The sequence below is a fragment of the Dermacentor albipictus genome, chromosome 2 (assembly GCF_038994185.2).
Source record: "Dermacentor albipictus isolate Rhodes 1998 colony chromosome 2, USDA_Dalb.pri_finalv2, whole genome shotgun sequence".
NCBI lineage: Eukaryota > Metazoa > Arthropoda > Arachnida > Ixodida > Ixodidae > Dermacentor > Dermacentor albipictus.
The window spans coordinates 57,701,457-57,773,545 of NC_091822.1; the positions used below are offsets into that span (position 1 = coordinate 57,701,457).

Consider the following 72,089-nt stretch of genomic DNA (forward strand, 5'->3'; position numbering starts at 1 on the left):
ATTATGCCGTCCACCGCATTGCCTCAGTATAATTTCTAGTGCGAACAACCTTCACTGTGACAAACCGACAAACCTGGAAAAATCACCTATGTCGTGATGCTCCTTTCCTTTATCTGTCGGCACAGCTGGCGTACGTCACCTGAAATCTTTTTAGCAGTTGAGCACACGCCGCACCACTAAGTTGTTTGAGCAAATAACATATCAAGGTGTGACTTGATTCGGCGTTTGAAGACTAATGTATCATGAGGAGCATAACCCCTTCTACCATTGTGCTTTTGTTGCCTGTAATCATTCACCAAGAAAGTGGTGATAAATAAATGAATGAATGAATGAATGAATAAATAAATAAATAAATAAATAAATAAACACCGTGGCATTATATAATAAAATACACTGTTGATCCACTCTAGTAGGAGTATGCAACCAGAGACTGCGCTTTTCGTGGTAAACTATAAGGCGCTGACAGAAATATAAAACGGATCTTGGGAAGTGGAAGTCGCAACAGCACTCGGGCATAGGGTTTCCTTGTTTTGCGCTGAGATATGTTTAACGAACTAGTGTGCCACTCCTGCATTGTTATGTCGCGTAAGAAAAGTCTACATAAGCGTTGGACTTCGATTACGAACGAAACGCAGTGACAATAGCCAAGCGAATCCATTGGAAAGACTCTAGATTACCCGGCTAACACCAGCATATTGCCAAATATTGTTACTCAGGCGCCCACAGGCAACTTATTATTCCCAAACTTGTATTTCGTACACACCTCTACCACCACAAAGCTCTCCGTTCTTTACGCTGGAGTTCCTCGACTGCTCTTGTGAATTATCCTTTAGCAAACTGTGGCTACTTTGAGTGGCAGCTCAAAGAACAAAAAAAGAGAATGCCAGCAACTGTATGTCAGGAGTCAAGCAACACCAGTGGCATCGAGACACGCAAAATAATTTACTAGGCGCCTTGAGCTCAATCTTTCACTAAATAAGAGTTGCGAAAGAGAATCACTGAAGGGAAGCGTATGATAACTGAATGAAATATGAGAGCAATTTCTGAGTAGAGTGAAATATACAGTGGCCACGGCCAGCGGCAGTTGGGGTGGACAGGACGCGTCACTAGAGCATGGTGTCGAGATCGACTGCTCTATAAATAGCGACCAGGCCGACCAAGGCGTTTTTTTTTTGTTTCACCCTTTATTGTTCTGAGGCGAAAGCCTCAGATGGCGCATGAGTCGAAAAAATCCAGTGACAGCCCGGCGTTATTGCACCAAAATTCAAGTGCGTGCGCTAGTAAGCAACCCATTTCTTTATGCATAAAAGAGTTCAAGTATCTCTGTTCGCATTCAACGGACACCCTTCCATATAAACAGTGTGGCCACAAAATTGTCTGCGTTGGTTTCCCGGGTTTCGTTCATATTTGCCTAGCAATCTACACGTTTCTTATGAAGACATATTGAGGAGAGTAAGCACACCTGCGAGAACTGCAAGTAAATGTGTGGTTGAGAGTTAGCGTTTTGTGTATGTCTATTTGCCTTGCCGTATCGCTCTAATTGTGCCTGCGCTAGAAGAAAGTAGAAGGCACCATATATACAAGGCTATTTAGCTAACTTCATCGAGTAAAGTGGTAAAAAAAATTCATTTAGTGCACATACATACGTATATGTGTCTTAATAGACTTCACAGGCTTGCCATGACCGTTCTAACGTCCTATTATGTACGCAGAACCGGTAGCCATGTCTTAACTAATAGGAAGTAACAACGCAGTCAAATAAGAATGTCAAAGATAATGAATGTCTCCTGACAGCCCAGGCCTTCATCCTCGTTAGCTTGCGCTAAAGTCAAAGTTAATTTTTGGCAAGGATGGGGCATGAGAAGTAAGTTATGCCTTTGCAGCTTCTGTAAGTGAGTATTCCAACTACAGCATACACGCCCAGAATCTTTGAAACCAGGAAAGCGTGTGTTCTGAGCAAGACGCGAATATTGTATATATATATATGTGAGTGTGCGTGCGTGCTTGTGTATGTGTGTGTGTGTGTGTGCGTGTGTGTGTGTGTGTGTGTGTGTGAGAGAGAGAGAGAGTGTGTGAGTGTGTGTGTGTGTGTGTGTGCGTGTGTGTGCGTGTGCGTGTGCGTGTGTGTGTGTGTGTGTGTGTGTGTGTGTGTGTGTGTGTGTGTGTGTGTGTGTGTGTGTGTGTGTACAAATTCGTCTACACGCAGCGCGACTCAATGCGTCACCTTCACTCGCCATACGGACGAGTCATCGCAGCTGGCGCATGCATTGTCGGCTCCCTAGCTGTCGTGCACAGAGTCACCGTACGTCTGCCTTTGGAGACGCGATAATCCACTGCTGCGCGCGTCTTAGTCACCGCCGGCCCCAGCCGCAACACGTGTGGTTATGCGCCATAAACTCAGCCGCCAAGCGAAATTCTAATGGATTATCATCGGAGGATCAGCGCGACCCGTCGCCCCCTACTCAACACCCCAGGTGGCACTCACTTTCGAAACAGGAACAAGACCCTAGCGTTCATGTGCTCTCTACCCTCTCCCAGCTATACGTTCTTCCATGACCCGTTCGCATCCCTGCGCAGGCTTTATTTGGCAGAGTGCTTTGAAACCTTACGCATGCCGATGACCGTGTCCACCGGTTCACGCCTAGTGTAACTCAACCCAACGCAGTGCTGCGCATTGGGCCGACCCTGCAACACACTTTCCTAGTCTAGAACAACTCTGCTTCCGAACTAGTGCAGGTTATTCCTTATTGTGGTGATTAGGACTGTTCGGCACTTTCGCTAGTGCGCAGTGATGCGGAAGAAAGACAGAGAGCCATTTATATGCATTTATAAAACTCAAGGCAACCTTTAACATATGAATATATACAGAGAGTTGCAGTCAGAATATATATACAGAAACTGCAGTCATTGTGTCCACGGGCTGAAACAGTCCCGGGTTGCGCGGCTCACAGTTCGCTGGTCACGGCACCGTGCGGTCTCCCGTGCTGGAGCTGGCCGCGACGACCACACACTCGAGGCCCGTTCAGCACGGTTCTCGGACTCGGCACGCTCGGACGCCACAGCGGCAGCAGCCAGGGGACGCCTTGCTCAGCACGTCCTCGATGTCCGGCTCGCACGCTGCTCGCGACCGACGTGCTACAGTCGCACGTCCAGCACGACCTCGGTGCCCAGCACGTGCGCCGCTCGCAATCCACGTGCGGCGGTCACCCGTGAGGACCTCGTCTAGCACAGCAACATCTGTGCCAGACTGAAACGCTGCTCGGCACGCTCAGGTGCGGCAGCTCAGGGACCGGCGGCCCTCGGGTCAGCCAGCGTCTCGAGCACTGGCAGCAGGGGCTCTGGGACGTCCACGCTCGGCTCCGCGGTCCTCCGCGCCTTGCCACGGACGTCTCGCCTCGCAGGAGCCCTCGCCTCGTTCCGCCCAGGAGCTCGGAGCTGCTGCCCGCCTGGATCGAACACCGCGAACCCGCCCTCGTGCTCCCGTGCTCGTGCACCCGTTGTCTTCCTCGTCGTTCACGGCGCTTGGTGGCCGCTTCGATCTTCTAGGGGCGACTCGCGGCACTTACGTATGACACTTATGTTGTTGTTTTTTACTCTTCGAAGAGTGCCTTGGGCCATAGTGAAGAAAAAAATAAACTTATATATCTGAACGCAGCCAAGCATCATGGAGAAAATTCAGTAAGGCTCTGCAATTACAGCTATTTGGCTCCACTTCCAGAAGTCGACTAACAAACGGATTTTTGCGCATTGTCTGCAATGCTTCAGCATTCTGAATGAGCAACACCATAGCTGGGCGAACTGCGTTATGATAGTAGGAAACTCGCACGACGCAGTAAACTTGCTTTCTCTCGAGATTAATGGGAGTGCTGTGTTTTCTTCGCCCGATAGATCTACCTGACGTCACTTGCTTTGTCTTAATGCAGCCTGTACCTGTCGTTGTTAAATTTTTCTTAACAGCGACACTCTTTCTTCACACCTCTTTTTCGGTATTTCTGTAGTCTGCACCTATACTGCGTTTTGCTTTTTTACATAATTCCAAAGCCCTTGAACGCATCATTGGGTAAGTTGGTGCTAGCTCAAGGCGTCCTGTAAGGAGCTAAACAATGCGTTTTGGAAGAGGCGCCCATGAATGAATGGATGGATAGGTGAACTTTGTTGTGGTTCTTTAGGGCACGCGTTAGCGCGGAGTGGGCAACTCGCACGCCAGGACAGAAAGGCCCAGCCTCTCCACCGCCTTGTGGGCCCGTTGGACAGTCTATAACTGTTCTTCGATGTTGGGGCTACGTAGAACTGCATCCCAGCATAAAGAAGTGTTGCTTTCATTGCCGCGTAACCCAGGACACCGCCAGAGCTTGTGATCTAAATTCGCGAAGTCATTGCATTGTGCACACGCATTTATTTTCTGAATTTCGGGGTAAATCCTGTATAGAAGTATAGAATGCGCTGGTCTGTAAAAGCCTTAGTGTTAGAGCCTGAGGTCTACTGAGTTTAGAATGTGGGAGGGGGTAGATCCTCCGAGCCAAGTAAATGTGCTTAGTAAGTTGGTTGCATGAGGAAATAGAGTCCCGATTGCTTGTACCCCTGCATCGTGCGGCCCGTTAGCCACGCGGTCGATGATCTCATGCGCAGCATTGTGGGCTGACTCATTGATTTGGGCGGAGCACCCTCAATCTGTCCCATGTGGGCTGGAACCCAGATGACTGTGGGAGACTTGATCTCTTTGCTTCAAAGTATCCCCAAGACCAGCTCGGATAAGGTTCCTTAGGCTAATGCCCGAACGGCTGATTTAGAGTCACTGTAGATTGTTGTCATATTGTCGTCCAATAAGGTCATCGCTATTGCAGCCTGCTCTCTCATCTCAGAGGACGTCGTCCAAATCGAGATTCAGTTCGTCACTTCACTGTAATGGTCTATGCTAACCACAGCGAAGGCCCGTCCGTCAGCGCAGCGCAATGCGTCTACGAAACTGTTCTCTGAAGCTCGTTCAGAAGCTTTTTTCAGGAAGGCCTCCACGTACACCCGAAGTGTTCCCACGTTGTGTTCCGGATGGACCTTTCGTGGGATCGGGGAGACAGTAATGCGGTCCCGCTGCTCTCGAGGGATGCTTTGGGCCCTCTCCTGCGCTTCTGCGATTTCCTCTAGCGTGTTATGCATGCCGAGTTGAAGTAAGCATTCCGCGTGCGTATATATGGGGAATCCGAAGCCTCTCCTAATTGCCTTCCTGGTTAATGCGTTGAGCTTATCCCGCTCCGACCTTGGCCACTTGCGCACGGCCACGACGTAAGTGAAATGGCACAATACGAACGCATGTACCAATCTCACAAGGTTATCTTCTCCGAAACCGTACTGCCGGTTGGCCACTCTTCTTATTAGTCTGGTGGCACTATCCATCTTCTTAGCGAGTCGCAGCACTTTCTGATTCTTAGAGCCACTGGACTCGATCAACATGCCGAGATACCGGATGGCATCGATCCTCGGTGTATAGCCTCCATCGTTAGGTCGCGGTTTGATGTCGCATTCGGTGAATGGCTTCCATCCCTTTGGTTTGGGGCCTCTGCGCTTGAGACGATATAGCAGCAGTTCCGACTTGTATGGTGAGCACTGAAGGCTCGTGGGCTCGAAGTACCTTACAGTATCATCAATCGCCTCTTGCAGGGCCGTCTGTACCTGTCCGTCGCTACTTCCCGTGCACCATATGGTGACGTCGTCTGTGTATATGGCGTGACTGATGCCATCGATATCAGAGAGCCTCCTGGATAGACCAATCATGGTAATGTAAAGAGGGCAGGGGATATGACTGCCCCTTGGGGCGTCTCCTGAAACCCCAACTTGATCATGCCTGAAGTCAGGTCCCCGACCTTAAAGGTTGTTTTTCTGTCTCACAGGAACGATCACGTGTAGGAATGAAAGTGCTTCCCCAGGTTAAGGCTCAAGATTGTGTCAACAACGAACGAGTAAAGAATGTTGTCAAAGGCCTTTTCCAGGTCTAAACCTAGTATGGCTCTCGTGTCGCGCGTATTATGGGCAATAATGTGATGCTTTATGAGCTTCATTGCGTCCTGCGTCGACAGTGCGGCCCTGAAGCTGATCATGTTGTGTGGGTAAAGACCGTGGCCCTCCAGGTAGCGAGAAATACTGTTTAGAATTGCGTGCTGCGCGGCCTTCCGAACGCGCGATGTCAGCGAGAGTAGGCGGAGGTTGTCCAGGCTGGGTTGCTTACCTGGCCTGGGGATTAGGACCGTGTTAGCCGATTTGCCCATTTCTGGTACTTTACCACTTCTTCATGCTTGGTTAATGATGTCTGCCAGCTATTCCAAGGACTTATCATCCAGCTTCTGTAGGACTTTGTGTCGTTGTCCGGACCAGGAGCCGCTTTGCCAATTTAGAAGAAGGAGCACTTGCCTGATCTCCTCAATCCCGAATTCAGCGTCGAGCTCAACGTTCCTGGAGTCTTCGTATTCAGGTGAAGGTGGTGTATGTCCTGATGTGACCGATAGGTAATTCTTCACGAGTCTGGAAAAAATGTCCTCGCCGAACGATTCACGCATGTCTTTGTGTAGGGTGCGCGCCAGTGTGCTGCGTTGGTTGGATTTAATGTTCGTCTCATCGAGGATATGTTTTAGGAGATTTCAGGTTCTCCTGTTGCACATCTGCCCGTCGATCGAGTTGCACACCCCATCTCATTGCTGTTTACAGAGGGCTCTACAGTGCTTCTGTATAGTTCTGTTGATTTCCGAGATATTTTTGCGAGCCTGTGGTTGAGGCGTTGTCCCTTCCCCTTGGCGAGAAGGGACTGCTTAGCCTCCAACAGGTGAGCCAGACGACTGTCCAGGCAGGTCGGTAGAAACCTGTTTGGTGGTAGCTTTGATGTCGTATCCAACCTGTGTCACCCATTTTTCGAGGCTAGGCTTGTCGTCACTCTCCGTTCGCTCTTCCTTAATCTTGCGACACTTGTCCCACTCTGTGTACTAGAACATGCGCTGTCTCTTCTGGGCGACCTGAAGGTGCGTGGCCAAAATATAATGGTCGCTGCCAAAGTTGTCCCCGAGGCTCGTCCACTTCAGCGCTTCGTTGCTCCCGACAAAGGTGAGATCCGCTGTCATGTCAGGGCTTGACGATGTCCCGCATCTGGCGGGAAATGCCGGGTCCGTGACTGGCGTCAAGTTTAGGTTCATAGCCTCGCGCCAGAGGTCCTTGCCTTGTGGCTGTTAATGAGTAGCCCCACGTTAGTCACGCGCCATGATCAAAGGGGAGTCGCGCGTTAGCTGCGTGGCCTTGGTGATTTGAGCTTTGGAGGGTTGCCTGGGGTCATTGGGGCTCCTGTAGACATTTCGATGAATACTTTTTCATAGCCTCGCGCCAGAGGGGGTTACCTTGTTGGTGTTATATGAGTAGCCCCAGGTATGGTACGGGACGTTAGTCACGCGCCATGATCAAAGGGGAGTCGCGCGTAAGCTGCGTGGCCTTGGTGATTAGAGCTTTGAATGGTTGCCCGGGGTCATTGGGGCTCCTGTAGACATTTCGATGAATATTTTTTCCCGATTCACTGTGCTGGATATAATTTCTATTATTAGGTATTCGGCTTTACTTGCGATCACCTTGATGTCGTGGGTGATGTGGGCCAGTTTGTTCCTAATCAGCGCGCCGACCCCCCGCTTTTTCTCTTACGTCGTTATGGGCCTGTAGCTGGACAATGTGATGTTAGAGCTTAGTGTCTCTTGTATAAGCATAACATGTGGCTTCTCTGCGTGTGAGCAAATATATCGTTGCAAGGGAGCCCTCTAGAGAAGGAAACCCCTGCAGTTCCATTGCCACATCCAGAATGAATTACTTTGGGTGGCCATCAATTTGGCAGTTGAGTTGATGACCGATCGCCCTCGCGCTGTGACTAGTCAATGCTGTTGCTGGGAGTGTAGGAGCTTTAGGCCCAGCACGGATGCCACCACGTGTTCTAAGAAGGATTAAATTTGGTAATCCGCTGATTAGGACGCTCATCCATGGAAGCCATGTTTCTCTGGAAGAGCGAGAAGTTTTCAGTTATCTGCTTAATGCTGTCCCTGGAGGGGAGAGCATCTCGTGAATGTCCGATTTGGCCCTACCTGATACTCCTTCTTGCTCGTTAGCGATTGCCCTCTTTTTAGCGAGCTTTTCCGTATCGCTCTGCTCAACTATGGAGACTTCCACTGACTGGGGAGCGACCGGCTTCTTGACAGCCACGACGGGTTGCCTATGACTGCCCTTCTTAATCTCGGCAATTTCTGCCATGAGTCGAGCTATTGAAAGGATGAATACAGATTATGAGCTAATGAGAGGATGAAGAGGCACCCATGGCCGACCTTTATTACCTTCTAAATTTTCCCACGTCCTTTTACGATATTTGATTAGTGTAGTGAAATGTACACGTATTTCTTTTGGGGTATGGATTACGTGGAACGATTCTGAACTAATTATTTGGCGGATAGAATATATTCGTAGCACTAAATTATCACCCCGCATGCCTTGGACAATGCCAAGACTACACAAGCGGTTCTCAAGTCATATACATCCAGGACAACCAACCATCCCCTCACTTGGCATAATCATTGTACTCCTGCTCCAGTGAAGGAATTCTTAGTAGCGTCCTTGCCATAGTAACTAGCAGACGGTAGCCATCGGCGATTGCAAACGGATGTTGAGAACGATTCTTGTTGCTCTGGGAATTTTCAAATCTGATGAAACTGACTCTGTTTGATTACGTTGGCAGCCCATAAATGACTGGTAACGGTGAAAAGAAGTATCCCGTGCAATAACGCTGCTGAAATAAAGTACACATAATTTTAAATATTCAAAATTAAGTGCTCTGAGAGACATATTGCGGTCTTTCTTATGGTATGCGTACTACTCGACTTCCTTAGCGCAGCGTTACGTTTTACGTAAATGGAGAAGAAAATGACCTGAAATAACATAGAATGATGCACCTTCTCCTCATGTTCATTTAAATAATGGTCACTTCACTTCTTGTATATGTTATCTTTTACGTCATTGTCTATAAAATAGCGATCTATGCATGAAATATTAGATACTGTTCTAAATATGACAACACACCCAAATAATATCCATATAATGAAAAATGACAAGGAAATAAGAAAGAAGCATAGCTAAAATTCGTAGTTACGCCTAATTGATGTGTAGAAATGATAAAAAACCAGGGAATGAAAGTGGAAGGAAATATGGGTTAATAGATTAGTTTTAAGGTTGAATGAAATGGATAATTGAGACCCTTTGGTAGCATTAATCTCCTCGCTCATAACAAATAAAAATGTGGTGTGGATGAGACGCAGCCTTCAGTGGAGGCGTTATGTTCCGCGGACGTTCGCTTCACTGTATGCGCTGACGCAATATCAAAGGCCATAACGCCGAGCAATTAGCGACGTAATAGCTGGCGACGCGCGAACATCTCTTTCGTGAGCTAGCGGCAGTTTCCCGCCAACAGGATCGACCAACTGTGAAATGGCGTCTTTATTCGTCTCTTCACGGAGACAAACCAGAGCGAACCCAGTGAAATAGGCGCACATAGCAACTAAAAAGCCGCATTATAGCGTCGGTACGTCACCGATATTTGCATGTCTCTGTTACTTCTCAGAAATTACTCGAATCTGGGAACACAGGCCACCGAAGTGGTGCATGTAGGACATCAAAAGTAAACTACAGTGAGATAGACATGCCAGTAATCATAAAAAAAAACATACGTGCAGGAAAAAGGACAGGAGAAAGAAAACACGTGAGCGAAGCGTAGCCTGCCGTTCCATGTTCGCTCGAAGGGGAAAGCTCGTACGTGCTGACAACAGCTGCTCCGTGCACTCTTCCTCGAAACCTAAGAATTCACACCATGTGTGGCGTCACCTTTTGTCGGCCTCCATGTTAGGGACGATGCAGAAATGCCAGTTCTACAAAGCATCAAGCTACTGAAAATGACAGAACTTTGCCGAAATAAGTTACCTAAATTATTGAGCATAACGTGTCGAAACGGCACAGTGGGTTATGAGGGACGGCGTAGTGAAATCCAGGTCACTATTTACTACTTGAGGTTCTTTGGAGGAGTACTGAAACAAAAACTTTGTGTCCCAATTGATTTGTTGGCTTCGCTAGCTGGCGCCTCCCTAATTAAAGCGTGAAACCTCTATTTCGGAGCGCTTAACAAATTTTGAATTACAGCCCCCTTCGCACAATCCGTTCAATATAGGCGTCAAGCACAGCGCGGCTTAGGGCGTGAAAAAAACAACGCATCACGTATCCGAAAGCACAGCTGGCGGTCACGTGGTAACAGAATTAGCCTAAGAGGCTGCTTGTAAGCCGGGGGCGGTAGTTGAAGGTTGTACAATGATTGCTTGGCCGACATCTGCCAAATGAGTCATTTCTATTGGTCACATTACTTGCAAACGCAGTGGGTACATGCTTTGTCTTGTCCCAACAAGTATTGACTCGACTCAGCTTTTGGAAGCACCGCAGTAGTGTGCGCGCGTGATTATCTGATAACACGAGACCGCCATAGCAGATTTTGATGACGTAATGGGTCGCCTCCTTGACATACAAATCCGTGCTGCACCTAGCGCACGATTTGAGCTCGTCACATGAAAAGGTTACGCAACTGATTATTAGATTTGTGAGAATCGAGGCTCCTTAGTGTAATTACTGGGTCAACGGCTATCCAATAAAAATATCAATAACACGAGAAATTATTTTCCTGTCAGCACTCCTTTAACGTGCGCACAAAACCGAGTACTTGATCGTTTTCTCATCGTGCCCCAATCGAGTCGAACTTTCGACCTCGTCCTCAGCAGCGCAACGCCTAGCCACTGAACAATCCAGATTATTTCCTTTAATCGAGCGCCACCCAGAGAGAGGATAATGAGCTATCCCTCTTTTAACACACTTTTTCTATCATTCGCAAATACCCATTTCTGGGGCATTTTAATCAATATGCGCATATTTACCATTTTCAGAATCGAGAGCTGACAAAGTAAAAGTTTTAAAGGAATGTTTTATACACTGGAATAGAATCCAAAGAAATTAGAAACCAAAGCGATTCGTTTCGACGCCGTGCTTGAAAGAAATCGGAGCATTGGCCAATGAAGAAGAGCTGCCACACGTGAATTTGATCCCACACAGTTTCCTAGTAGAATATTTGCGAAAACCGCTTCCATGCTCAGATGGTGTCACTCTGGCTCAGACCTTTTATTACAATGTGAAATACAGCACGCGTCCTTTACTATCGTGTATCTAAATAGAGTAGTTTCAAGTTACGACACAGCGAGAGTCTGACGACGAGACCAAGATCAACAACAAACGAAGCGGCCGGTGGGGGCGCTGCGGAGCTCCGTGGTGAGGACGAGGAATGGCACCCTCAGCCAAAATGTTACGCCAACAAAGAACTAAGACTGGAGACTATTTACAAGGTATATTTACAAAAGGTAACTACAGCGCTGGCCAGTTCAGCCGACAGCTCCAGAGCCAGAGAGCGTTCATTGTCTTCGTCTGGGTGCCCGCGTGCATCGGCCACAAGAAATAAGCAACATGCATGTATCAATATTAAGTATAATGTGTTGAGTAAGACGCTCAAAAGCTAACTTTTATCCGGACCGGAATTTTGTGTTTAAAAGTAAAACAAATTTTGTCGCTGCGTCACCTTAAATTTCTCGCTTAAGCAGCCCTTGTTGACGTCACAAACATCAGCAAAGTCCGTCCAAAATTACATAGAGCTTTCTTATTTATATAGTGGACATTACATTATATTCATAGGAGTGGAAGCTCTTTTTTTTGTTTTCCGGCGTGACCACAGGAGATTTCGTAAATAACAGTGTAGCTATATTTATCTGAATTTCCCGTTTCACTCCAACGCGGCGTCCTAGTAGTGTGAATGTTTTCTTAAGATATGAGGACCCGGGATAAATAGGCAGCAGAAGTGCCGGCGATTTCAATGAAATAATTAGCCTATCACTTCTCGTGCGCCCTCATGCGCACACTAATGCACGAACCATTCCTTGGTGTCACCTATTCAGGAGCGTCCACAACCGTGTAGAACGCATCCTCTCTGCACTGCTGTTCCAGCTATAGTTCCACCCAAACGACATGCCCAGTTCTCGGTCCCCTGCCAGAATGATCTGTGTGTCTCGTATGCAAAGCCCACACGGAAAGCCCCCATCGCTATTCACTGAGATCTGCTCACTGAAGGCAGTGTTTAGGGACCAGAGGGAGCCAACCGACAGCTCGGACGGCTGTTGTACGCACTAAGTACGCTCGTGTATACCGCGTAAACACCTTGAGGAGAAATGCTAAAGCAAATATGACAGCGCTATGGCGGGTGCAGCCCGCCGCGGTGGAGCGCGCAGTAATTGAAATTAAAGGCGACACCCGGCTCGACCCGGAAGGGCTCGCTGCTCGCTTATCCGTCCCTACACACGTTGTGTACTGTACCGCACTAGTGGAGGTTAGGTCTGCCACATGTGTGCTCTACAAAAATCATGAACACCATTAACAACATCATTAAAAAAAAAACGAGAACACTTTCTGTCATTTCGAAGTCCCAGCACTGTTATCGAAGTCGAAGCACTGTTATACCTTTAAGCAAAGTTCAGCACTGAGCATTCTGTCAAATAGTATAAGATGTTTTTTTTAACGTGTGTGTGTGTGGGGGGGGCTCGGGACGTGAAGCTGAGTCGGGAGGAGGTAAGGAGGGGGCTAAGTTGATCAAGGATACACGTACCGTAACTACTTTCGGTAGCAATCTGTGCACGCGCGGCTGGGGGCTTGCTTTTCTAACGAAACGTTTGGTGGGTAATTTGTGTTCAACATGTTATCGACACTGCACTTAACTCGCACAATTGTTATATAAACGCCGAAATCTGTAGAAATTAGGCGCCAGATATCTGAAGAGTTTACAGTCAGTGGTTATTATTGCACGTGAGGAAACTTTCGCAAGTCAGTTGTTAGCGTTCAGGCAAAATCTAAGATTTCTGCGCTGGGTACCTAACATGTATACCACTACACTGAAGTTCTTCCTATTTTGTTTCCTTTGTTTCTTTACTTTTTTGTGCGTGGCAATTTGCCTGATGTCTGCAAAAAGCTTTTCGCCACTTGCATTTGAGAAGGCAAGACGACATGAAAATTGCGTCATCACTGCTGCCGGACGGCAACATGCATTGGACCTTCGGGTCATGTCCTTAAAAAAGCTTCGTGCACCATTCCTACATGCGCTACAGAGCCCATGTAAAAACAGTGGAAAAGTAGCTGCACTTGTTGTTGTTTTGCCCTTTTACTTCATATGATATGTAGTATGGAAAATATTTGGACCCATCCTCTGTGTGAGGCCCTAAAGCCTTGAGGGTATAGCTATAAATAAAAATAAAGAAATGAATAATTGCATGAATGCGCGTCATGACATGACATTAACGACAATACATGTATCATCATGTCATGAACACAAGTTTCGCCACACATACGCTGATACATATCCCGGTAAAGAAACAGCCACGACGCCATCACCTCGTGTCATTTGTGTCTTTGATGACAATCGCATCATGACATGCGTGCCCTGTAATTCATGTGATGCACATTATCTCATTTCATCAATGTCATGGATAACAGTTAGAAAATAGACCAGACAGTAATGAGAATCATTCTGATATGGACGATATGCCGTGCATGTCATGACATGGTATAAATGTCATAAATGAGATGACGTTTACGGATTGAATGACAATAAATTAGGGGTGTGCGAATATTGAAATTTTCGAATGCGAATCGAATACGAATAAGGCGAAAAACTGTCTTCGAATATCGAATCGAATATCGAATAAATGTGTAGTATTAAAAAATTGCAAAACGAGGTAACAATAGCTTTATTACCCTTTTAAAAATAATATTGCATTTTATGAGGTTGCTTCAGGTTAAAGAGGCACTCATTATAGGTAATGCACTCAGGTAATGTCAGGTAATGCTCTGTCACGTAAACGCTTGTTACAGATTATCGCGAAGGAAAATTGACTGCTCAACACGTTCACAAAGTAAGGGCTCTCTATGCACTGTGACAACATTTGTCCAGGTAATATTTTCTAGCTGCATATTTTATTGCGCGTACTTACAAAGCCCGAAAGTACATCATATATTGTTATGAAAGAGCCCTGAAATAAAGCTTGGTAGAAAAAAAATCGAAACTGATCATGTCTCACGGGCCTGATGCAGATAGACTGGAACAGAGCGTACACATTCATAGTAAGGTTCGTTACAGCACTTAAGATCACAGTGCTGTAACGCTGTGTCGTCGTTTGGTACCTTCTTTTGTCCTTCTTTTGTGTTGCGCTGTAACGAACCTTACTATGAATCCCAACCAACTGGCCCAATTTGCCATCTTGATGCAGAGCATACAGATAATGAGCGGATCATGTGAAGCTCTCAGTGAATAAACATGTTCTTAGGAGAATGCGGAGCAAGCATATAATTCGTTAGTTGCTAAATTATTCACAGTCTGTCGGAATATCCGCCGTTTCGACCATTATTCGGCCGTCCTCGAATATTCGGGAATTTACGAATATGCATTTCTCGAATGGAATACGCTTCGAATAAGGAAAATATTCGATTCGTATTCGAAATTTCGAATATTCGCACACCCCTACAATAAATGCATTTATTTAAATGGATAAATTATAAATATTCTCGTCATGATTTAACATGTGTGATATTAGTGACATCTCATGCGCTGTATGGCCAAAAATGATTGCCATGAAAGCATATTATGCACTGTCTGTATGTCAACCCATCACATAATTCTATGAACGTCATGACAAGCATGCATGGCCTGACATTACCATGGTAAGAACTTCTCCGGAGCCAGTCTACCGAGTTGTCTAACTTAGACCGATGGCTATATGCTCGTGTTTGTGATGCCCTGACGGTCATTTCATCGTAATTACAGACCCTCGCGTCTGATTCTCACGAGTTACCAGCGCTCGAGTCAGGCGGTAGTCGTAAGAAGATTCCGAAATCTCGGCAGAAGAACAGTAGGAGGTAATTGCATACGTTCAAACAGCTATTCATGTTTCCCATGAGCGGTGCATTCTCAGCACTAACGCGCCACCTCCTCTTTCCTCCTGAAGCCAATTCCGGACTTCCACGCCCTGTCTTGTCTTTACCAGACCACTTAATCAAACAAGGCCTGCCCTATCTTGGTGCACGTAGTGTCCGTATAAGCTAACCCTGCATCGATTTCACTATGTCAGCGTAACCACGGTGCGGTCAATACGACCAGCTGCGCCATGCCACTCTTTAAAAGGGCTATAAAGGGACGCCGGCTTTAGGTTGTGCTATATTATCACCATCAGATTTGTGTCTTCCAAGTGATATCGCACGCTACCGTTAGCGAGCATTTAGTTTCTGCGTTTCTCACTGATCACGCACCTCCATCGAGCAAGTTCACATCAATTTGATCGTTCGTAGACAGCAAGCAATCCGCGTTGTTGTCGCAGTCACCTTGGTGCTCCAGTCGCGCACACGTGCTGTTGCGTTAATTCTAGTTGACTGTACTCACATCACACAAACAAATACTGTACTTACACAAACACATTGATCAACCTGGTAACCTTTTGCGGAACCTAAAATTTCGCTGCATATTCTGTTCAGAAGGACTTGTATATGACGCAGTGGATTGTGATTGCCCTGGTTGAAACTGGAAATCCTAGCAATTATTGCGTGAGCGGATTCCGAACAAACAGCCATTTGTTGAATAAGCAAATAATGATAATGGGCACTGATGGCCTTAAGCTCGGTTTTAAATAACATAAGAGGTCTATGCACGGTGGCGGTAGAGCCATTCCCCTTGTCTGAATATCAGTAAAACAGCCACGTTCTCCGCGGTGTTCAGCGTACTCTGTAGAGGTCGGGAACTTTCTTTTAGGCAATTCGAATTGCTTCATCGCAAGAATAAATTGGGGCATACAGGTATTTGTATTCATACATACATTCATACAGCTATGTAAAACAACAATACCACCGATTTCCTAGCTTCCCATGCCACGAGTTTTCTGCCGCTCAATTAAGAATACCCAGGTTCGTGAGGTTTAGAAACTTGTTTCCTATAGCATGAATATACCACCTTGCTTTAATAGGCGCTGTTGCTCAGCTGAGTGCTGGCTATAAGCACACAAAACTGGGTACTGGCCGACGATCGGGTCATTACAGCCAAAGGGCAGCAAGAAAACAGTGCAGGTGGTGTTCCCTCCTTTAAAGTCTTCTTGTGCCTAATGGAACCTAGGGAACGCTGTAATTGTACGAAGCACGGATATAGTGAACGATAGTTTTAGTGTTCAGTTTAGCAAGGTCTCATGCAATACCGCAGTCCGCAGATGTTTATGGAGAAAGAGAACTCTTCACTGAAATGTAGACATGCTTTCCGGGTAGAATTATTCACTTACATTTTATTCTGCAAGGAAGATGGGAGAGAAAAGTCCAAGAAGAAGAAGAAGGGCAAGAGAAGCAAGATGAATAAGTTTATAGAAGTCTACAGAGTTAACTTGTGTATAGAAACTTGTGAAAGCAGGTATAACTTCGTAAAAGGGACAGCATTGTTTCACGCGATGTTCAGTATGCCGCACTCCGTCACTAACGATCAAAGATTAGGCCCGATCTGCGCAGGCGTGAAGGGCCCTTCCCGTCACCGCAGCGCCATGCGTCAGATAACGGCGTTACGTCATCAATTTCTCTTCCAAAATTGGACGAGGCTAAGAGCATCGGTCAACATCTCGGGCGCGCCGTTTTTGAGGAAAAACTGACCACTAAACACGGCCTCATGGCGGACGGCGGTGCCTAGACGGTATGGTGCGCTCCACAGCTGTGTGAATCTGGCCTCACTGTTTTCGACTACGCAATGCCTGCAGCAAATACATTATCTGTACATATCGCTTGAACCAGTGATGCGATTCTATATATGAAATAAATGCTACATAGCTAACTGCACTCTTCAGTAATGAAAGATCCTGTAACACTGTAGGACACTATCACTAGTAGAGGCAAAAAGAGATGATTGTGCCACCATAACTTTCTTTAGATAGGATAAGCAGCCCCTTGAAGCATAATTTTGTAACATTCATGACATTTATTATCAGCCCCTCGTCATTTGTACTTGACTAGCCTGAACAGAAAAGAAAATTTTAGATTGAAGGATATACTTATGGAGGGTTGATTGCAAACATTTTGTTCCAAATTGATGGACATTTTTATAGCGTTTTATAATGCTATCATGTAACCAAGTAGGTCAAGTTACTGGTAAGCCATTCCGCCAAGATTTTCAGGTAGCTGAGTGTTTCGATGAATTTAGTGTTCATTCTTCTGAATTGATTCGGGAAAAAATGATGCTCTTTCAATAGGCTACTTAATAACAGAAAACGTCAACAGCGTCTGATGTCCAGCACTTAAAAATTCACAGAACAGACCGAGCTGTGTAGCACTAAAGTCACTAGATACATTTCAAAGTACAGAAAATCTAGGGACTTTATGTAGCAGCACCTGTTATCGGGACATTCACCATATTCCATTCACCTATTCACCATCAGCCGGCGTTTCTGAGTGCCGCGTTTCCAGAGAGTTGTTCCGTGAGCCACCATGGTTCGCTCTCGCAGAGGAGGCAGATGCCAGCGCTCGAATCTTAGAGTTCCTGCGCCATCTGCCATCGAACGCGCGCATTACCCCCAAGCGCGCTGGGCCCTCCATTGAGCACTGATGAAATCTCGGGGGCCATGCTCTCGCACGGCTTCCTCGACACCTGCCAGATAGATGGCGATAGCAGTCTGCACTGACAGAGACGAGTGACCTTTGGCGTGTTCTCGCGTACGCGATGCTACTGTGTGTCGAGGAAAAAGCAACTAAGGTTCAATCGGAAACTTGTTACATTTTGTCCTCATTTGAAACCAAAAGTCCCTTAAAAAACGATATGTAGTAGGTAGAAGCGCGATACTTTTCGTTCTACTGAACCTATTGAGCGATATCAAAACGAATAAAAAGACAATAACATAGACGGTGCGTTCTCAAAGATAACGAGACAAAGAAAACAAATGTTACAAGAACTTGGTATTGCGTACACCGTTGAGGGCATGCTACGACAGGCAGGAACATTGAAAAGTCTATGTTCCGTGGTGTTCTTGCGCGGCATAGGAAACACGATAAAACTAAGGAGATGAAGGCATGTTATCAGTGAGGATGCCATGAAAGAATTTGAAAAGAAAGAGATCAGCGCGATTACGTCAGCAGCGAAGTAATCGAAGTGACGATAACCCAACAGCACGAGAATAATGCCGATTGTCCGTGTTGGGAAATTCATCACGATGTATGCGTAGAAACGTTTTCTAAACTAGCTGTGTGATTGTTGCACTTCGAAATCCCACTCGAGACGCTCACGCATATTCCAGTGGAGGAGGACTGTAGTGTTGAACTTGCAAAAAAGCCATGGGGAATTTATTTGTCTTGATAGTATCCAAACAGAGGCTAGATAGTGCATGTCCCGCTTTGCAACGCGTTATTCGGAGCATAAAAGTGCAATGTTGCCTGAAAAATTACAGATATCGTTGATCCCACAGAGCTTGTACAATTACATAGAATCTACAAAATAAACAAAGGAATCATTGCTCTTTTGCGTCTTAGCAGCATTTAAGGTGAAGTTTTTGTCTAAAGGATGCGACAGTTATGAACAGTACGAATTCCTTGTCAAATCTTGATGTTATCGGCATATAGAGGGAAAGAAGATTGATTATTAACAAAAAAAAGTGCATTACCATTTTTTTTAAATAATCGTTATACACCAATCTTTGAGTGATTCTGCTAGTTCCAATATAAACGGAATACGTTTGAGCCAACGACGTTAGCATAATGCGATCTCTTAAGACGATAACTGCGCAAGACTCAAAACTGATTAGTCCGCACAAAAGTGCATGAACTTAGCCAGACGGTGTGAGTGGCTGACTACGTCAAATGTCTGCCGTATGCGATCCAACCCATTTGTATTCTGCTGTGAATTTACTTCTCATGATCAGGGTTCCCTGTGATTAATTGACCTAGGTAAACGTACTCCTTCACAGACTCTAGAGGCCGACTGGCGATCCTGAACCCTTGTTCGTTTGCCCGGCTATTTATCAATATCTGTCTACTGCATATTAATCTTCAACCCCATTCTTACACTCTCTCTGTTAAGTTCCTCATACATCTGTTATAACTCGTCTGCATCGTTGCTGAATAGAAGAATCTCACCGGCTAACCGAAGGTTGCTGAGATATTCGCCATTGATCTTAACTCCTAAGCCTTCTCAGTTTAATAGCTTGAATTCTTCTAAGCACGCAGTGAATAGCATTGGAGAGATTGTGTCTCCCGGTGGGACCCCTTTTTTATAGGTATCTTCCTGCTTTTCTTGTGTAGAATTAGGCTAGCTGTAGAACCTTTGTAGATATTTCCCAAGGTGTTTACGTAAGCCTTCTGTACGCCTTGATTACCCAATGCCTTTATGACTGCTGGTATCTCCACTAGTCAAATGCCTTTTCGTAATCTATGAAAGCCATATAGAGAGGCTCATTGTACTCTGCGGATATACTGTATATCAAATAGGGGTAAATATTCTTCCGTAATCTTTCAGAATTGCGGAGGTGATGCCATCAGGACTACAGAATAGCGAATGGTTCCAACGCTGAAGGCATTCGCTGATGACCTTTTGATCTAATGATACAGCACACTAGATGTAGGAGCTTTCGTGTGCTTCTGACACCAGCGTATAAAGCTGACTCTTTATGTGAAGGTGAGAAGTGGGCAACGCAACAGTCTGCGACTGCTTGTAGTTCGGCTCCGCTAGAGCCGAGCAGGCGGCGTTTGCTAAAGTCGATGTTTTGTAACGTGCCGCGGCCGGTCTGAGGTGCTCTTTTCGATGCGTGCATTGTATGAATCGTGATCCCGTCTATAGTGGCGTTTGCAGAGTGCCCTGAAAATTCAGAACTTATATATCGAATCATTATGCGTAGGACTGCAAGATTTTCGGTGGGCGTAATCCCTATGCTTTAAGGCAGGTGTTGGGTAAGGTGAGAAACAATGGGGATATTTACATCGTTTAGGTCTGTACTGGGGAAAGTATCTGCACATAATGCTCTATACAAGCTCCATAAACTGATGTATTTGCGCAATAACATTTCTTCTTTTCTGTAAGCACTGGCCAATCGATACTGGACGAGAAATTATATAATGAAGCAAAATCACTACGCTTGAAAGGTGAAAGAGCGGACTTGTTTAGGCCGCTTGGGGACCTCTGCCTCAAGGCGGACACAGAGGCAGGTACCTGTAGTGACGTACGAAAATTATCGGGACGCAGAAGGGAAATGCCTCAACGAGAGACGTCTTCAATTTGTGTATTCAGCAGGCAAATGTCTGAGACATTGCCAGAGCAATGTTCGATGAAGTTATGGTGCTGACGGAAACTGATGGACAAAATGACCAACAACAGGCTGCACCTGTTGTCTATGTAGATATTGTAATGACAATATCTAATCATGTTGCAATCCATTCCAGGTGTAATAAAATGTGTAAATCTAAAATAATAAATCTTGTGTTTGTTATGGGGAGGTATTACACATTGAATACAACAGATTGCTTTATGAAACATTATAAGGGAAATATGCAGCGGTGCATATACTCATTCGATCATAATTTTTCGCACCCCCTAGGTTGACTTCTAGCCATATCGTTTGCTGCATACTTTCTATATCTTTGCGTCAAACACATCTAAGTGAACTTTCAACACTAATGAGTACGCCACCAGCATTTCGTTTACGCGCATTGATGTCCCGGTCACTGCGGAAGATGTTGAGTGCGGAAAAAATCTGGAGAGGAAATTTCCCTTCTCAGTGAAGTTTGAGAAATAGCAACAATTGGAAAAGAAATAAAATTGCAGAACCATTCACGCTGTTTGGTGGGAATTCCACGAGCGTCTTGTAAAATATTGATTGTACATATTACTTTGACATTTGGTCATTGCCTCAGAAACATGAAGTATGCCATCATCTAGCAACTCACGGAACGGCTTTGACGGTTCGTCAAAGCCACAGGAACGGGTCGGTGAGGTGCTTCAGAGCTTCACATCGACGGCTATATGAAAACAATACGGGTAATATTTTGTTCTAGGTTGCCCAGAGGAAAGAGCAGAGTTCTTCATTGCCAATAGATCTTTCGTTAGGTCAGCAGAAGCTGTTCCTGGGCTCAACTTAAAAACAAAAATTGCCTTAGGTCAGTGGGGCCGTCGAGCGTCGAGATAACGTAGAAGTCTTCAGGGCTCCAACTGAGGCTGGATTTTTGCTTTTTTCAGTCTACGGAGATTTTACCATGGCCGAAGCGAAAGCAGATACCGAAACGCCAGCCCACGCTTCAGCTGTGCCATGATGTAGATGATGTGACGTTGAGGCAGAAGTAAACGAAAAGGAGGCGTTATGGACCAGATAAGTGTCTTCTATTCTAAAGGAGTTGAAGACTTGGGCATGTTGCTCCTAGCCATGAAAATGGTCCTTACGAATGCCATCATTCTTGTCGCGAAGTTGGGATAGTTCTTGGCTCAGAAACGATGTTCCCTCGTATGTGTCGAGGAGGAGCCAGCGCAGACCGGGCACGTCGCCGGTCCACGCTCTGTAATCACTCGGTGTGATACCAGAGGAGAAGTGGAACTGGTTTAGGAGCAGGAAAACTACGCGCCGCACGCCGCCGGGTCATATTCGTTACGAAACATCGGGCTTGGTCAAGTCACCCAAGCTGCAACAGAACAAGCGTGGTCCAGACTTCAAAAGCTTTTGTCACCGTCCGGTCAGGTTTCACCCTACGCATGTACATGCTTTTCACAGCTTTCACAATGAAAGAGCTGCTGCTCACTAAAAAAAGGGGGGACGAGCCGACGAAGCATGCGTCCGTGCTGGCTGCTATGTGGCGCAACAATAAAATCAGTCAATCAACCAATCGATTTTATTAAAGCGCCCATGAGGGATGTGGTGGTCTTCGTGCTGGCACATATGAGGAATGGTATAACATACACAATGTATATATGTAGATCAAGAAACAGGGGTGAAGAAAATGTGACCCTTCTATACTAATGTGGTTTACAATATTAACATACATAATATAACACAACAATGCAAGACACAACATACCATAACATAGCATAACAAAATACGAAGGCGGCATGACGGTGATGACATGGACTTAATGTTATGGCATTTCTGAAGCGGCGATGGCGGTAAAATAACAGTGTGACAGGGTGGCCCGGCAAAACTGTTATGACGACCGCTCTGTGACGATAGCTTGGCGAGAATCGGAGTTAGAATGATGGAAAAATTAACGACGATGACGGCATTTGACGACCATATAACAAGAAAAGTTGTCAGATGCAACGTCCTGTGGGATTCGATGTTATGCGAAGCAGTGTGCGGGGAGCCTACCAAGTTATCGAAGCGGTCATGAGAGCACCAAGATGCAGGCGGCTGTTTTATGACCTACATTACACACATGTCATGATAGTCATGTCATGACCAGCCGTTTATGTTTGCCAAACACTATTCTCACTTTATGCCAATTTTGGTAAACACCATGTTAACGAAACAGCCATGACAGCACCCAGGTGTAGGCGGCTGGGTAGATAAATAGATACTGTCAAACTGCGAAATGTTCCCCAAGAAATGCTTCGCATTTAAAATGAATGACCAGTACTACATTAACAACGAGAAAAAGACGTCGATAGAATGACAGGTGTCTTGTGTACATTGGGATCACGTGCGTGTAGCAGGACGATGGCATGGCAACAACTGTACCCAAAGAAGGTATGACCATGATCGCACGACGACAATTGCGGGACGACGATACCGTGACGACACCTGTATCACAAAGACAGTATGGTGACGATGGCGCGACCACAATCACGGGATGACGAGAGCGTGACGAGAATGACGTGAGGACAATAGCATGACGAGAGTCTTAAAACGAGGCTGGAAGGAGGACGTTGAAACGACCATGATGGCCCCACGAAGGCGATATGACAACGAATGCTTGAAGACTGTGCGAAGGGAGGGAGATATATATATATGAGGCTGGTCCACCAACCGAAACGACTGCGCTGATTGAACGTGCGTCACAGTCTTCCTCATTTTACTACCGGGGCCAGCGTGAGTTCCTCAGCCATATATATATATATATATATATATATATATATATATATATATATATATATATATATATATATATATATATATATATATATATATATATATATATATACATATATATATTGTAAAGGGGGGTTTATACGGGTCGTAGAGAAGCAGCGACCAACGCAACAACAGCAGGCAGGGCGCAGCCAGCGAACGAACTGGGTGCGAACCACGCGATGGCAACGGGGCTTTTCATCGTGCCGATCTTCTTCGTCACAATCACCCCCGCAATTGAAGAGTAGCCATCCTGGCGACTCCTGACGACCTGGAGGGGTGAGGGGGAGGATTAAGGTCCATGCGCTCATTTTGGCGGCACTGTTGAGCAGACGTCAAAGAACGGGCCAGTTGTCGGCATTTCTCGGCGTGCTGAGCAATCGCAGAAACGGGTGAGCATTCAGCAGGGTCCGGCCGGTACGGGAGAACAGTATCAATGGTGCTGGAGGGATGGTGACCGTAAAGCAGAAAGAATGGCGAGAATCCAGTAGTGTCTTGAGAGGCAGTGTTGTATGCGTAAGTGACGAACGGAAGTACAAGATCCCAGTTGGATTGGTCAGATGCAACATACATAGATAGCATGTCACCAAGAGTTCTGTTGAATCGTTCTGTTAAGCCATTGGTCTGTGGATGATGAGCAGCAGTATTGCGGTGAATAATTTGGCATTCAGATAGGAGTGACTGCAGGACGTCTGAGAGCATTACGCGGTCCCGATCGCTCAACAGTTCACGTGGGGGGCCATGGCGGAGAACGAAGTTGTTTAGTGTGAACGTGGCGATGTCATTTGCTGATGCAGCAGGCAAGGCGGCGGTTTCAGCATACCGTGTCAAATGATCTACGGCCACAACAATGTATCGGTTGCCAGTGCCAGTACATGGAAGAGGCCCGTATATATCAATGCCGACGCGGTCGAATGGCTGAGCTGGGCAGGGAAGGGGAAGTGGAGAGATGCGGGACACGTTTGCGTCTCCGACAGGCAATGCAGGAGCGTACGTATTTGTGGATGAAGGTGCACATCTCTCGCCAATAATATCGTAGGCGAAGCCGTGTGTAGGTTTTTGACGCTCCACCATGACCACACTGCGGGTCAGAATGAAAAGCGCAGCATAAATCTTGTCGTAGGTGGCGAGGCACTACTAAGAGCCATTTGCGGCTGTCATTGTGGTAGTTGCGGTGGTATAAAAGTCCGTCATGGATTGTGGAATGCTGCGCCTGTCGGCGTAACGCTCGAGGTGCCGAAGTTGCCGGAGGATTTGACAAAAAGTCGAATATCATGACGATCCATGGGTCTTTTCGTTGCTCTGATGCCATGTCCAGGTTGTCAAGTGGTGAGATGTCATGTCTATAAGTAGAAGTGCTGCTGTCTGAAGTAACGGGGGAGCGCGAGAGGGCATCGGCGTCAGAGTGTTTGCGTCCAGAACGATAGACGACACAGATATCACATTCCTGGATTCGGAGGGCCCACCGAGCGAGGCGACCCGACGGATATTTTAGGTTGGACAACAAGCAAAGAGCGTGATGATCCGTCACCACGTCAAAGCGTCGACCGTAGAGATATGGACGAAATTTTTGAAGAGCCCATATGATAGCCAGGCACTCTTTTTCTGTGACTGAGTAATTGGCCGCAGGTTTCGTGAGGGCACGACTAGCATAAGCGACTACGTATTCGGCATTAGTGTTCTTGCGTTGTGCGAGCACGGCACGAACGCCGACACCACTGGCGTCAGTGTGAAGTTCTGTAGGTGCGCTTGGATCAAAATGGCGCATGACTGGCGGAGACGTGAGGAGGTGACGAAGAGTCGTAAAGGCATCATCAGAGGCTTCCGACCAAGCAGTAAGTTCATTGTCGCCTTGAAGAAGTTGGTTAAGTGGTGCGATCACTGTAGCAAAATTGCGAATGAAACGTCGAAAATAAGAGCATAGGCCAATGAAGCTGCGCAGTGCTTTCAAGTTAGTGGGCTTCGGAAATTCGGATACGGCGCGAAGTTTACCAGGATCAGGAAGAATGCCTTCTTTGGAGACAACGTGGCCTAATATAGTCAGTTTTCGAGCTGCAAATCGGCACTTTCTTAAGTTAAGCTGGAGACCAGCATTCCGGAGACAGGTCACAACTTGATGTAAACGCCGAAGATGGGTCCGAAAATCAGGGGAAAAGACGACAACGTCGTTGAGGTAGCAGAGGCAAGTATGCCACTTCAGGCCACGTAGGATGCCGTCCATCATGCGTTCGAAGGTGGCGGGCGCATTGCACAGACCGAACGGCATCACAGTGAATTCATACAAGCCATCTGGTGTTACAAACGCGGTTTTAGAACAGTCAGCGTCAGCCATGGGCACCTGCCAGTAGCCAGAGCGGAGATCTAAGGGGGAAAAAAAAAATCCGCTCCTTGCAAACAGTCAAGTGCGTCGTCAATACGTGGCAACCTGTATACATCCTTTCGGGTAATTTAGTTAAGCCTGCGATAGTCGACGCAAAATCGTATGGTGCCGTCTTTCTTTTTAACTAGGACGACTGGCGATTCCCAAGTACTACTAGAAGGCTGGATGACACCGGATTGAGCATATCGTTCACCTGGTCATTGATAACGCGTCTTTCAGTCGCCGATACTCGGTAGGAATGCTGTCGAATTGGTGCATGGCTCCCAGTGTCGATAGTGTGCGAAACAGTCGTTGTGCGGCCGAGTGATGCTGCTTGGCAGTCAAAAGACGAAGAGAAGCCTTGGAGCAAGCGAAGAATTTTGTCGAGCTGCGTCGTCGTATGGTCACTGGCAATAGCTGGCGTAAAAGAACGCGGTAGTGATTGTGGACGCGATGCCTCGAGAACAGCAATATAAGTGGAGTCGTCCATCGTGTCAAATATTGAAGATGAGGTCAGTGGCTCTGCTCTGCCAAGGCTTTCGCGGCGGCGTAAAGTAATTGGTTCAGCCGATGGGTTTGAGACGCACATGAGAGAGGCGCCAGATTTGAACTCGAGGACGGCGAACGGCAGTGGTAGTGAAAGGCGGCGAACTAAGAGTTCAGACGGAGCGAAGAGTACTGTGCCGTCATCTACATAGTCACAAGAGATACTGACAAGGGTGGAAGACCAGGGACGTATAACGGTGTCTTCATAAACAGAGATTTTGCGGCAATGGTCCTTATGGTCAATGATAATATCCGCCCAAAACTGAAACAGCTCGATTTCGGCGCGGGCGCAGTCAATGATCGCATGATGTGTGGAGAGAAAGTCCCAACCTAATATGACGTCGTGTGAACATGATGGCAACACGATTAATTCTATGATATAGAGGACGTCCTGAATTACGACACGAGCAGTGCAGGCGCCGGGTGCCTCGACGTGCTGCGCGTTGGCAGTTCGAAGAAACGTCCCAGAAAGCGGCGTCGTCACTTTTCCTATATCTTGCGGCAAATACGGGCATCTATCGCTGAAAGTGCAGCGCCGGTGTCGACAAGTGCTAGCGTCAATGTTCCTTCTATTGAGACTTCAAAGCGTTCCTCGGGGAAGTGTGAGGGCTTATCGTTTCGCTGGCACCGCAGTTCTCGTCTCCTGAACTGCGATATTTAGTTTTCCTGGCGCATGGGGCTCAGACGCCGGTGCATGGGGGAAAGCGAGCGGCGGCGAGGAGAAGGTTAACGGCGAGCGGCGGAGAAGGCGGTGTCGACAACAGGAGGAGATTCAAAGGTGTCCGAATAGTTGCGGCGTTGGTGGAAACGTGGCGCATATGGACGCACATTGTTGGGAACGTTCGGTGTAAGCAGGCGACAGTGACGTGCTACGTGTCCAGCACGGCCACAATAGAAACAAATCGGGCGATTGTCTTCCTTGCGCCAAAGATCTTGAGGTCGTGCATACTGCACCAGTGGTCGCACTGGAGCGGATACGGGCGGGCGCAAAGGCGGGCGAAGGGGACCGTAGGTCTGTGGTGCAGGCCTCGAAGCGACTTCGCCGTACGTCAGGGGAGCGGAAACCGGAGCCTGCTGGAGAGAAGGTGGAATGTGGTCGGCTACCTGCTCCTTGATGACAGATTGGAGAGCGGGCGCTAACGGAGAATTCGACTGGCCGTGTGTAAGGGGAATCAGAGAAATGACGAGCCACCTCTTCACGGATGAACTCCTTGATCTGTAGCAGTAGCGAAGTGTTATCCGGGGAAACAGCCAAGCTTGATATTGACGTCGCCTGAGGAAGAGATTGGCGGGTGGCTAGGCGTTGTTTGCGGAGTTCGTCGAAGCTCTGGCAAAAACTGACGAGTTCAGAGACTGCCGCCGGATTTTTCGCCAACAGCATCTGGAAGGCGTCGTCTTCAATGCCTTTTAAGATGTGCCGGATCTTCTCGGCATCAGCCATTGTGACGTCAACGCGCTTGCAGAGGTCGACAACATCTTCTATATAACTAGTAAATGTCTCCCCGCACTGTTGCGCATGACTGCGCAAACGTTGCTCGGCGCGACGCTTGCGAACGGCGGGGCGCCCGAATACCTCCGTCACGTTAGTTTTGAAGGCTGGCCACGTCGTGAGATCACGTTCATGGTTGCGGTGCCACACGTTGGCGACACGACTCAAATGAAAGGATACGTAATTCAGTTTTTTAGTGTCGTCCCAATGGTTGTGGATGCTCACCCGGTCGTAGTCAGCGAGCCAGTCTTCTACGTCATGGTTTTCGGTACCGCTGAAGTTGGTTGGGTCGCGCTGACGCAACGGGCCGGGGCAGACCACGGTAGTCATTGGGGCAGCGGGTTGTGGCGGCGGTGGTCCTTCTTCCGGCATAATGAAGACAGGCTGCAGTGTCCGGTTGCGAAGTTCCAGAATTCCGGTTGTACCCAGCACCTCCACCAATTGTAAATGGGGTTTATTCGGGCCGTAGAGAAGCAGCGACCAATGCAACAGCAGGTAGGGCGCAGCCAGCGAATGAACGGTGTGCGAGTCACGCGATGGCAACGGGGCTTTTCAGCCTGCCGAAGAAAAGTTGGCACAAGAGCATCCATAGTAAAATATTCTTGCGCGCACAATTGACAAGGACACAGTGAAGGGGACACACGAGCGCCTTCACTGTGTCCTTGTCAATTGTGCGCGCAAGAATATTTTACTATGAATTCGTACCAACTCGCCCAACTATCAGTTTGGCACAAGAGGATTACATGATACTGGCACGTACCCAACATCGCATACCCATGCAAACCTGGTGATTCCATAGTGAATGGTTTCGAACGTAGTTCTTTCAGCACAACAGCACGATGCTCCAACCACTAGAACACAGACTACCCATGTTGCCCCATGTTGGCGGGGAAATGCTTAGAGACACAGATAGACAGAAAGACATTCAGAACCTGGCAAATGTGTGACGTACCTAATAATGTTAATCGAAATAATAATTAGGTTGGAGGGCTTAATTCATTTTCCGGCTGTCTATGACTGTCACCCTTTTCCCTCGGACTTGGGTCACTGGCTACCCTGTGTTCGAATAGGTAAAGCATTGGTTTCTGTGCTCTGAGAACAGTATTTGAAACCATCCGTCGGACCAACATGAGTATGTGACACTGCAGCGTGCATGTTGCGCTCTTCAATGAATTTCTCTCATGTCCACATCGGTCACTAAAGCTTGCGCCCGAATGTCAGTGGGTGCTCGGGAGAGGAAGTAGGTGAATGTCACATGGGAATTTATTGTGCACTTCTTCGTCGTCTGTATATTGTCATCATCATATGCGTGCCCTTCATCTTCATCGCACAAGGGTGTGTCATCATCAGCGTGGACTGTGCCGACGGTCCTTCACCGTGTATCTCGGGCTCAATAAAGGTGATTCATTGATTGATTGATTGATTGATTGTAAACTTTATTATTCAACCGAGCTGGGGCGCCCACCTCTTACCCTAAACGCAGGTAGGGGAAGGACTAAGCAGTCCCCGCGCGTTGAGGACGGTGAATCTTCATGGCCTCAACGGCCAGGCGGATTGCTCGACCGTGGTGACCTTCAGCCTCGCTCTGGAGCCCTTACTGTGTGACGTCATGGTCGACATTATTTGGATTAGCATTATTTTTTGCATCTGCCTTCTGCGCCCCCAAAATATTATGCAAGATTTTGGTCAGATATACTAAATGCCCATTGGCAAAACCTCCCACCACCGTAAGAAGCAGACGCAGCGCAGTAAAGAACCCTCCACCCGCAAGCAGCCGCTTGAGCTCGAAGAAAAATAATTGTGAACGTTCACAAGCAGCAACGTGTATTTTAATTACACTTCTAAATTACAGCTCTATCGTCCCACGCTCCAGTATTCAAATCTAGTTTCGCTTTACTCCTAAGCATAGGGAAAACCGCCTGCTTCTTGGCCAATCCCCCATGCGCCACTGTTTAGGACACAAGACAAGCAAAGTGCCGTGCGTCCCGCCACGCCATTTTGCCGATGTAGAGAACGAAGTATTTGGTAAGGATAATCTTCTCCCTACAATTAGTTTTGTTCCTGTATGATACTTCACAAATTTAAACCTTAATATCGCGACACGGAAGCCATTTTGCATTGGTGCTTGTTAGCTCGGTATCAGCCGCACGTTTACTGTAGCAGCTCTGTAAGAGTCTGGTGGAGCTTTTTTAACGTTACCCTGCTAAGGCTGGCGACTGTGCTGTACGTCAATTTTTTTACCAGGTACGCTGTATGGAAATTTCACAGTGTTTATATTACGCTATATTTCAGTTTTTGTAGCTCATTTCTGAACTACTTTCTTTGTGGAATTTTCCTTATATTCAGTGTGGTCAGTCCCCCAAGTGGGTATGTGTCATGATTTTGACCACAAAGACGACGACACCACTTGCGCAGAGGAACAACAATGGACGACTTTGCTGACACGGGAAGTCATCCTGCAGCGCCGACGACATCGTACAAATTTTGGTGGCAGCCAACAACAATTTTGTTTGCTGGCTTGATCCTGCTCATCCCGCTAGCCACGTTTACGTTCCAGAACTATAGGACTTTTCAAACGGGGCAAGACTGGATACCTGCGACGACGGATATGGTAAGGAGGCACGCAGTATGAGCGCGTTCGTAAGAATCTATAAAGTATGCTTGTCAAATCGGCCCATACCAAACGAACCATTGCTTGCGATTTTGTGAATGAATTATGGGTTGTAATTGCGGAAACCACTTTCTGATGCTGAGGCACGCCGTAGTAGGGGACTGCGGAAATTTCTACCACATGGGGTTCTTTAACGTGCGCCTGAATTTAAGTACGCGGGTGTTTTCGCATCACGCCCCCATCGGTACATGCGGTCGCCGTGGCCGGGATTCGATCCCGCAACCTTGTGCTTAGCAGCCGAACACCATAGTCACTAAGCAACTACGGCCGGTGTTGCGATTTTTTGAGCACTTGCTTTCGACAAAGTTATACGTGATGATCTCCAGCCGGCCCCAAATCTCGAGAACCAAGGAGACAGGGAGAGACCCAGCGGGCGAACGCCTTCTTCAACATGCAATTGTCAACAAGGGCGCAGAAAGATTAACACCCCACCATTGGACTACAAGGTTCATAGCCCAACTAGCAGTCCTACAGAGCAGTGACACCAACAAATGTTCCAGACTGTCTGGGAATTAATCGCGTTGCGTGACCGACCTTTCAAACGAGAATCGCTGAGCGTCAACATAAAGCTCGCACCTACAGGAAGCGCTAGCAAATAGTTGACGCGTCAAGAAGGGGCATGTGTCTGCTGCAGAAAACAACGGATATAGATAAGATTATTCTAGTGGAATGCCAAAATATTTATCCAGCGAGTGCTGCTGGGAATGTCCACCTCGCAGGTGCCTGATGGGAGCGGTGCCTGGCGAGCTGTGAAGGTTATGAATGATACGTTTAGCGCATAGGTGGAAAAATGGAGAGAATGGATGGACCCGGAGTCGTAAACTACAGGTATCTATATGTATCTACACGGCACAGGTGTCTACATGTATCTACATGGCTTCTGCTAGCCTTCAATAACTGTATCTACAAATTCAATAACTCGAGAAGGTTTGGTGGCAATTCTCGCCACCGCTATTTCAAGGCGACACCATTAGAAATGTCTTTCTTAAAGGCATTCGCATTAAAATGAAGAGTGGAGGTTGCTTAAGCGGGGTGGGGAGGGGAGGCTGTGGTGGCAGCACTCAGCGGGGTACTTTTCAGAACACGCAATCGCGCCGCTATTCGAAATCGTGATAACATCTGTACCAGTAAGAAACGCAACACATATCCCGGCTCAAACAGACTGCAAATTTGTTCGTCAAACATCACGCAACAATATGAGCTGTATAGGGTGTTACAGGTAACTTTAGCCGAGATGGCCAAAAAATATATTTAAAAAATTGCAGCACAACCAATCTCACAATGATTGTCGGCGGTAATGCATTGGCCTTGCAATATTATAGTGATACAGGATATTGGTACAGTCCAGACGAGTTATATCTATGAGGCGTATGCTGCAGCAATACCGCTTTATGTGACTTTTCTGAGATCATTGCGTGCCGTCTAGCATCGCCGCCACGAAGCCTGCACGTGGCGTCGAAAATACATCGCACGTCGGTGCGTGCGAACGCAAAGAAAGGCGTGATGCAACAAAGGTTTTTTTTTTTCTCGCGCTTCTTTCTGGACACGCTGTGCCATTTAATGGCACTGCTATGAAGTGCGCACTTGGCCTCCGACACGATAAAAGTGACACGCTGGTGCCTGGAACGCTGAGAATTTCTTTTCTTGCTTAGTTTTTGTGGCTTCAATACTTACCGGTGTGTTCATCTCTTTACTGACATTCTTTATATCAGGCGATGTTCCTTTGCTACGGTTTTGCAAACACTTATATATGTTGATAGTTTAAATAAAGATTTAGTTACGAGTTAACGTCCATGCCGTCTGCTTCCAGTCTTCGTCTGTGTCCTTCCGCGCAATGAACCAAAATTTTGTTATTTCAACTTGAATTTGGCGCGAACTACAGTAAAAAGCACGTGATGGTGCTACGCAGTATCCAGTTCATACTGACGAAACCGGGAGCTCTATATTTTATTCTCGTTATAAAGCATCACGAGATATTGGCAGACCACTTTAACCGATACTGGTATGTTTTAATAGTGACTGCCGCTTAAGACATAAGTGCCAGTATATGACGTAATGGCGATCGTCGCAGCTATTTATTAGTCAATACGAGAGCGCCTTCTTCAACTCGCAACAACAATGAAGGGCTGCACTTCATAGATGGCCCCGATGCTGAATAACGACAATCGTGTGCACAAGATGCTTTTACGTATCAGCACCGCGCTATTTCCAAGCGCCCACATCGAGCAAGTTTTTCAGTGTTGCTGCTGATGTCTTCACGACAGGACTAGTGTAGATGACCAATGAGATTTTCGAAAAGCGATGGTTAGCAAAGCGTAAACGATGTATGAAGGCCTGCAGAGGACGCATTGAATGTACCAGACCTGCTAGTTCTGTTTACGGGTATGAATTATGTTGATAGAATTTCAAGAAAAAGTAACGTAGAAATAGGCGATTACTTTCAAGTAATTGCTTAGTGAGATGTTTATGGGGTAGTCATTGGTAACTATAACTAATTATATTTCAGAATTAAGTAATTGTAATAGTTAACAGTTACCTTCTTTCTATAACGAGTACAAGTCTAGTTCTAAGCTGCTACCAAGGGAGGGCATGGCGTCTCAGAAAGCAATGTATGCTATTCTGCCTTCGCTTCTGTCCACCTTTTACAGAGAAGCTGCTTACCTCTAGCTCCCCTATGCATCCGCTGCATGCTTTACAAAGGGGAGCAGGGGGCGGGGCGAGGGGTACCCTAGCCGGCTTAGGTCGCTATCACGGCGCGTGGAGAGCGAAATAACTTCAAGCATTTCGTCATCATCCAAAATAAGTTTACTATCGTGGCCCTAAATATAACCGCATAATTTAGTTGTAAAAGAAACTATATCAATATATATATATATATATATATATATATATATATATATATATATATATATATATATATATATATATATATATATATATAATGCGAGCAGGAGGCTGCGCACGGCGAGAGCCATGATAGCGCGAACACTGCCTTTATTCTTGGTCTTTCTCTTCACCGTTAGTGCGCCGTACCATCTATGTGCAGTTCGTTACACGCTTCCCCCTCCCCCCAGAGAGTGCGACCAACAAGCAACATACGACGCACCTAGGAGATGATAATAAATGAAAAATAAAGATGCGCACTTAGACCAGTGCCCCACCATAGCTCCGTAACCTCATCGCCTTCATGGGAAGATGCAGCTGTCTAGCCACATCTAACATATCTATGGTGGGTGAAGCTGGCTGCAGCGTTCCGGGTGACATATGCGTACCTTGCACATGAGTACAGATGGTGTCACAGCGTGTGTTCTGGTCGCAAATGAATGAAACAGGGGCGCTACGTAGCATGCGCGGGTCACCTTATGGTTGACCTCTTTAGGGACTGAACGATGCATGGTGCGGCGTATACTTGTTTCGTGTGTGTTGTTTGTGGTATTCTTTCGACCGCGATCCACCTGTCGCAGCTGGCAGACATGTGCTGCTGCTCGTTTGAATAGTTGTTGGACTATCTTGCCCGAAGGTGGTCCATACTTTGCATCGTATTGTGTGGCGTCGCCGTTTGAGCCCTTGGCGTAGACCCAGTCTAAATCGCTGCCAAAGCCATCTTCGGCGACGTTTCTTCCTGGAAAAGTGGCGTGTTGGTTCAGTTCGGCTTGGGTTGAGTTGGCTTGGGCGTTGACTTTTTGTTGTCGTCGTATCTGTGATTCCACCGACGCTCTATGACGTCATCTGCTTCGAAATTGTCTTCGCTGTCACTGAAGTTGTTCTTGAAGTTCCGGATGCTGATCCTTGCTATTTTGAAGTTGCGGATGCTTGGAGCTTCGAAAAGGTGGAACCAACAATCCAATCATCCTTCGTCCGCTGTACTTAGGTGCGTCCAAGGCTGCTGCTGATGTGGTCACGACGCTGGTCGCTTAGGTGGTGGATCTTTGCACTTGGGGTTCACGGCGTCGTGTTCAGTACTTGCATGATGATTGAAGGCCGATGAGGTGGCTGCCAGTTCTTTGTCCTGTCGGCTTGTGTAACGCGCGCAGGAGATTGCGGATTTGTTTCCATGTATATATATATATATATATATAAGAAAGTGCACCTAATATTGAAGAGGGAAAGAGCGATGACGTTGGCAGCTGTGCATGTGACCTGCGTTTTTGTGGTTACATGGTCACGCGCGTAGGAAGTACCGGGGAGGCTGTAGCAGCGGTTGCGCCAGATGCATGAGGGGTGCAGTGACCTTTGCGGCACTTGTGTAGGCGCAGTGCGGTGCCATCCGAAAAAAAAAATGAATGACTTCATAGTACTCCTAGCTAATGGACGCAGCTGATGTATGCAGCCTAAACAGCTTCACTGGAAGTCCATCCCCATATGGTGTTGCGGCCCCACGTATTTCTTTCGTTTCCATATTCAGAATTTGGTTCGCATAGTGAAGAATAGGCTCACAAGCACTGTCTTGCCAAACGTACGTGTGTTGTCTCTTGAACACAAAAACCCCTTTGCAGGTGAGGTCTCCGTCATTACCGCCGCTAGATGACTTTCAGACTTCACCCCACAAACTGATCCAGTTCTACCCGGGGCTCGCCGATACGTGCATTTCCAAGGTGTGCCTGTGGAACACGGAGTACCTCTCACAAGTCGGGAAGAGCCGAGTCAAACCGTGCGACGATTTTTACGAGCACGTGTGCGCAGCGATCAAGTAAGTCGCACTCCAAATTTCATTGACAACATAGCCTGTGAAAACGGGCATTCATGCCTATACTACACGCTACATTGCGTCCACAAATATGTTATTCATAACACATATTTTCATAATTATTTATGCACTTGAATACATGAATGAAGGAACGTGCATATGCATGGAAACCCAGCCTACACCGTGGAAGCATTCCTTTTACGACTACGCTAGCTATGACACCCTTTAATTATTCGGATCGATGGGGACTGTGCCGGGATGGTAGGCACGAAAGATGAAATGCCATACAAGGCGGTCGCTCCAGCAATGTCACGCTGGTTAGTGTGTCTCGCTCACATGGCGCTATTCCATCACATTGCACAACGAGCACTTCTTGGCAGATATATAACATCAGTTAGACGAACAGGAGCGTGTTTCCGTAGCCTAACTTCATTTATCGGTTACCACCGCCTAGCTGTTCGCAACCACGGAAGGAGTTTTTTATCCGGTTGACCTTTCTATGCCTAGTATCTCTTACCAACTTGCTATTCCTTGCACACTGTGGCGCGCTTGTCTACGCCCGAAAGGCCCAACATTGTCTGTAAGACGCCTGCAAAGTGAAGAAAATCCACCTAGGATTCTTCAAATAATTGCGTGACCGACAGTGCGCTCGAAATCATATCTTCCTGGGTAGCAGTCGAATGATCTTATCACTATGGCGTGATTGCATTCATGTTTTTGAGTGCCAAGGTTGGTCGTTGAAACATGAGCCGCGTGCCTGTTCCTGCCTTTCTTCCCTCGTGAGAGTTAGCTCTCGGACGCGCTGTATTAGTTTGCAGTGTCAGAGGGATTGGCCCATGTTTTACATCAGAGAAGCGTGATACTTGCAAAGTGAGCCAAGTTTATTTAACACTGTCGAATTAAAAAAAAATTCGGTAGGTACAACGAGTGTTCAAACATGTTCAGCTAAGAGCAATGAAGTGTTCAATTTCTTGTGCCACTTAGCAAATGATTTCTTTTTGTCACTTGCAGTTGTGGTAACGTGATATCACTGTTGGTCATCTGCAGCACACTTTGCAACATAAGAAATGCATCTCTGCTCGTCAAATCACTTGTTCTTCAACCTGAGAAGGCTTCGATCTCGCGATGACGCATGTGCAACTGACATTCGCGCAATTTGGATTTTGATATTTCCGCGGTCTGTAGTAATACGACAGCCTTATTTATGGCGCCTTTCTTTGAGCAGAAATAAACTCAATATCATTCCCAAAGTGCTACCTAAGGGTAGGTGCGTTCCAATGGGCGAACGGGAGCAGGAGTGTCGTGCTCCGACGGCAGAATTGGAGCAGTGTGGCAACACGGTGAGCAGTCGGCACCAGTTCTAGCTGCTACCACGGAACATCGGAGTGCGAAAAATAGAGTTCGTAAACTATCCCTAGTGGGAAGGCTGGGGAAAATTGTGGCAACCTCAAAGTGGCTGCCATATTGCTACCTGTAGCTTTGTAACGCTTAAATTTTCCAAAATATGATGCGAAAACAAGCATTTGTACTACCACAATTTGTACAAATCATTTGTACTACCACAAAGGAAGGTCAATGACTAAAATTCATCGCGTATAGTTTCCTGAGGGATGCGATGGCTACTGGTGAAATTTTGATTCAAGAATTTGCTTGATAGCACGTGTACTAGATGGTGTCTCCATACGCAGGGTGGCTCGGCATCGTGTTGCTTGTGTGCCTCAGATGAATCGCATCTCGTCGTCTGTGCCTGTGCCCTCAGCATAGTAGCAACATAGAGGAGTCCTTGCGGTTACCGATTTTAGTGCATGGCTCTATACGGAGCTATTCCTCTAGAGTTGGTCATATTAACTCGATGATTACCTCAACTGTGCAAGCGAAGTCACGGGACGCAAACCAATCATATATGTTTATTCTGGTTGTTTCGGTCATTTTGCTTCTGTGCGCGCCAGCAATGGTGGCTGAGGAGCGAAGTTCGCGTGATAATCCCGGCAAGGAATTAAACAGTATAGTCAGGTGACACACGTTTGTCTTCGCACTTGCTTGCGAAGGGCATGGAACATTTCGATGGTGAATCAAGCAATCGTGGGCGTTATAATGTGAAGCTATTCCGAACTTTTCTATTCAAATTTCGCAATCAGCCCTCTATGATTGGCAAAAACATTTCAGGCCACCCCCACTTCGCCTGTCGTGCGACGTCATGAAAACCACAAAAACGCCACATCTGATGTGGTATGGGAGCATTGATGACGCACGTATAGACTGGACAAAAGGAAAATAATCATTTCGGATTCAACGCTCTTTTAGCCATTTGCCCTGTGCTATTTGTCGAAAGGTTTCGGGCTGCGCCTGTCTGTTACGCGACATCAAAAAAATTGCGAACACACTAGCCTAGCAACTGATTTCATTGCTTAAGCAGAACCACTACTGGTAGGCAACGCACAGTCAGGTCTCCCGACAAGCAACAGGAGTACTAGAAGTGGCAAAGCGAAAGGAAACGGCCATATGACCAGCGGCAGCGTGTTGCCGCTTGGCGCATTGCCGTGAAATTCTAGTGCAGAGGGAGTCAGCACGTCCGCACTCTCCTGTGGATAAATAATGCGCCGGATGGGGAGTTGATCAATAAAGCACTGCGTGATAACCTCAGCAGTTGTGGTGGTTTTCAACACCTTTCCTAGACATGTACTTTTCGCAGGGCCGGCACGGCGAGTCAACTTTTTTCAGTTTCAGTAAGCTTCGACTTCGTTCAAATCACTGGGGCTAACAGTTCGGTATGCCAGTAGCTTTCCTAACATTTCAGCAGTGCTAGGACAGGTGTTTGCCTCGACATCACCATACAGTAATACTGTGCAAACATGATTAAAATCACATGCAATAGATCGCACTATACATGGGATTGGCAGAATGACTATAAATGTACCGCCGTCCTGACAGGTACAAAGGTAATAAACATGCAGCAAGTAAGCGGAATTCATGATGGACGTTCCACTCTTCAACACTGCGCCAAGTAAACTGACGGAATTTGCCGCTTGGCGTTCTTGTAGATTTCCACTCTGACGATGTAATACAATGCATAGCAAGCTCATGCGCAGAAAGGTTTGAAGTCACAGGGCTGATATCAAAAACGTACAACTTCTATGTCGCTGCGGCATCGTTTAGCTCGTCCACACACGTTTACGACTCCAGTACACCAGTTACCCAGAGTAGCACAACATGTGATCGTGATCACAGGTTGTGTGATCGTGCCCGACTACTGCAGCGTTCACGAAGTGACAGAGGCATTCTTGTTCGTCGTAGCCGAAATCTCGGGATTGTGCGTGAAGATCAGCCTGTCAAATTGGTTGAAGGACTTTATGAAGGCGACAAACGTGCTCGTCTGATGTCTCACAAAAGAAAGCCACATCATCCAGATAGACGAGACAGCTTTTTCACTTGAGTTAACCTTTGAAATTTTTTTTGTAGGAAGTCTATACACAGTCTGTAGACATCTGTCTATGAAGCCTATAGACTTTCTGTGGATATGTCTTTAAACTAGTCTGCAGTCCACGGACATATGCCCTTTCACTTTGATTAGACTCGTCTATAAAATGTATGTGTCTATGGAGTGTCATAGGTTAATAAAAATTCACGTTTTTAGAGAATAGCCTGCAGAATGTCTATAGACAAAATTATATAGGCTTATACAGTTCTGCCTTTGTTGACTGAAGTCTATGGAATGTCTATAAGGAAATGCCAATAGACTATGTATAGACTATTCCTATAGACTAGACTATAGACAGTCTATGGACTTATGGACTTACCCTTTTTGTAGAGTAATCTATAAAATGTCTGAGTCTATAGACACTCTATAGACTATCTATAGAATAATGAAATTCACATTTTTAGACAAATGTCTGCAGAATAACGATAGAAAACTGCACAGGCTTATCCAGTTGTATTTTTTGTAGAGTGAAGTATATGGAATGTATATCGGCGAATGTCTATAGACCGGAAGCAGCATGGTTTTCATCTCCGTTCTTCATCACACTATCAAGCTCGCCCCCTCCCATTTGTTTCTTCATTGTTCCGAAAAGAAAAGAAAGAAAAATGTATGCGCTGCGTGAAATGCTACTTACGGTCCCATATCAGATTCGCACCTGGCGGTCGCTTTTGCTTTGAGTAATTTGTCTTAAAACTGCACGCCCCTTTTAGCACTGAACGTCTATCGCATTCACCGACAGCCTGTTCAATTAATCTCTGTGTGCGGAGCAGCATATGCTAATTCGTTCAACTTATATTAGAGGTCACTAAAAGCGCGGCACGTTAGCAGGAAGCCACGTGGTATTTTTTTTTAATTTCGCGCACTTGAAGAAAGGCTGTAAAAAATAAACGGGACAGTTATCTTAGCATAGATGAAATATTTCGATGTTTTTTAACAAGCGCAAGAACATTTGTATTGAGGATATTTCGCTATAGTTACTATTTAGGAAGCTAATTAAGCAATCTTATTTTAGTTACCCAGCTTGACGGATTGGCGGATGTCATGACGTGCTTCATATGGCTCAGAACAATACTGGGCCAATTCAGCACGCGTGGCGCCTGTTTCATTTTTAATACTTGGTGCAAGTTAACTGAAACACCTTGTAGACTTTAGCGTTACAATTTTTGTTGACTATTGTCTATATGGTCTCCCAGCTGCAACCTGCAACCATGTAAGTCGAGATATGACTGAGGAAGATAAAGATTAAGCAAATCCTCAAGGGCACCGTAGATTACACTTGTGTTATGTTTCTGGCTAAGAATCCTACGACCGTCGCAGTCATAGGCACCTTCTGCCAGAGCTTCCACAATTTACACAGGCAACGAGCGCTCACCCGCCAAGCTGTTGCTCAAGTGGCATCACGTTAGACCTTGGTGAATGGTCCCAGACGCACTGCTGATGGATTTCTGTTGTCACACATCATAGTCTTCATTCGTGAAGAGGTGGTGCGCCAACTCCCGTTGCTCCGTCTTACTCAGGAGCCGACATTTGTCCTCAGCCATGCAGCAGGCCATCCACGAGCAGATTGCAGAGGTTCTCCCACCAATCACCAGCAACCTCAAGTTACGGAACCGTTGGCGTACACATAAGTCGCGTCGCATCCTACACTGACGACGCTCCTCTACCACGATTTTCCATGCCACACTTCCCTACTGCACACCACAGCTTTCCTACGAGATGCCGCCGCGTCCGCCCTATTCACTGCACCTCAAATGCTCAATCAATGCTTCCGGCCGCAACATTCCTGGCGTACGCGGGCAACCGGCCGATATGTTTCGTTGTTTTGAGAGGCTTTCAGTTTGTACCGCTGCCTTCCAGCTCTCACGACGTAACTTTAGAGTGCCACTTTCTGTCGCGTCATAGTAGTGTCATTGACTGCACCCATGCCGAAGCCGCACTATGTGGCGTCTTCAACGCTACGCTGGATATGTTTGCCGCTCCACAAAAGACTGTTGCCGCCGGCGACACCGATGTCCCACCAGAAACCGCTTTAGTTGTCATGTTACTGTGCCCACATGTCTCCGAAGCTCCTGTACTGTTAACGCCGTCATCAGTGTTTACTCTGCACGCACTTCGGCCACATTCATTTGCCATTCTCGACGTAACCTTTGGTGCGACAAAGATGCTAGTCCAGAATTCGGTTGCCTGCCTGCTCAATGTCCTTAGTAGCAAGTCCCTCGGTTGCGTCCATGTTACCGACTTTCTTCAGTCACTGGAAGTTCGTGATTCCTGTTCTGTTTTCACGATGGACGTCATTACGTCACTTTCGGTCGGCCCGTCAGCTGTTGCTGATGTCTTCAATTCTCGCATTGACATTGGCCTTTCCACAGAACACCGCGAGCAGCTTCTTTCTCTACTAGACAAGTTTCGCACTTGCTTCGAGTGTACCACGCAGACCTTGGCCGGTACTGACTCTGTAACGCACGATATCGGCACTGGATCACACCCTCCGCAACGTCAACGCCCGTATTTTGCCTCAGCAGCAGAACGGTGGCTTATCAATGACCAGGTGTAGGACGTGCTTCAACGTGCCGTCATTCAGCCGTGCCATAGTCCGTGGCTGTCCCCAGTTGTGCTAGTGCGAAATAAAGCCGCCTCTACGCAATTGTGTGTTCATTACCGTGGTGTCAACTAAAATACACGAAAGTAGTCAATCACTCACCACGTGTTCACGATTCCCTCGATTGCTTGCAAGTTCATGAGTATTTTTTGCCGTTCAACCTGAGGTTTCGCTACTGGCAGGTTCCTGTGGCTGCACATATCACTGAAAGACTACAATCATTACGGCTTATGGGTTATATAGATTTACCGTCCTGCGTTGGGTCTCTTCGATTACCCTCCCATTTTTAAACGCATGATGCACAATATCCTTCGTAGCCTAAAGTGCGACGTCTTATTATCCTATCTAGATGACATCTTCGTATATTTTCTGAATTTTCCGCTTATTTTACCCGTCTCCACCAGGTTCTGACGTGCCTTAAGACTGCTGGCCTCTAGCTGAACATCAAGAAATGTTTTCCTGCCCGTAAATTGACTATCTTGGTCCATAATCAAACCAAAGGTATCCTCCCTAACGCCGCGAAAATCCGGGTAGTCGCCGACGTCCCGGAACTCAAGTCACTGAAGACCGTTCGTAGTTTCATCTGGCTCTGTTCCTACTACCGCCACTTTGTGGGCAATTGCGCCACCACCATTGCAACTCTGGCGCGGCTTCTAAGCGTTGCCACCGACACCTCCAATGGGTCACCTGAATATGATGTAGCCTCGCCGGTTCTCGGGTTGCTGTTAACCTATACTCCAATACTCCGTCGCGATAATACCCTGGCTTCTAGGGAAGTACATACAGATGCCACTAGTGCCGGCCTTGGTTCGGCACTCATGCAACGCAAACGTGCCTATGCAGAATATATTGGCGCCTACGCGAGTCGCATGCTCACAAAGGCCAAGACCGTCAGGAGTATTCCGTCAAAGAGTGCCCGACCATCCTGTTGGCTCTCGCGAAGTTCCGACCCTACGTCTATGGCCGTCGCTTCTACGCCATAACGGATCATCACGCTCTGTGCTTGTTGTTGTCCTTAAAACATCTATTTGGCTACTTTGGCTGCTGGCCACTTCAGGCACTTCAAGGGATATACAGATCTGACCACAAGTACATTGACGCAGATGCCCTTTCTCGCTGTCCGCCACCACTTGAAGCTTTGTTGGTCTCAGCGCTCAACTTCGATCCCATGCCGTTGGAGCAGCGCAAGTATTCATGGATTGTGAGTATAAATAACCTGTTCACCCCCTTTTGCCGCACCGCCTTCCTGCGCCGTCTTCCTATAAACGGCTCCTTTTCCTGTGCGATAAAACATGCCCTACCGTCGGATGTATGTGACTGACGGTCGAAAGGCTCTTGATCGGACCGCGTTACATGCGTTCCGGCATCTGCGCGTCGTTTCATGCCGACCCATGGAGTGCTCACTGTGGCGCCTTGACGACATATATGAGATTGCACCAGCGCTTTTACTGGCGCGAAATGTACACTTTTGTTCAGAAGTCTATTCTTGGCTGCACCGCTTGCCAGCCACGCAAGGCGCCTCTTCAGCGGTCGACCGGCACATTTTAAGCTCTACCTTGCCCAGAGCGCCGTTTTGACCGCATCGCCATCGACCTTTACGGCCCGTTCCCGTCTACCACATCTGGTAGAGCATTGAGCACCTCACCCGCTATGGTGAGACAGTAGCCCTTCGTTCCGCTGCAGCATGTTAGGTTCCTTTCTTCGTTCTACGAAATTTCATGCTTCGACATGGTTCGCCTTGTGAACTTCTCAGTGGCATATGAAGCGTGTCTCTGTGCGAAGGGGTCAAAGCTCTCCTTACCGAGCTACACGCAATTCATCGGACGTCAACAGCATGCCACCCACAATCAGAATGGTTAATTGAGCGCTTCATCTGCACGCTTGGCGAAATGCTCACTACGTATGTCGTGTTCGACCATTCAACTAGTGAATGGTTCTTCCTTTTGTAACATGCGCCAATAACACTGCAAGGCTAGAAAATACTGACTTCTCACCATTACTCTTATATGGAACAGAACCATCGAGCATGTTGGACACTACTACCATACCAACCTGACGTCTCCGAATGCCAGCCTATTCCAGAACAAGACAAGTGCGCAGAAAAGGGCCGGCAACTTGCTCGCATTTCCATAACGGAAGATGAAGCTCACCAACAGAATAGACACGACAACGGCTTAACTATTAAAACATTCCGTACCGGCTCCCTAACTGACTGTAGATTCCACCCCATGTTTCGGGTCTCGTAGACGTTTCTCGTTCAATAAACTGGGCCCTACCGCATCGTCCACCGTACATCTCTCCATTGAACTACATGATCGATCCTCTCACATCATATGAGGACCTCCGCCGTTGTAGTCGCGATACCGTACACGTCAGCCGTCTCAAATCCTACTACGATTCCGTTATGGTATCATCACCATAAGTCTCCAGGATAGATACTTTTCTGCCGCGGGGCCATTATAGTGAAGAAGAGATCTGGAGCATGGCTTCTGCCACTTGTCGGCGGAAAAGGAACATGACTGACACCTCGGCGCCGCATTTCGCGCTTGCGTTAAGCTGGGGCTACTCGGCTGCTTTGTACTTGACCCGACATGACTGTGCTTACGGCTTCCCGCTAACCATCAATAAACCTTGTAGCAAGAGGAACGTCTTCTTTGTCGAGGGGTGGCACTATTGTCCACATAGTGGAGTGGACACAGTGGTCCGAGTCGACGATATTCTGAGAATACTGGAGCAAGCATATTGTTCATGCAACGAATTAAGTTCTGACTCTTGAGAGGGTTAGCCGTCTGGTACAGCACCCAAGACCACGGCAGGCAGGGCTTGCGTATATGGACCACATTAAGGATACGAAACTTCCCAGCTGCCAGTTGTGCTCCATAGTCTTATCTACTGCTTAAAAAAAGAAAGGACTCTAATTGATTGTTCTTGTGACGATCAGCACCCTACCGCGTAGATCGACTGTCCAATATTTCTGTAAATATTGCGTTCAAGCTCACCCTAATCTGTCTCTGTGTCTGAAAAACTGAAAAGGTGAGTATGCGTATGCGGCATTTATGTGTCACTGCTTTCTGACCAAATGACAGAAACGACGTGCTTGTGTCGTTCGCTTTTAATAACGTGAGTGCTATATATTTTATTTGTTATTACGCCGTTCAGCAGAAAAGAAAAAGAAACGCGAACGAAAGCACACACAAGCTGCTACGTCGCAGCCCATATACATGCTAACTATTCATCTTAAAATATTTGCTAAAACTTTCTTTGTTAAAATTCTGAGACCTCACCCTTATGTTTTTTATGCTATTTGCTGTTTCTTTTCATGTCCAGAAGTGACCTTTTGGGCCTCTGCCTTTCGTGAAGGCCTTGTGAGCTTCCTTAGGTTGGATACACTTTGTGAATCTACAAATATATACGAAAGCTTAAACGTGTTACAGGCGGTCGGCTAATCCACGGTCGGAAGAGTGATGTGCGAGTGTCAGTGAAAAGCGCGGCGACAAGCAGCAACAAACGCTGGTCTTTAGGGTGGGACGTATTTGGGCTGGTTTTAAAATAAGAACGCTTGGTAAACAGCACAAAAGGTGGCCACCGCAAGATAAACAGGGCTGTCTTATCGCTGTTGACATGCCCCGCCTGTGCACTGCTTACCTTTTGTAGTTTCAAGCACGCACGCTGGTATGCACTTTACGTTCATGCATGCGTGAAGAAGCGCACACTAAAAGACATGAAAAAAGGACGCACGAGAAAAATCGTCCGCCCCTCCGTGTGCTCTGGGGCGCTATAACATAACTCTATCACAAACTTTTCTATTCCTATTCTGCCATCATGCATCGACAACAGGGGAAAAAAATTTCGAGTCACCACCCACTGCGCCTATCTGTCACGCGACGTCACTAAAACCGCGAAAGCTCCTCATTGATATGGCATGTTCCCGCTGATTGTTCACGATGAAACCAAACAAAGGAGAAATAATTCCTAGTTGGACGCCTTTTTGACCATTAGCAAAAAAGGCGCCGTTTTACCAATTGCTACTGCTCGTATGTTCTTGGGCTACACCCACTTTACCTGTCTGTGCCGAAGAAGACTATGTCGAACAAAACTTAATGTTTTTATAAACAGCCGGAGACCACCCCATTCCAATAGGAATAGAAGATGGCTGTCGCCGATCGCTGAAGCACTGGATACTCGGACCTGCGGGGGAGCATGGATTTATTTGCGTATGATATAAAATATTGCGTTGCAGTATAGCGTTACTGAGACCCTTCGGCGCATATACAACACTCTGCCAACCCTACTTTGCTGAGGATCCGTTTTACGGCATTCTTAACCTTCTGCGGCACGCCGCCACGATTTTCGACCAACCACTGCAAGCTAAGTAAGGGGAAGCATACTAATCGCATACGCGGCACCACCGCCCTCATCCGGCTATCTACTTTCACTGCGCTGGCTCGGCCCTATCGAAACTCTCTCCATTTGAGCGTTCTCTTTTGCCTCTACTCTGCGAATTGGAAAAGAAAGAAACGGCTCAACGTAGGGAAAGCTATTCACTTCGAAAGCGAAAGAAAGTGACATCCTACACAAGTGAAGCGCGCTTGGTTGGGCTTTTCAAACAACGCTGAATGCTACCACCTGATGCTTGCGTCGGTGACTAGGTAAGTTTGACACTCGAGGACTGGAATAGAAACAGATTGCAATGGTTTTATGTTAAGGGCCCCTACTGCAAATCACGTATAGCATATAGAATGGTAGCATATGTCAGCACATTCATCATCATCATAATCATCATTAGCCTGGTTACGCCCACTGCAGGGCAAAGGCCTCTCCCATATTTCTCCAACAACCCCGGTAATGTACTAATTGTGGCCATACCGTCCCTGCAAACTTCGTAATCTCATCCGCTCACCAAACTTTCTGCCGCCCCCTGCTACGCTTCCCTTCTCTTGGAATCCAGTCCGTAACCCTTAACGACCATCGGTTATCTTCCCTCCTCATTACATGTCCTGCCCATGCCCATTTCTTTTTCTTGATTTCAACTAAGATGTCATTAACTCGGGTGTGTTCCCTCAATCAATCTGCTCTTTTCTTGTCCCTTAACGTTACACCTATCATTCTTCTTTCCATAGCTAGTTGCGTCGTCCTCAATTTGAGTAGAACACTTTTCGTGAGCCTCCAGGTTTCTGCCCCGTAGATGAGTACTGGTAAGACACAGCTATTATACACTTTTCTCTTGAGGGATAATGGCAACCTGCTGTTCATGATCTGAGAATGCTGGCCAAACGCACCCCAGCCCATTCTTATTCTTATTATTTCCGTCTCATGATCCGGTTCCGCCGTCACTGCCTGCCTTAAGCAGATATATTCCCTTACCACTTCCAGTGCCTCGCTACCTATTGTAAACTGCTGTTCTCTTCTGAGACTGTTAAACATTACTTTAGTTTTCTGTAGATCAGTTTTTAGACCCACTCTTCTGGTTTGCCTCTCCAGGTCAGTGAGCATGCATTGCAGTTGGTCCCCTGAGTTACTAAGCAAGGCAATATCATCAGCGAATCGCAAGTTACTACGGTATTCTCCATTAACTTTTATCCCCATTTCTTCCCAATCCAGGTCCCTGAATACCTCCTGTAAACACGCTGTGAATAGCACTGGAGAGATCGTATCTCCCTGCCTGACGCCTTTCTTTATTGGGATTTTGTTGCTTTCTTTATGGAGGACGACGGCGGCTGTGGAGCCGCTATAGATATCTTTCAGTATTTGTACATACGGCTCGTCTACACCCTGATTCTGTAATGCCTCCATCATTGCTGAGGTTTCCACAGAATCAAATGCTTTCTCGTAATCAATGAAAGCTATATATAGGAGTTGGTTATATTCCGCACATTTCCCTATCACCTGATTGATAGTGTGAATGTGATCCATTGTTGAGTAGCCTTTACGGAATCCTGCCTGGTCCTTTGCTTGACAGAAGTCTAAAGTGTTCCTGATTCTATTTGCGATTACCTTAGTAAATAGTTTGTCGGCAACGGACAGTAAGCTGATCAGTCTATAACTTTTCAAGTCTTTGGCGTCCCCTTTCTTATGGATTAGGACTATGTTAGCGTTTTTCGAAGATTCCGGTACGCTCGACGTTATGAGGCATAGCGTATACAGGCTGGCCAGTTTCTCTAGAACAATTTGCCCACCATCCCTCAACAAATCTGCTGTTACCTGATCCTACCCAGCTGCCTCCCCCCTTTGCATATCTCCCAAGGCTTTCTTTACTTCTTCCAGCGTTACCTGTGGGATTTCGAATTCCTCTAGACTATTTTCTCTTCCATTGTCGTCGTGGGTGCCACTGGTACTGTATAAATCTCTATAGAACTCCTCAGCCACTTGAACTATCTCATCCATATTAGTAATGATATTGCCGGCTTTGTCTATTAACGCATACATCTGATTCTTGCCAATTCCTAGTTTCTTCTTCACTGTTTTTAGGCTTCCTCCGTTCCTGAGAGCATCTTCAATTCTATCTATATTATGCTTCCCTATGTCATCTGTCTTACGCTTGTTGATTAACTTCGAAAGTTCTGCCAGTTCTATTCTAGCTGTAGGGTTAAAGGCTTTCATTGCGTCAGCACATCGCAGAGACGTAAATCGTAGCCTCATGGCAGCGTCATAGCTTGCTTATTAACGCGAGAGCGTTAGGAGCTCGTGTCGCGAAAAAGCGGGTGTCGTCGGGGTCTGTGTCAGCGGCGTTGGCCGTGAGCGATAAATCCCGGGAGGCACTTTATGAATTAAAAAGAACTTACATGGGCTGGGTGGGAATCGAACCAGGGTCTCCGGAGTGTGAGATGGAGTAGCTACCACTCAGCCACGAGTTCGATGCTTCAAAGCGGTACAAAAGCGCCTCTAGGGAATGCGGTGTTGCCTTAGAAACGAGCCGTAGAAAGTTATACTGCGGTGTATATCGGTCATTATGAACATGTAACTTACAGAAGTCGCAGTTACACGAGTAGCGAAGGGTGTTTCCGCTACATTTTTTCTGTGCTCTCCGCACACGCAGAGCCATCTTGCGGCAAACAGAGAAGACCCCCTCCTCTCAATGTACGGCACTGCCCCGACAGGTGGCGCGCCACGCGCGCATTGGGGCTGTGCGGGGACCGGTGCAAGGCGCGTCGCGGCCCGGACACGCTCTCCCCTGACGACGCTTCGCCGTGCTCCCTCACGGGTTGCAGAATCAATCGTCCTTGCTTTCTTTAGATCAATATCTGTCTATCTCTCTGCCCGTGCCGATCACGACGGTTGGCTGGCGTACATCGTTTCCCCCTCCGAGACGCTCACCGCGTGATTGGTAGGTGAAAAGTCCTACGCGGGGCGCCTCGTAAGTGATCGCTGCGCTGTAGCGCATTGTCTCACACCGTTTGGCGGGTCGACGGGAACGCTGTCACGTTCCACTCTTGAAGGCGAAACTTAAGCGTCCTCCAATTTTTTTCGACATGTGCTGCAGAAGCGTTCACTTTCCTCAACGACATGACTTTATTCAATCTTCTTAAACGGATTCCTCTAATGTTGAGCTTCGTGAAATTTATTGCACATCTGTTACATATAAAGGTGGAAAAATATAGGGAAAAAAGAAGTAAAAGAAGTAAAAAAGAAGGAAGAACTTTAGGGTTAGCAAATGTGTATCTTAGAAGTTTCAATGTTGGTTGCATCGTTGCCATAAAGATGTAACAAAAAGCGAATACACAACGACGAAGTATCACTACCCTCAAGCACCTCCGACACAGTGCAAGTCTATTCTGTATCTGTTAAAATGTTCTGCATGTTGGCGCGTGCTGGGGGCCAGTGTTGGTATCGCAGTTTTGTTTCGCGAGGACAATGAAACGCCCTTGTTGCGTTGTGGGTTGCGAAACTAGTGATTCACGACATGTAATGCTGTGACAACGTTTTCGTCTACAAGGCAGCAGGCAAGCGGAGTGGCGACAGCGATTAAGGCCATCACTATCTGATCGGAACCAGGATTTATGCGTTTGTGGCCGTCACTTCACGTCGGAAGAATATTACCACATTAGAGAGGTTTAGCGCGCCCAGTCCGCCTGCGTGGTAAACGCAGGCGGACTGGGCGTTTTGCCAGATGGGCTAAGGCGCGGAAGTGCGTGGCTCGCACAGTGCATCAGTATGGTGGCACGGAGCACAGACAGAGATAATACTGCAGTAACCAAGTGTATTCTACTTTGCTGCTAGTAAAAATTTTGCGCAGCAGCGTAGTCATGAATACTTTGCATTTTTAAAATCTTTCAATGTTTTACACTCGGGGGCCACCGCAAAATCTCTGGGCACTTTGATGAGCTGAACTGCGATAAGAGAAAGCCTATCTATGACTGACTCTATTGCGGTTGTCTGAACTGCTCTACGAACGGACGCCGCCGTGGCCGCGAGCATGGGACGCAATCACAGCCATACGGCTGCAAGGTTTGTAGCCCATGTGCGCCCCACCCCCCACGCGCATTTCCGCCCTCTCCCACGCGCCCACTGGCACAGAGCTACTGGCATGGCACCTCTTCTCCTTGCTACCCTCGCCGGTGTCGCTTCGTCTCCTTGCTCCCCTCGCCGGTGATCACCATTTGCCTGCGTTCACCATGCATGTACTGCGCCCGGAGACTCATGAGCCACCAAAGGCTTACGCCTTAATATTATCTCTGTGTTTGCTGGTTAAGCGATGCTCGCCCAGCTGGATGCACTGTGTAGACTGCTTATGCCACAGACATATAAGCTATAGCCTGTGATTACAGTGGTAGTAGTATGAAGGGGTCTAAATTTACGTATCCGGTAATCCATCGAAACGCACACTCGGCGGCGTGACAAAATGCTCGCACCACACGCTGCTTGGATAGATCTGGCTGGCGATCGACGGCCAGGTGGCTAGCGGAGGCGTTAGAGATGTTTCGCGCGCTGCCTTCAAGACATTGCAAGCAGACAGCATGACGTCACCTCAGAAAGCAGAGCCAGTGAAGACGGAGCTTTTAACTACGTGAATACATGCCGGCGCGAACGATGAAGTCACAGTGTTGTAAAAGCAAGCCGGTGGTGCAGGTAGAAGCCAGAAAAATCGCCATGCGCAGACAACGTGGTTACGCTGCTTAGATAAGCCACTCCTGTGCCACACATAGAGATGAGTTGATAAGAGTAACGACTAAAACGAAAGCCATTCTTAAATAAATTATGGAGTTTTACGCGCCGAAACCACTTTGTGATAATGAGCCACGCCGTAGTGAGGCACTCTGGAAATTTGGACCAGCTGGCGTTCTTTGACATGTACCCAAATCAACGTACACGGGTGTTTTCGCATTACGCCTCCATTGAAATGCGGCCACCGTGGCCGGCATTTGATACCGCGACCTCCGTGCTTAGCAGCGCAACACCATAGCCACTAAGCAACCACGGCGGGTGAAAGCCATTCTTAAGCGGAAGAAATCAGTACTTTTCTCTTCTTTCCACTTTAAAATCGACCTAAGGGATTCTAGCGAGGTAATAAAATATACGGAAAGGACGACATATCAATTCCAGCCTTAAATCACGATGACACTGACAGCCACACTGACAGCCACACCAAAGCCAAATTTCTTAACTCCTTTTTACCTCAGTTTTCGCGTATAATGACGCCAGCGATGAAGCAGTATTTGGCTTCATAAATTGCACTCAGTGCCCACGGAAGCCATAACCTTTAATCAGCAGGGAATAGAATGGCTGCTTAAAGAGCTTGAGGTATCCAAGGCAGCAAGGCCCAACGAATTGTCCCCTAGGGTCCTTGTTTTCTTTGTGTGCTCATTCTTTTCCAAATATTTTCTTGGTATTTTCTAGAACTCAGTTGTTGAGAGTACTTTGCCTGATGACTGGAAATGAGCCATTGTTGTTCCTCTGCATAAGTCGTGACTTCATAATGTTCTTTCAAACTACAGGCCAATTTCCCTTACTAGTGTGGTATGGAAAGTATTTGAACATGTTGTTTTTATATCCATTGTGGCACATTTGAATGCACATTATCTGCTGTTCCCCCAGTAACACGGTTTTCTTAGGCGCATTCTGGCTTCATCCAACTTAGTGTACCAGTTACGGGCTTAACAAATGGCCTAGATAAGGGTATGCCACTCAGTGCAGTCTTTACTGATATTAAGAAGGCTTTCGATCTTGTTCCTCACACTGTATTGCATGAAAAACGGGTATGCTACAATGTACACAAAGAAGTGATACCTTGCATGAAAGAAGATTTGACTACACAGCGTCACACAGTAATTGTAGATAAAGTAAGATAACATGAGGTTAAGGTTACGTCTAGAGTAGTAAAGGAAACTGTTGCTGGGCCCCTTGTTACAATTAGAGCGCAGCGCCTACGCGCCGGTTCCTGCGGCGAGCGTCGATGTCCCTCGCAAGTCAAGTCATGTTTTTCAAGTAAAGTTTATTGCAACAGTCATGTTAAAGTAACATGCTAATAGAATTACAACCGAACGAAAGCGGAGCGCAAAGGGGAATGAAAGACTGCGATAGCGAAGAGAGTATGAGAAGAAAAGCGAAGAGGAGCCTGCATCGGAGGAAGGAAACTCAGGAAAGGCCCCGACGAAAGTGAAGCCGGAAGTTGGCGTTGCTCATGGCATTGCTCCGCCTATCGGGCCAGCTCTCCTCTCTTGTATACATTTCTCGCGAAACCACGCTGCACTGCGCGCAACCATGCTGCTCGCACGCGCGCGTTCCGCAGCAGTACTAAACAATCGTTAGCATGTTAGCATGATTCCGCCAAAGAGGGCAACATTTCCCGCGGATATTCCTTCGTCCCTAGCCATTGCCGTGGCGCGGTGCATTGCGTGCAGCGTTGCATGCGCGTTCATTTCACGAACTTCAGTTCCTCCTGTCCCACCTGGCCACAGCAACATTCACTAGAGCACGGTCCAGATAACGCAGCGCAACAAAACACGGAGACCAACGCAAACCTGCCCGCACGGCGCCTTTGCCACGGTACGAAACCTACGGAGCAACACGTGTGAGCGCGCAGAACACTAACAAAGCTGCCATTGTGGCCCGAAAGGCGGGGCCATCACAGCGAAGGAATAAAAAAAAACAGCAAAACAAAGAAGAACCTACTACGTCATTTCCTCCACACTTTTCACCTATCGCGCGGAGGGGGTAGGGCCTCTCCTTAGTTTCCTTCCTCCATGGGAGCCTGCAACGGAACCACGCGGCGGAAAGCGGAGGTGGAGGGTATGGCCAATGCGTTAGAGGAAAAGCGTATTGCCGCGCAAAACAGGCTCTGCGGTGACGATGGCTACGGCATGGCGCAAAATAATAATAATTATGGGGTTTTACGTGCCAAAACCACTTTCTGATTATGAGACACGCCGTAGTGGAGGACTCCAGAAATTTCGACCACCTGGGGTTCTTTAACGTGCACCTAAATCTAAGTACACGGGTGTTTTCGCATTTCGCCCCCATCGAAATGCGGCCGCCGTGGCCAGGATTCGATCCCGCGACCTCGTGCTCAGCAGCCCAACACCATAGCCACTGAGCAACCACGGCGGGTGCATGGCGCAAAAGTACCGCGCGTTGTCTGTTTGGAAACAAAGCGTTGCATGAGCGGAGATATGTCTGTGGCGGCTAATGTGAATCGCAACCACGCGTGACGTCCCCCCCACACTGCCTGTCGCGATCTCCCAATAAGGGAGGCAGTCGCGCCATGCTTCGGTCCATTTGCAACGCGCTGCACGAGACAGTTTGTGTACGCGAGGCAATATATTGTCAAATAAAAACACGCATAGAACTAGGCTCAACTTTCGCAGTAGGGAGAATCGTAATCGTTGGTGAATTGTTATTTGTGTGAATTATATTTGCAGTGGTCTATCTTCTTCAGTGCGCTTCCTGCCGATGACTCAGCTTTATATTGAGTAATCCGTGGCCCAGGGATCATCACAACCTTATAGGAGGACCTACAATAATTTGCTGAGTAGTGTTGTCACTGAGAAATGCAGATAAATTTTGAAAACACTTTCACAACGTCTTTCACAGAAAGGCGAAACTAACTCGAGTTTGCTTATTCTTTAAATGGTAATGACACTACTGTCGTCAATGATATCAAATACTTAGCTATATTCTTAACATCACGATAATCATGGCACCGACATATTCATTACGTCCCAGCAAAGGCCTCCAAGGGAGCGAGTTTCCTGCGTCGCAATATCAAGCATTTGCCAATGAAAAACCAAACAGGTTCATTATCCAAGAAATGCCCGGCCCGCGCTTGAGTACGTTTGCACAGCCCGGAACCCATGTCTTTCAACCGATATATAAGAAGAGTAAAAAGAGTTCAAGATATGATGATAAGGTTTTCTTTTCAGTAATTATACAGTACGTTTTTAGCAAGTCGCTTGTGAAAGGGAGCCTCGGACGAGACTCACTTGAAAAATCACAGGAAAAAAAGTAAGATTATAAATGTTTCGCAATATATCCGATTCTAGAATGTGCATAGAACTGAACAGCTATATATTCCGCCCACACTACATTTCCCCTCGAGTTGATCATATTACCAATATTAGGGAAGTCATATGCAGCAATAACACATTAAAAAAATGTTTCTTCCCACGAACAATTTAGGTTGGAATTAGCTACCGAGGAATGTCGCACTGACTGTTTCTAATGATGCCTTTTCTTTATGGTGTGATCAGTGTCTGTGTATTTTTGTTTTGTTTCTTTGTTTAAATATCGCTGTTGTTGCTTGACGTTGAATTTTGTTTGACATGTACTGGCTCTTGTACTTTCCCATTTGTCGCCATTGTAATGTGTACGCCTCCCTCCCCCCCTCCTTAGCGCCCTCTGTAATGCCTTGTTGGCACTGAGGGTACTGTGATAAGTAAATAAATAACAATTACTCTGGGAATGAGTGGAGGAGAAAAATCATGGCTAGGAAAAAGGGCAACTTGTAATGGTCCGTAGCTCTTTTAATATAAGACGCTTCTCCTAAGGCGCAACGCGAATGTTCTACAGTAATTCTGCCCTACGCGTCTGCAAAATTTATCCAAACCATTTCAGGGAGCCTCCATAGGAAAGCTAATGTGGGGGCCTGATAGTCCTACATTTAGACTGAAAGGAGAAAGAAAAATTCAATATGGCCCAATTTCAGCTCCTTGGATGGTATTTCTGCTATAAGAGGGTGCTACATGTTGGCGGGGGTATGCACCTAACACAGCTGCTGCTATTTAGATAAAAAGAACGTCATGGCAGCTACCAGGCGTCTCACATTCTTTGCGCGGGGAGGAGGGCCAATCACTGACAATGTCACACGACGGTGCAAGAGATGGCACCGACGGAATAGCTTTGCATTATGCAGCACCCAGTGATATATTAAGTGACGTATGCTTAAAGCTCCCTGTCGGCTCCGCTGAGACCAGTAAATACCCACAGCAACTCAGCAGGAATGATAGTGGGCTTGTAGTGTGCGTGAACACGTCATTCATGCCCGCATCAAAACAAAGAACGCTGTCCATCCACTTTTCCTCGTCGTTTGAGCAGCCAAACGCACGGCGCGTCTAGGAAGATCCTCTAATACTGCGTGCGCCAGCCGCTCAAACGCCATAGGTAGCGGGCCAGCACGGCAGCACTATGCTTCGGGCATCCTTATACTTCCTATCGCAACACACCACTGGTGCTTCGGCTGTCTGAACTTGTACGATATTGTTGTACGTAATGCTCAGTGCGATACATCGTATACTTCGGATAACTTTCGAGCACTTCCCGTCCCGGTTGACCCTTTGCAGACACGTTTCAGCACGGCCTCGCAGAACTTGGCGAGTTTAATGATAGTACCATTATTCCGTGACACATACCGAGCGACGCGAGTTGGCATTGACGATATTTGTTGAAGAACGGCACATACACAGTGCCAAATAGCTATGTCCATGTTGGCTGGAAACGTTAGTTTATTTAAGAGTGGCTCACACGCAGTGGCCCATACCCAGTGCCCCAATTTTGCGTAAAAGAGTGTCATTGAAGGGCAACGCATACCCAGTAGCACATAACGAGAGATTCAATCTGGTGCCAAAAATGTTCTCGGAAGAGCACCATATACTGAAATTTAAATACACACTGACCCAAGCTAATGCTAAAGAGGTGCGTTGCAGAGCGTTTCATACCCAGTGACACAAGATGGCGTCAGAAAGAACAACAGAACCACACACCCAGAGTTACAAACGCAGTAATCGAAATTCGTCTTATGGTTGGCTCTGAACCCAGCTGCTCCAGCACAGCCGCTCGGTAGTCTATCCATTTGACTATGGGTAGACCACCGCACTTGATACAACAGTGTAGCGCCAATGAAATGCGATTACTTCGTTTGGGCTTGCAGTAAATCATTCTGCTTCCTTAGGCTACTGCAGTTGTCAGACGTGACTGTTTTTGCGCTTTTTTTTTTGAACGAAGTAACGGAATCCGTCTTATTTTACTTGCAGGTCTAACATTGAAGACTCGATGCACCTCTCTTTTGCCCGGATGAGCACACAGCAGCTGATAAAAGATTTCGACTTGTTCTTCGAAAGATTCTTCCAACTTAAGAGAGAGCGCTCACAAGAAAGAGAAGCCAATTTCCTCACTCAGTCGATGTTGGTGTATACAAAGTGCAAAGGCAACCACTCTTCGAGTGACGCTGAAGCCCTCAATGCCTTTCGCAGAATCCTCGCTGCCATTCACATCAGTGATTGGCCGTATGCGAAATTTGCTGGCGACATCGTCGAAGTTGTGTCCGCTGCAGACAGAGAGCTAATGTTACGGCCGATGTTTAGGGTCCACGTGCTGCGAGACATAAGGAAAAACGGAACGCCACATATAGTGCTGAAGGCGCCCCTGACGCACCTGAATAGACAAGTCATTAGTCCAGATGTAAACTATACAAAATATTACGAACAAAGCCTTGCACGTGTTCTAAATACGTACCGAAATTCTTCAGACGCCAATAAGGCAGCCAGACAAATTTATTGGCTCCAAATGGCCCTTAAAAAGCTGTCTTACGTTGACTCTTCGCACAGAGACTTGGATGTACGGACTATGACCTCGATTGGTGCGTTACGGAACTGTGATAGCTGGCACTGGCTCAGATACTTCAAACGTCTGTTTAACACAAGCGACAGCATCGTACCATCCACTCACGTGTTTCTAGAGGATCCTGCATTTTTTAGAAAGTTCACTTCCATCTTCGATCTGGAAGATTCTGGCACCACGGTAGCCAATTACGTTGGCCTCAAGGTCTTGCTCACGCTCTGGCCTTTCATGCCTACAGCTTTCCATTTCGCCTACAAGTTAACTCAAGATCCAAACATGGTACCACTTGATGCCAGAATTTCAGCTTGCAGTGCGACGGTTGAGAAAATGTATCGCTACGGCGTCGGCATCGCAGTGAAGCTTGCGGCTAGCGGCGAATTTGCCGACGTTTACCGTCGAGATCGCGACGAACAATTTGCCGCACTTTTTCGCGATGCACGAATGGTACTCAAGGAGCTTTTGGAGACCGGGCGATCGTGGTTTGGCCTAGCCGATGTTCAGAGGGCAGTGAACACGCTGAACAGCATGACATTTGCGTTCGGCACGCAGCACAACTTTCAGCAGTACGAAGACTACCGCAATACTCCGGATTTGTCCCTGAGATCGACCGCAAGTGGTTTGGACGCAGTTCTTTCCGTATTTTCACACGCGTCATCTCTCTACTGGAATGCACATGCCACCAGCGCAGATTACGCAAGAGCGTACGACAACACTTACATAACATCTGTTTTTGACTGGGACAGCGAGTACCAGCCGACTAACAACCACGTGTTCATCCCTAATGCGGTAGTTGGTTTTTTGAGGGACACTTCGAACAAAATTCCGTTACCCCTCTACCCTATCATCTCACAGCATGTCGTCAAGGCCATGCTTCAAGCGCTTCTGAAGGGCAACTTGCTGTTCGACGATCACGGAAGTGTTAGCAAGTGGTGGAGCGTGGAAACGGAACGAGAGTACGATAGCACGATTAAGTGTCTCCGGCAACAACTCGACGCTATCGAACATGATTCGGACACTCCACGCACTATTATGCGCAGCGAGGCAGAGTTCCTGGACAGTGCGGTGCTCTGGCCGTTGTACGAGCTCTATAGTCATGCACTTGAGCACCAAAACGAGACCGGGCTCTCCCTCAATTTGAGCGGAAAGGTCGTCAATCCTAAAGAACTTTTTTTCTACAACTACGCTTCAGCGCATTGCGAAGATGGTGACCTGCAACGTCAGCCACGGCGGCTTGAGCCGGTGTTGAGTCCGTCTAAGATTCGATTGAATGTGGCATTGAATAACTTCCCGCCGTTCCTTGAAACATTTTCGTGTGGTGCAGCCAGAACACCAACAGTCCGCTGTGAGGTATGGAAGGAGCGAGTGTCTGCAACGAGCGCCTTCCAGTCATTCGAGCGCAATTTTAGCTCGAACACGCCTTCAGAGTTCGTGCATACTAACGCAATGCGTAGCTGGACCCCCCAAGATTACAATCAGTAACATACCAACTAAAAAGTATAACATGAACTACGAACCCGTAATCTAGGATTAGGAGAGGGCTAAGGATGATCAGGGCTAAATAAATGTTCCGTGAAAATAATATTCAATTTTAATACAGAGACGTGTTGCACGTGTGTTGATTTTCATCAATTAAAAAGTGTTTGTGCCCTCTAATTTTCCTGAAAATTCATGCGTTACTTTTAAGATGCATTAAACAAATATTCATATGACAATATGACACACCATAGGCAGCGCCCGCTCATATATTTACTGATGCCCACACATTTGTGCTTGTAATCTGAAAACGTGCGTAGTGCACGCGTCGGTTCTCTCAAAAATTCAAGAAAACGATGTTTAGAACCTTCGTTGAAAATTAAGACGACCTGCGTGCCGGCAACGTTTCTTGGGCATAACATACCCTCGTACTGGTGTGATACTTTTATTGCGAAAGCAACAATATAGACTCTCCAGTGGCATTTCTGCCAATGCCCTCGCCATGGCCATGAGGTTCCATATAAAGTCCAAAGACGATGAAGTCATCGCCGAGCTCCGTGTGTGTATGGTCGAGTAAAAACCTGCGAGGGTGAGACAGCCATCGCGACTCACTCTGGCGCGCGCTAGGATCCTGGGGGAGGATAGGGACAGGGGGGCACATTCTACTCCGTGCGGCCGCGAGCGCCTGCCCAGGCCGCGTATCTCGAAAGCCATCTGGAATGGAGACAGAGTCCGTCACGCGCTGTGTTTTAGTGGCTTAGTTCGCGTTGATCCGAAGCGCAGCACGAAGGTCAATTCGCTTGCTGCTGCTGCCGCGCTTCCTGCGCCCAGAGTTTTGACAGCGAGTTGATCGGCCATCTAATGAGATGTGTGCATGTTTGCTTGTGCGTGCGTGATACCACACTCGTTAATCTAGCTGGTATAACGATGTGCACAATATGGCCGATAACACTACCATCTTTACTTCATATAACCAGCTGCCCGCTTATTTGCTCTCGCAATCGATGCTTATGCTTTCGGGTGAAACTGTGTCTTTTTAGTGATTACATGTATAGTATGCTTATTACCCCGTACCTTACGCTTCGTAATAACTTTGCACATCAACACATGCCGCATTCTTTCAGAAAGAACGTTATCAAAATAATGCGTGTTGGTCGTCCCTGTTGTGCGGAACTTCGCTGTTTGAACTATCCATTTTATTAAATAATATGCAGAGCAGTTTGCTGTTGGTGAAGTTTTCTGTACGAGTGAGAGTTCAGTGTTTGTTTTACTAGGGAAGCGGGTGAAATAAGGAACGAGAAAAGAGACTGTTGAAAATATGGAAATTCTTTTTTTTTATTTTCCCGTCCCTTTTATCAGCCACGATTCAGAAACCGAGTGTGGTCTGAGAAACTGCAAATCCTGAATCAACCTATTAGATTACAGGGAGAAAGCTCGAAGGTTTGAGCAGTGATTAAGGATGCATTTTTATCTTTCTCACCACTGCGCTTAGAGCGCATTCCATAGATTCTTCACGAAATTATATTTTCTGCGTTACCGGCCTCGATAGTTTCATGCATGTGGCATTGGGTTGATGAACTTGAGATCGGGGGTTCGATCCTCACCGGGGCGGCCGCATTTCAATGGTGGCGAAAGTTAAAAACAATCGTGGGCGCTCAAATTTGGGTGCATGTTTGACAATCCCGGACGGTGAAAATTTATCACTGAGCCTCCTCCTATGCTGTGCCTCATATTCAAATCGCGGTTCTGGCTTGCAATACCTGATATTCTTTTTTTAACTTTGGGCGCTCGGCTAAGTATCGAACACCGAATGTGATATAAGAACAGCAGGGGTATCGAAAAAAATAGTTATTCTTTTTCTGAAATGTGTTGCATGAATACGCGCAGGCACCAACTCACCCAACTTTCAGTTCTTCTGGGTATCTCATCCTGGAATACGCCGTATGGTGCCAGGCGTCGGAGCAATAACTACTTTTGTGGCAGCTTTTGTTGAAGCACATCGCCGCTTATTCGGGTCTCCAGGGGTTTCTCGAATTGAAACATGTCGACACATTCCACGAGCAGACCCAGATCTGCTCCCTTTCATCTTCCATCATTCTATGTGTGCTTTGAAGAGTTCTCTTCTATGGTTATTCTAGAGCCATCCCTGTCAAGTGCTGTGTCCTGGGAATCGTTACATGAAAATTGTAACGTCTAAGCTCTTTTCCGTGGCATTATTTCTTTCGAACCAAACAGACTTTCCGTTCAGAGACAGCTATATATTCACACCCGATATCACCATATAGTATTTGCACATGTGTAACATGTGCAAATATTCATTGCGTGAAACAAAGGTGACGTGTTTTAATAAAAGACGCGACGTCCTTCCGCGATATCCAAGGGTACAAGAACGCTTTTAGCGTGCACTCGCGTATATGCACATCATCGCCTGATAAGAGTGCTACTCGTCAGGGCAATTTGGGAAGCCACGAGTCTGCAATAAGCCCACCTGACTGGAGGCGACGGCTCTAGGCGGGTGCAGTCCGGTTTGACAGCACGTGTCGCGTACAGCAAAATGCTGCTGCTGCTGCTCCAACCCTGACAGTGACGGTGTCCACGTTCGACTGGTTACAAAGAAAAGAAACGCCATTATATTCTATAGATTTGCGCTCGCTCGCAGCGTCTGCTGCGACTCTATATCAGAGCTTTGAGGACGAGCAAAATACTTATGAGAGCTCTCGTGCCTTGACTTTTGTTTTTCTTTTATGCAGGCGCGAGATAGGGGTTAAAATAATAGTACACGTATATTGGTTATGTTACTGCCGAGATGGAAGCCGTCATACGGGTATTTGCCCAAGGCCTCGCTGTCTCGCGCTGAAGAGATGTCGTTTACCAAAAGAAAAAAAAACAATCGGTTGTTGATGTTGATACAACGGCTTTATAGTACCGAACTCTGTTGCCGTGAAGGGCTTCACTCAGGTGATTTACAATGAAATTGTTCAAAAAAGCAGTCATTATTAAGAGCAAAAATCGTTTTAGCTTTTAATGACAAAGTTAAAAAAATTTGGGGGTTCTATTGCCTGACAGCAGGTGGCAAGGTCCTAGCAAGGAAAGACGCCTATAGCCGTGTCCTGCGAATCTCTTCTTCCGATGACCTTGCAAAAATGAACTAAAGATTGCATCAGCTAACTATAAGCTTGCTTTCTCCTTATTGTGGATGTGCACGTGTGATGTATACACATCAGAAGTATTTAACACCATATTTAGGACCAAGCAATCAAACTTCTTCTTGATTCATTTCAACATTAGAAGTAGAAGAAACAAGCTTGACAGCCTACAAATTTTCTTGGAGTCTCTCGTGCTGAGATTTGAAGTCATTGGTTTTACGGAGACTTGGCTGACTATTACCGATGATGCACCAGTCAATAACAATCACACGTGCATACGCTTGGACCGCGTAGGAAAAAGTGGAAGGCTTGTGGTGGTACATATCAATCATAGCTATCCTTACAGCGTCATTGAGGAGTACACAATTACAAATGTACATGTTGAATGCTTAGTTAAAAACACATCTCAATTTCAGCTTGCTGCCATATATAGGCAACCAGCTGGTTCTAAACGTGACTTCTTAGACTTTCTTGAAGAATTGCTGCAGGTTTTTCAGACAAACAAGTTACGTTTGTTGTTGGGGGTGATATAAATATAAATACGGTTAGTAATGACCAGTACGCGATGAATTATAAGAGTCTGATTATGTCATATAGATGTGAGAATATTGTTTCGGTTCCCACACACATTGGCCCTAAAACATATGCGACCATAGGCATCTGTGTTACGGATATCAGTGTGTCAGAACTAATGGGTGGAGTGATATTTAGCGACGTAAGCGATCATCTACCAGTGTTTGTGTTACTGATCACTTCACACACCGACATCTTGAAGTAATCAGCTATCGAGTGATTAATCACAGACCCCCCAAATTTTTTTTATCGTTGGTGGAGGCAATAAATTTGTCTAGTGTGTATGACTGCAGTGATGCTAATGATGCTAACGAAAACTTCTACCACAAGTTGAAAGTAAGTTATGATGATTCGTTTCCTTTACAATATGGCCGAAAGAATAAGAAACCAATAAGGAAACATTGGATTATCCCTGCACTGTACAGAAGAATAAGAGAAAAAAAACAAGATGTATCACACTTTTATTAGTACGCACGATGTAAACCTATTTAAGGAATTCAAGAAGCTTCGAGATAAACTAACTTTAGATCTAAAGAAAGCCAATGAAATTTATTATGAAACTTTCTTCACCATCAAACTAATGTAAAAGAGATATGAGAAACAGTAAACCGATTGACAAGCTGAAACAATGCAATAACCACCCTACAAGAGATTGAGATAAATGGAAATGCGATAACAGGGCAGTGTTTGGCTAACACCTGGAATGAGTATTCTATACAATCAGGGAAGGCAGATATCGCAATTATAGGCAGTAAACAACAAACAAGGCACATCAGTTCTTTACCAAATTCGCTTGTTCTTTATCACGTCTCCCCGCAAGAGGCTGAAGAGTTACTCAATAGAATAAAAATGTCGCCGCTGGTTATGACGAATTTAGGGCTGAACCAGTAAAGTATGTTTCCAACTTACTACAAAGTGTTCTCACACATATAAACTTAATGTTCGATACTGGTATCTTTCCTGACCAACTGAACATAGCAAGGGTTGTTCGGATACCCATATCCGGAGACAAAAACGCCCTTACAAATTATCGGCCAATATCGGGCAATAACACTCGCAACCACGGCGAGTTTTCTGGCATCTGATCCGCGAGCCCACAACATCAACAGGTCCCTGGAATATCTTGTCTATATATCTCACCTTGTCGCTGAGTTAAGCTGTAAAGCCATTAGACAACAAGAGTGCGCCTGCTCTTTTCATTGCCTCACGCCGACGCTAGTTTCCGACTAAAGGAACGAAGGAAAGAAGTAGTCGGTTTTCCCTTTCCTTCGCCTCCTTTCCCCGTGGATGGCGGCGGACCAAACCAGCATAGAGAATTGGCGTCGAAAATTAACGATATTCTTCCCAGAAGACAAAGACCTCTCCCCTTCTCTTAACCTCTCTCGCCCAGCAGCGATACGTAGGTCAGTGATAAACGTCAACATATAAGGCGTGTAAGGAAATTAGCCGTACGTGCAAACGTCGTAAGCTGGTTGCACTCGCACAGGTCTCATTGCTTTCTGTAGTCCGCATTGCCAGGACTGCTCGGCTGGCACTTGAAGAAACAAGCACCCATCGGTGGAAACGCTGCTTTAAGAGCAAGTAAGCCCACAAAAAAATTTTGACGCAGTATGTATGTTGTAATTACTCCTATTTTTCTGTCGTTATGCTAGCCCTTACCTCGCTGTGCACTCATAAGTTATGGATGACGGTAAAGCAGGGACATTTCACAGAGTTCGGCGATTAATAGTCACTATAAAGGGAAAAAAAGGTTGTGATGGCTCTTCAACTAACACACTACCTGAAGCTACACCGAACATACAATTTGACGCGAATATTGTCTCGTAATTGCTTCCTTACTCTAAAGTTGTTTGATTGGTTCGATACCACACACTACAGTAGACAGCTCTACACTGGCACTGAGACCACTGTACTGGAATGGCGGTTAAAGATAGACACATGGTAGCTCAGCCGTCAGTAAATCAAAGTTTCTCACGGTATTAGCATGGCGTCCCTTCGCACAAGAAAAAGACTGCGTTTGTTTAAATGAATACACATATTACAACGCATCTCTGAATTTCATTCATTACAATTGTTATTTCCCTTACTATCTAAGAATACAGCATAATATTTAGCTGAGTAGAACTCACAACACGTCGCTCGTCCGTTTGTAGTATTTTAAGAGACTCAGATGACACATGGACTAGTTTCCGTAATGTTAATATCCCATAGCCAGAGATAAATTGATCGACACACTGGTGGAAAGTGCAGAATGTTGCCATGCTCCCAAAATGCGTGTCCAGTGTTTTTAGCAAAGCAGCGAGCAAATGCAGCTCTGTAGCAAGCTAGGGTTGGTAAAAGCGGGATTCAGTGGCACACGCGTTCCGTGGCAGGAGGTCTCGCGTAAAAAGTGTTGTCTGTTTACAACGGGGTAGTTGGGCACAACGAGAAATTATTTGTGCCATAGATTCGCTCCAGTTCACGAATAAGGTTTGCTCGAGAGAGCTTATAGGCCTTCCCAGATGACGCGTTTCATGCGTTCCACAGGTGCCAAATATCATTCGCATTTACACAATCAAGATGCTCATGACATCTCATGTCGCTATAATTTGCCCTTATAGCATCATTTACTATGTCTGTTTTCGTGGCCCTTTGCTGCCATTTTCGTTGCACTCGTGCCTTTCTTTTTCTTGGTGTGTCACACACTGTATGTGCATCAACCCCCCCCCCCCCTTTCACGCATATGCAGACACGCTCTTACGCAAAGTCTTTTTGGGAGCCTTTGAGGCGAAATAAATCATGATCCAAGTCATGAAGTTGATGACTTCAGAAGAGGTGTTTTGCTCTCGACAGAGTCTTGGAACAGTTAACCGGGAAAGCAAATGGCTTTAATTTTATTTTACATTCCCTGCAGTTGAAAAAATGGCTTACAACATCGAACAGAGGAAACAGGACGTCGTCGTGAACAAGCCGCCGCCACCCAAGCAGCTGCAGAGAGAGCCCGGAGTGGATACTTGCTGGTACATGGCTGGTCTCTGCGCACTCGTCACATTCATGACTTCAGCGACGATCCGGTCCTCTGGCTTCCTGTACATTGGCATGATGGAAGAGTTCCGTGTCGATCGTGGACAAGCCGCGTGGCCCATTTGCCTATTCGGTGCCGTGAGCAATCTGGCCGGTGAGCGAACACAATAATCTGTATTTTAAAGTCGGTTCTCTCGTGTTGCAATCTTACATCACGGGTTTTCGTAAGAAGGAGATGTTCAGTAATTGCATGTACATTTACAAGGCTCCAATAGATACCCAGCACCAGGTACGAGTATGCTAGTAGGTGCACAGTCCATGTATGAGCGGGCCATATAAGGCATCACTACTCTCAATCCGCAGTAGGATGCCAGGTGCGTGGTACTGCAAACCTCTCCAGCACACAATAAATACTCTCTCTCTTTCTACCTCCCTTTTGTAAGTAGAGACCGCGTCCTTACTTAGGTTGAGTGCTCTGGAAGGTTTTTGTTTTTGGCGAATCAGTGTAAACTATGTCAAACTAACTGCTGTCACAAACTTTTTTTGAACACTGTAGATATGCTTTAGGGCCCAGGATGACTACTGTAGGCTATTTACAACGGTCGTTTCGAGAAAGCTCCATTCAGAGGCAGCGTTTCCTCATTCTCTTCGCTTGGAGCACTCACCGCTGGTGATAACGATCGCCCGCATAATCGGCTATCGCTATCCTGGTCACCGCAGCGGTGGCCACTCGCGAAATCTCCTTAGAGATGAGATAAGATTGCTGAACAAATATTCCATCAATTCGAAAGCCTAGTTTACCAGGAGCGTTTTCCTTATGACCGTCTACGTGCTGTATACTTTTCAAGTGGCGATTCTTCATGAAACTCGTCAAAAATAAAAGGACGCCGTGTTTTGTGTGCGCTCGCAAGCATGAAAATATGGACATTTAGTAAAGAACATATTTAACAGGACTATAACCGTTAGGAATTGGGAGGGTATTGTTGAAACAATTTATACCAATGGCTGAGCACTTCTAGCTCGGCAAACGAAATATTCTTACTTCTTTAAATGGATTCACGACTTCACAAGCCTCAAATGCCCGCTATTTTAATTACTACGTTTATGTGCCTGTTCAATCACGTTCGAATTCCCTGCCGCACCTAAGGAAGCTTGTGATTTGGCGGAGTAGTTGCATCCCACCGAGAGATTCACAATAACCGGGAAAATGTAACATAGAGTAAAATTATTAAATACATAAAACAAAACGAAACCTTAAACTGAGAAGGAGCAAAAGAATACATAATACAAGAGAAAAAGGAAGCTGGAGGGACGTCTAACTATATGACAACGTAAGTCCGTAAGAAATGCATTCACATTCAGTGACAATTCTATCGGTATAAACAATTATGCGTAAATAATTTTTGCAGTGTAGCGAACAGTACTCTGATGTATATAATAAAGGGCTTTCAGTAAAATTAAAATTGTAAATGATTGTTATAAAATATTTTAATGGGTAGACGGCTGTAGCATCGTATCTTTACTTGAACTATGCGTCATTCAATATATGTTTTCAACGCTCGCAAAATGCCGGAACGTTTGGGGAAATAATATTCCTTGGCTCCCAAAACGCTCACACACAGCTGGGTGCTCTTTTTTGTGTGGTTGAACTTTTTTTCCGCCAGTACGTTTTGGTTCCAATATGTGATAACCATTCCCTGCAACATCGGTTTAGTAAAGACAACTGGGCGTGCCTTCAGTGCCCTGTTCTTTATTGATATGCCAGCATGAACATATGCATTGTCATACACCGGGGAGACAACGCGATGTGCTTGCTTCGTGTGACGAATATCTTTCACAGATGAGGCCCCAGCTGTGAATATTCTAGCCCAATTTTACCGCTGCTGGAGGGACAAGCATGTATTACCATATTTACGTATCATTCGTCAATTATTCGCATTAATACTTACTCGATCACTTCCGAGAATCTGAAATCAGCATTATTTGGCGAATGCTTCAAGTGGGCAGCACTCTTTACACCAAGGCTGTGACTAAGAGTATTCAGCGACATATTCCTGCGATGCACTATAAGGGATGTTTCACGAACTTGTGCCCAGGCTTTTAAAAAGGGGTTAGCCATAGTTGAATGAAGCGAACGGTATATCGTATCCCCTCATGCGACACTGCTTAGAGTATTTTGTGTATTCTGCTTAAAAAGGTAATTAACTCAAATGAATTAGGCAAAATGTGTATTATTAACTTTAGGGCCAAAAGCATTTCGTTGTGTTGTAGAGGTGGTTCTGAAACGACCGATCCAATTTTTTGTGCCAACGTACATACTACGTGGATATAGTTACGGCGTTAAAAGAAAGCGTGCGAAATATGAAATAAAACCACGTGACTCACATGTGGGGCAGAAACCTGGAGGCTTACGAAAAGGGTTCTGCTGAAATTGAGGACGACGCAACGAGCTATGGAAAGAAGAATGATCGGTGTAACGTTAAGGGATAAGAAAATAGCAGATTGGGTGAGGCAACAAACGCGGGTAAATGACATCTTAGTTGAAATCAAGAAAAAGAAATGGGCATGGGCCGGACATGTAATGAGGAGGGTAGATAACCGATGGTCATTAAGGGTTACGGACTGGATTCCAAGGGAAGGGAAGCGTAGCAGGGGGTGGCAGAAAGTTAGGTGGGCGGATGACATTAAGACGTTTGCAGGGACAACATGGCCACAATTAGTACATGACCGGGATAGTTGAAGAAGTATGGGAGAGGCCTTTGCCCTGCAGTGGGCGTAACTAGGCTGATGATGATGATGACGATGATGATGATGATGATGATGATGATGATGATGATGATGACCGCAATAATAGGCTATCGTATTGCAGCGCTCGCAACCGCGCTTCGTGCGAAAGAACCATGCGCGCTGACAGTGGCGAAGTGAGCTGCCGCGGCTCTAGGCATCGGCTTCACAGTGCGTCAGCATATTTCGCGGTGGCGCACGACTAGGAAGCGCCGTCGTCCCTGCGAAGCGATAGGCTCGACGCACGTTTGAGAGCGCTGCAATACGATTGCGCACGAGCGCACTCACGTGATTTTATTTGACAGTGCACGGGCTACCTTTAAACGCCGAAAAAAATCGCAACGCAGCCTGTACCTTGCCACAAATAATTGGATCTACCGTTTCTGAACCACCGCTACAAGTCAAGGAAACGCACTTGACCCTAAAGCGAATATTAAAGCTTTGTCATATTTCATCGTTGTTCATTAAATAATTAGGCAGAATATAAAATCACGAGCCATTCGACTCTGTGAAGGTTGTTGACCAGCGAAACTGTTTAACACATGACACGAAGGTGACACATAATTTTGAACAAAGGTACGCACACTCATTTATTGTCTTGATCGGTGGTCATCATTTCACTCGCAACGGCAATCTCATTCTTTGATAATGTCAAATCGATGCACGTACGCGGCTGACTTCTCAGTTGGGCCGGATTAGTGTGGCATCGCGCGAGATATGGGGGGGCTGCGACTCTGAAGGCGTAAACCGCTCCCTTTTCCGAACCGGCACATTCACATTGAAATAACCGACAGCAGCAACAGGGGTGGTGTCATCGCACCTAATTCACGCTAAGTTAGTAGCCATGAACCTTACGGGAATATGAGTCATTGCATTTTTTGCTTGCTTACGGGGGTATGAGCGATTGCTCACGGGAGTATGAGCGATTGCTCACGGGGGTATGAGGCATTGATGCTGACATTTTGGACATGATGTTCTGCATCTTGTATGCGTGATTATAAAGAATTTAGGCACTGTTCACTTTGCTTTGCCAAGTGCTTGTAGCCTCTGCCTTACGGGGCTATGGGCCATTGCATTTTTCACTGCTTACGGGAGCATGAATGCTTACAGGGGAATGAGCCATCGCTGATGATAGTTTTTGTTCAGGGTGAACAAAAATGCATGTAACCCTAGCCACATTCAGCTTCGCTTTAAGAACTACTCCTAAGAGCGCCGCATGACGGCGAACCATATGTCGTTGGTTTCAATCAGCTGCGGCTTACGACTTCTTTAAATCCTTGGCGCAAGTTACGTGAACCACCCTGTATACTTTATTGCGACAGAAACGAGACGGACACTCGAGGTGTGTGCGAGCCGTCACCGTTGGATTTGGCGCCATCGTGGTATCACGATATTTACGCGCACGCGTGTCCCACATGCTGAGGTTTAGCCGGCGGAGACGCGGAGCGCGTTTGGCTGCAAAAGCAGCGAAGCCCAGTTGACGCACCATCCAACTCGACTCCATCGTTTCTGGTGGTGGTGGTGGGGGTAAACATTTCTTTCACTTATTTACAGAGAGAGTTGAGGATGACCCTAACGGCCGGCCCCTTACAAAATCTAGGAGAGGCCCCTAGTCCGGGACCCCTGTGACCTCCGCGGCGGCTCGGGCCCTAGCCACAAGAGCTCTTTGGCTCTATAAGGTAGAGCAGCCGAGCAGGGCAGCCTCCCAGCTCTCTCGGGTGGGCGGGGGGGAGGGAAGGGTAAGCCGGGATAGAAAGGCAAGCCTATACCATGCGGAATACGTCCGGGAACGCGTAACCACGTAGTCGGCACTCCTCAGAGAAAGCAAAGTTAAATACTGTAGTACTGCCGGGCACAGTACCGTGTTAGTATAGAGATGAAGGAGCCAGCGCTCCTCTGCCGTTTTCAAACCTGTAGCAGGGGGGGGGGGGGGGTTTAAATGACCGCGGCGGTACAGAGCAGCGTTCTTGCTTCCGCTGCTGGCATGCGTGTTATGTGCATACATATTAGCGCACGTTCTGGGCATATTTGTGCACACTGTTCTGTGTTACATGCGCTGGTAGTAGCGCAAAGGACAATGGACATCAGGCTAATTATATATACAGTATTTGTTTCGTAAAGCACTGACAAATGTCGGCCTTATTTCGTGCACCATCAACATTTTAAAAATTGGCTGGGGCTTAGCTACGGTTAAGCCTGGATATCTCGAAGCGAAAAGGTTTGGGTGATGCTTATGGTTTAGCTTATGGTTATGGTTTATGATATAGCCTATGGGTATGCTTACGGTTTAGCTTATGGTTATGCTTTATGACTTAGCCTATGGTTATGCTTAAGGTTCACTTATGGATATGCTTTGGTTGGCTTATGGTTATGCTATACGTGTGCCTTGTGCAGTTATGCAAATTGCTTATCAATGATATATACAATAACATAAGCAGGCTTATTAAAGTTGATTCATAATTGCTGGGCACATTGTCTTGCAATTTCTGTACAGCCATAAACACAACTCTCCGTATCGGTAGTATCACTCTCTTCTTCTTCCATGTTGAATGGGCGCGCCTATTCTCTGGCAAGCGGTTATATAGTCGGCCTCCGAGATAAACACGCGCTTGCGGCGAACGTCAAACGGCGACGCATTGCGCGCGGCAGTGGCCACCTACGCCCACTTCGCATACGCTTACGGAGCAAATTCCGACTCCGAACACTCTTACCGAGCCAATTCCGACAACTCGATACGCGTTAGGCGGAATTATGTTGGGATTGAAATCTTTTACCGAAATCCTAACGGTACCCTTTAAACGGATGATTTTTTCTTTACACAGGAATTGTAGCTGGCCCTTTGTGCCAGAGGTTCGGACCAGTGCCTGTGATGTACGTGGGCAGCGTTACGATGTGGATGGGCCTAATCACGAGCAGCTTTTCACCGAGCATATCGTGGATGACAGCGACTCTTGGTATCCTGTTCGGTGAGCATTCTATCTTCCGAAAAATTCTATTCTTGCAGGAAGTGTCCGTTCTTTTTTTTTTGATACTTAGGTACCACTACTTCCTTTTCAAAAATCAGGTATTTTTCAGTCTATGCACGAAATTGATAACGTCTCTCGGCCACAGCAGAAAGGTGTGAACAAAAAGTTAGCGGAGATATAATACCGAAGTTCACTCCATGACGTTATCAATGTGTTTTTTCCCGCCGCTCTTAGGAGCAATGATTAATTCTTCGTAATTTCCAGAGAAACATTTTCGTAATTAAAATGGCAGTTTCTGACTTGTTTGAAGCCAAGCACGCAGTGCCTAGTCGTTTACATAAACAACAACAGCAATGTCATGTATTGAACGCATATTACTAGTATGGGAAATTGTCTCTACACCATTGAAAGAATTGAGAGAGAAGGGGTGTTACAGTGCAGTTGAACAGCTCACAAAGAATGTGGACCCCTCTTGTAAGCAGTAAGCAAACAGACCCAGACAGATAAACTAACACTTCGTATTTATAAGAATCATCTGCTTTTCTTTGACACTGTGCTTGTGACGGAGTTGTCTAAAGTACCATTCGTTAAATTGTTTCGTTCTGTCTTTTGTGCAGGTTTCGGCTCAGGAATTGTTTTCATGATGCTGTTCGTCTTCATCAACCAGTACTTTGACAAGTATAAGGGCCTAGCCCTCGGGATCATGTACACCGGTTCTACAAGCTCGGCTTTCGTGTTTCCGAAGCTTCTCCTGTTCCTCAAGGAAACCTACAACTTCCGCAGCAGCGTAATGATCTTCGGTGCCATTGTCATGCACGTAACGGCTATCAGCCTCGTGCTGAAAGAACCTGTTTGGATTCGGCGAAAGAAGCACCAAGAGAAAGTAGCAGCCCAGAAGGCTAAGGCACTGGTTTTCACCATCGAGAGTGGAGATATGAAAATTATCGCCGAAAAGCCCTTAACCGATAAGCCAGTTACTGACCCGAGGAGCTTGCGCTATGGCCTCACGGTCTTGAAATGTCCCATGTTCTATGTAATAATGGTTACGTACATCATCTACAACTACAACTTCGATGTCTTCATGACAACTGTGCCAGACTTTGCCGTCGATCGAGGCACATCTGTGGCGGCAGCCGTCGGCTTGGTTCCTCTCTTTTCAATCACGGACACCGTCGGGCGACTTGGACTGCCTGTGCTGGCGGATCGCGGTTACCTGAGGCGCAGCACGCTCGTCATGGTTAACTACCTGCTCATGGGGCTGTGCTTGCTCGCCCTCCCATGGTCTACCTCCTATGCGTCGATGCTAGTCATCTGCCTGTGCGTGGCCACTTTCGTCGGTTGTGGAATGACCATGTATCCTGCGATCATGGCCGAGTACGTGGGCTTAGACAGGCTGCCCATCAGCTACGGAATTGTGGGAACGGTCGCTGGTCCTTTGTTTCTGCTGAAACCATTTCTCATAGGTAAGAGTTTATTATTTTTTATGCGAAGCATATTACGAGGGCTCGACCCAGCTCCTCAGGCGCGGCGGTGACCATGAAATCACGTGACACCGTGACGTCACGACAGAGGAGAAGTGGCTTTGGCTCAACTCTTGCAAGACGGGCTGGGTGGGAATCGAACCAGGGTCTCCGGAGTGTGGGACGGAGACGCTACCACTGAGCCACGAGTACAACGCTTCAAAGCGGTACAAAAGCGCCTCTAGTGAATGCGGTGTTGCCTTAGAAACGCGCTGTTTCTAAGGCGTGCGTCTCTTGCTCAGGGGCACATTTCGTTGCCGCGCCGAACGCTGCTTTGCTCGACGCTCACCGCGTCCAATGCGGGGCGCGTAGTCGCTGCCCTGTAGCCCATTGTCTTACACCCCTTGGCGGGTCGACGGGAACGCTGTCGCGTTCCACTCTTGAAGGCGAAGAAGTAATGCATGAGTTGTTTCTTCGTCTAGCCGAACCAAATATAGCCAAGCAACAGCAGTTCACCAGGCTAAACAGTGGTTCAACAACTAAAATAAAGGCTAGTATGCTTCGCATCCT

At 46.7% G+C, this 72,089-nt stretch overlaps 2 protein-coding genes across 2 annotated transcripts in view; both read left to right on the forward strand.

Moving 5' to 3' along the window:
* Positions 1-30,035: 30,035 nt before the first annotated feature.
* Positions 30,036-57,714, forward strand: LOC135901883 (neprilysin-1-like). The gene is made up of 3 exons (XM_065431709.1): positions 30,036-30,242; positions 34,799-34,992; positions 55,529-57,714. The coding sequence occupies exons 1-3, from the start codon at positions 30,057-30,059 to the stop codon at positions 57,591-57,593; spliced, it is 2,445 nt and encodes an 814-aa protein (XP_065287781.1). The 5' UTR covers positions 30,036-30,056; the 3' UTR covers positions 57,594-57,714.
* Positions 57,715-62,766: 5,052 nt separating this feature from the next.
* LOC135901884 (monocarboxylate transporter 12-like) overlaps positions 62,767-72,089 on the forward strand; it is a 12,055-nt gene continuing 2,732 nt past the window's right edge. Inside the window, exons 1-4 of the mRNA XM_065431710.1 lie at positions 62,767-62,887; positions 64,200-64,463; positions 69,916-70,059; positions 70,677-71,522. Coding sequence (XP_065287782.1) covers positions 64,208-64,463; positions 69,916-70,059; positions 70,677-71,522 — 1,246 coding nt within the window. The 5' untranslated portion in view covers positions 62,767-62,887; positions 64,200-64,207. The remainder of the gene's footprint in view (positions 62,888-64,199; positions 64,464-69,915; positions 70,060-70,676; positions 71,523-72,089) is intronic.

Bases quoted from the DNA above. Each gene is read 5' to 3' on its own strand.
- LOC135901883 (XM_065431709.1), top strand. From the start codon at position 30,057: ATGGACGACTTTGCTGACACGGGAAGTCATCCTGCAGCGCCGACGACA. The intron at 30,243-34,798 runs GTAAGGAGGCAC...ACCCCTTTGCAG, and splicing joins TACCTGCGACGACGGATATG to GTGAGGTCTCCGTCATTACC. The intron at 34,993-55,528 runs GTAAGTCGCACT...TTTTACTTGCAG, and splicing joins CACGTGTGCGCAGCGATCAA to GTCTAACATTGAAGACTCGA.